This window comes from Salvia splendens, chromosome 21 (genome assembly GCF_004379255.2).
Source record: "Salvia splendens isolate huo1 chromosome 21, SspV2, whole genome shotgun sequence".
NCBI lineage: Eukaryota > Viridiplantae > Streptophyta > Magnoliopsida > Lamiales > Lamiaceae > Salvia > Salvia splendens.
The window spans coordinates 5,987,665-6,050,853 of record NC_056052.1 but is presented as its reverse complement, the minus strand read 5'-3'; the positions used below and the strand labels follow the sequence as shown (position 1 = coordinate 6,050,853).

The window sequence follows — 63,189 nt, the reverse complement described above, 5'->3', positions numbered from 1 at the left end:
AGTTGTAATTAGGTTTTCCATTTATTAATTTTTTTTTCATAAACCACATTTCTTTTCTTTAATTATTTTTAAAAGATTCCTTGCAATTTTGTTTCCATTGCAGGCCTATCAATCACGAAGAGGTACATACAGATTTCCCACGCTTTCAAAAATTGTAGTATTTCAATTGAAGAATTCATCTTTTATTATTAGTATTGACAAATCAATTTTATTTTGTAGTTTTTGTCTCAAAAACTAAAACAATTGAAGTATGAAGGTGAAATGCTGGAGAAGATAGCAGTGTAAGGACTTTGCCTTCACTTTAATAAGTTTAAAAGTATATATTATTCTTACAAAACAAAAATCATTGTTATTCTTAATGATATTCTTTTGTTTCTTGACGTGGATCTTCATTCCCATGCTAATTTGCTGGTCAAACAAGTTCAGTATTGAGGTAATTAACACTAACTATTTGCATATGCTTCAATTCGATTTCAATACAAATTTGTTGTTTATATACGTAGGAATATTATTTTATGTGCGTCTATGGTCTTCTTATAATTAATTAGAAACTTCATTTCAAGATCTAATTCAACTATTTATTAATATTTTTATAAATAATTTGTCAAAACATGTCGAACCAAATAAAGAATACTCTTAGTAATAATATTAACAATCTAGTTTGAATTTTTTGAGAATTTAAACGAACTCTTTATGGAATATCTCAAACTATTCAATCAGTAAATTTCATTTAATTATAAAATGTCCTACAATTTTTTTAGAATGTTATCGGTGATTGTACAAACATATTATTGATTTTAACTATATTAATTTGAATTGGCTAATAACAGGAACTTGAAGAGAAACTGGACAAACTCACTAGGAAACAACGTGAGTCTCAGGAAAAAATGAGGTAGGAATTTTTAAATTTACTATATATATTTTCCCTTTATATTTTATTCATAATTAAATAATTAATTTTAATTTTTTAATTATGTGCAGATATTACGAACCTAACGTTGAAAAAATCAATTCAGCTATTGAAGCAGGAGTTTACCAGCAGTTTCTTACAACTGCTATTCAACGTATCCAGACATCAAAGGTAAGTATTTTCAATTATAATATCGATTTTTACGATCTGTGAAATCAGCCAACAGAAATTTTCATTAAATTTTTCATTGATTACTAATTTCCAATGGAATAGATATGAATAAGAGAATAAGGATATGAGCAATTTCAAGTAAAGAGGAAAAGAGAAATAACTATTATGGAGTATTTACTTTTTCTTTATAAAAACTCATTCTTGAACATGAAAGATAATTAAGACGGTATTATATCTGATTCAATTTGAAAAAATAAATATGGCAGTTATTTTACTTTACCTCTTTTTATTTACCTTATTTTCTTGAAATACATTACTTTTTAAGAAGATACATATACGATTTTTAAAAGATAAATGAGAAACATGGGTTCTCAATTTACATATTTTCCTTGCATTTGCTCTAAGAGCTAAAAAAAACTTGAGTGAGCAAAATCCAGCTTTATATGCTTAGATAGGTTTAGTGTTGCTTTTGTATATACTCTCTCTGTCTGTGATATGTTGTCCAGTTTTGCCATTTTGGTCCGTCCGTGAAATGTTGTCCACTTTGTATTTTTCCATTTTTGGTAAATGTATCATACTTTCGACTGACTAATTACACTCATATTCTATTATAAAACAAATATATAAATATGAGGCCTACATTCCACTAACTTTTTCAACTAACTTTTCTTCACATTCTCAAAACCCGCGCCGAGTAAAACATGGACAACATTTTGCGGAAAGATGGAGTATGATGTTAATTGAACTGAATTCAAGGATGTTTTAGTAAAAGTTAATAACAAATAATGTGATGTAATTTTAAAGCTACTTCATAATTGCATGTGCTATATTTTTTCCAAAATTTTATTTCCATAATCAACTCTGCATTGATCTTTTTTGTAGGCCAAACTGCTAGGCAATCAACTTGGTCTCGAAAGCACTGAAAATGTTGAGGTAACACAATATATGATATATTCTTTTATTATAATATGTACATATGTTGCTTATTTAATACTAGCTCTTATAAATTTTTTCAACTAATTGAGGCTGACAAGAATTAGGGTTTGTAACCAGATCTTTTAATCAAAAATTCTAATTTTCATGATTTTCGAATCAAATATCTGATAAGATTTAATTCGCATTTGTTTTATATGTTAGCTTAGATATATGCACGTTTGTAAGTTTTTGTATTGAAGATAACCTTGCTTTCTTCTGTATAGAAAGTGCAATAAACATGAGTATTTGTTGCAAAGACACCTTAAATTTTCAATTTATCTATGCACAGTTACCTAAGGCTCTATTTAATACACAAAATTGGAGGTGTGGAATTAGAATTGGAGCATTCAATTTCAAATCCGTTGTTTGGTATCATAAAAAATCCTGAATTTGGAATTGAATTACAATTCCAAATCTTCCAATTCTACAATTTGAATTCCATATCAAAAGTAGTGAAATTCCAATTATTTGTTAAATTACACACAATACACATATTCACACATTCTTGCACACACATGCACACACACTGCACATATCACACACATTCACACTCGTTGCACAAATGCACACTCCTACACATATTACATGTAGTATGTGCCTTGTGAGTGGTGTAGTCTGTAGTGTGTGTATATAGTGAGTTATGTATGTGTGTGTGCGCGCTCGCGTAGTGTGTTTTTATTGATTGTGTGTAGTGTGTGTGCGCGCGCAAAGTATGTTATTAGAGAGAGAGAGAGAGAGTATGTGTGTGTGTGTGTGTATTTAATGATTGTGCAACGTGTGTAGTGTGTGTGCGTGCAATTTTTCAAATTCAATTTCATATCAACTATTTCATTTTGCAAACAAAGGATTTGGGATTGAATTACAATTCATTTCTTTCCAATTCAATTTCAATTCCGTGTCCCAGATCCTAATTATAAGTACATGAATAAAAAATATATATTTTTAGGTGCAGGCAGCAACGATGCAAATGGATGATGCAGTTTCGTTGATTGGTCACTCTGCTGAGGGAAACCATGCTCGGCAGTTTTTATTTATTTTAAATATAATAACATATATGAATAATACTTATTAAATTATCAAATTAAAATTGATTTTATAAAATTGATTTTTTCAGGATGAGGTTAAATATGGATGAAAATCAAAGTGGATCAAGCTCAGCTGCAGGGCCTCATCTCAGCCTAGGCTTCATTGAATCACAGAGGATGCGGAATAAGTCATGCAATATAAGTATGGAGTATTGAGGTTTGGATGGAGTTGATTTTAAATAAAAAATTAATAAAACATATACCGTAAAACAGTGACTTTATTTTTGTTGAACTATACTATTAAAACTCAATAATTAATGTCGTCCATACATACTCGTAAAGAGTAGACTCGGCATATTATAAATTTCTGATCCTTTTTTCTTTTCATATTTAATCTGGCATTTTCAACTATGATATGCATAATTTATTTATTCGAAATTTAAATAGAGGTGGAGGCGATGTATATTCAATATTCATTTACTACTTGAATTGGCTGAAAAAAGTTTTATTGATATATTATTTGTACAAAAGATAATAATTAGGTTGGTGCTTTAACCTCAATTATTTTTTTCACTTGCGAAATATTTTTCTTCTTTTTTTCACTCATTTGCCGTTGTTGTTTCTTTCACTCTTGCAAAATTAGATTTATGTTTATATTTTTTTCGATTTACATTTACAAAATTCGAATTATGTTTTCTGTTTTTTTTTTATATTCAAATTTTGTTATTATTCATGAAATTGTATTTTTCTACACATGCACGCACTAGTTGACTTATTTTTAGTGTGACATTATTCGTGTATGTTCACTTTGCATTTTGTAATTACTATATTTTTAACTCAAATAAATTAAATACTACTACTACATTTTTCTTTTTATCAAATATGACATTTAGATAATACTATGACGTTTGATAATACTCCATGAGTATTTGGGTAAGTTATCTTTAAATTTCTGAACTTTTGCTAAATTTTAGTTTCACATACCAAATTCAACATCATCTACAAATTATCAATATGTCGATTAGTTCTAATTTTGCATCTAACTATTGCTTTATTCTGATTATGCAACTAATCGAGATTTCAGCACTAACATAACTTGATAGCTTACTTATATGACATTATCGAATGTAAACCAAAACTATTCATGTTTTAAATAGTGAAACAACATCGTATAATATTAAATTAAACAATTTCATGTGTCACTCAAATAGTATCATAAAATGAGCTCATTCATGGCCAAAATTGTTGATTCATTCATGGTCAAAATTGTTAATTCAGACATCTTTAATGTGTGTGTTTTTTCAATTTGGATATCTAAAATGTAACTTTTCCTTATAAAGTTCACACTTTCATCAGTATATCCAATCCATAGAGTACCCCGTTATATTTTGTGTCAATCCTATTCAAATTTCGAAAGTAATTAAATTGGAATTTTATCAATATTACAAATTTTCACCCCAATTCTTCAATTTAATGAACTATTCGCCCTAAATCTACAAAATTATATGATTCGAGATTTAGAATATCACCCTAGTCTATTAATACGTCCTTTTTGAGGTAATGTTGAAATGTTTCATATAAAATTTGAATCCTATGTTATGTAGGATGGGCATTTTCAATAGATTATATATAGAGTATGGTTCATGTGTTTTTTACTTGAACTAAGAAAATACTAGTAGCATGTGTTTATAATTTAGCTGTCATGAATACATGTGAAGATAATGAGGTTGAATTATTAAGGGTATAGATAGGTCAATTTTATTTGAGATAGGAATATATGCGGAAGGGATCACCTCATATTGTAGTATGCAATGTATAAGGTAATTCCTTCCGGAATATATGCGGTTATGTGATGTACTGAGAGCGTGAAAATGCAACACCTTGTTGAGGACCCTGATAAGGCCACAATGAGTGTAAATGTATTTAAACGATGGTTTCATATGCACATCAATAATCTTGGACACGGGACACTTGATGCCGTAGGAGTGCACGACAGTGGTACGTCAGCTAATGTACATTGACACTCTAGATCAATTCGACAGTTCCTATACAACGCTGACACAACGGACCAATAGCGTATCCAGGATTAGATCAACGTGCAGTCAAGAAAATAATAAGATATATTTTAATAATTATTCTTAACAAAAATACATTACGGTTTAGGGAAAATTGCAACAAAAATATAAATGCAGATAATGGGTGGAAGGGGGACTTTTAAATTTTAAATACAAAAATAAGATTGCTCAAATGGGCCAATATATGCCCAATTTCAGCAAATTAACATAAGAAAGCCGCTTTTCTGAAGAAAAAAAATGGCGCTGATTGAAGATGGGGCACGAGTGCAAACGGCATCGGTTCCAGCGACGGCTGGCTTGGCCCTTAGTGGTTCCTTCGGTGTTTGGCGATGAACATTAGTTTAGAAATAAAAATATCTTATATCTCGTCTTTCAGTAACCAACAACAAAGATTTATCTCATTATGGTCCTTTTAATGTTATACCGCATTAGTGTTATTCGTCATCCTAAGGCTAGGTGATTTTAAGCTTGATACTATAACCTTCAATGATAGGTATCCCATTTCCAATTTTAGTTGTGAATATTAATTTATTTATGCAAGAACCATATAAGAGACCTTTAGTGATGATGTAATCACCATTTACTCTACAATGCAAAATATTTGAACCCTTTTGTGCAATTAATATATAATACTCCTCCCATCCCAAAAAAATATGGGCAATGGGCATGACACGAGAACCAAGACAAAATTGGTAAAGTAAGAGAAAATGAGTATTGTATGGTAAAGTAAGAGAGTGGAGGATAATGGTAGTTAAAGTGATGTTAGTAGATAGTGAGACCTATATTATTAAATTTATATAACTTTCCAAAAATGGAATGCACATATTTTTGTGGGACGGACGAAAATGAAAAGTGCACATATTTTTATGGGACGGAGGGAGTAATAAAGTGTTTGTAATATAAATCATTCTCTCAGTATGTAAGGGGCTCTGGTTTCGGATCGAAGCAGGTTTGCGTTCTTTGGATGAAGATGAGAAGGAAGGGGATGGTAACGACATTTATGGAAGCGGTGAAGATTCAGCTAAACGTGTTTCTCCGTAGATGGATTAACTAAAATTGGAGGTCAATAATACGTCATCATTTTGCATAGGCTTTATGTCATTGTTCAGGAAAATTTTATTAACTTAATCTTTTCTCAGTAGAAAATAAAAATTATCTTGACTTTTTTAGCAAGTCAAAAGTGAAACTATAAGATAACAAGATGAGAGAGGGCATCTACTAAGATATTTTCATATTTCAATCAGTTATACATTGTTATTTTATTATTTAATATGTTGATGTTGTATGTTCTATTATTCTTATATACCCACATTTGATCTTAGATGAATATATGTATGTGTCACATTTCAAACTCTTACGTCTCGTTTTGTCTTATTAATGCGTACGGATAAAGTAAAATGCAAAAGCCATATTTTTACGCCGATATTTTTGACTCGTTTAAATTTTCTTTGTCATATTATATTATTGTATCTTTCTAATATCATCTGCTGTATTGTTAAGTGCACGCAAAATTGCGACATCACATTAGATTTTACATATAAAAGATATGTTTTGTCGTATTCGTATTGTTATATTTGTATGTTTCTAATATCTCATGTTATATTATTAAATTCACGAATAAAGTAAAATACAAAAGCCATATTTTGACGCCGATACTTTTGACGCATTCAAGTTTTATTGTTATACTAATTTATCTTTCTGATATCTTTTGTTGTATTGTTACTTGAGAGTGCGACATCACATTAGATCTTACATATAAATGATATGTTTTGTCGTATTGTTAAATTTTTGTATGTTTCTAGTATCTTCTGTTATATTGTTAAATACATGTGAGATTTTGTCATCACATTAGATCTTACATATAAATGTTATGTTTTTGTCGCATTTTGCATTCTTTATGTCACATTGTCACACTTTAGATTACCACATTGCATTAGATCTTAAATGTAGTATAACAATCTTCCGATAAAGTAAAATACAAGAATCATTCGTAGAAGCTAATACTTTGTCGCATTGTTATGTTTTGTCCATACATGATCTCTCTTGTAGTATTGTTAAATAAGCGTCAGATTACCACATCACATTAGATCTTGCATATAATTGTTATGTTTTTGTTACATTTTAATGTCGTATGTCGTACTATTGTGTTTTTATTCGTATTTTGTCCTATTGTTACACACGCGCGTGTGACATTTACCATATCACATTAAATTTTATATATAAGAATATACGAATAAAATAAAGTTCAATAATGATCATGCGTTTAATCTAGATACAAAGGTTGTACCGAAACAAAATGTGTAATTGAATCAAATGCTTATTTATTAATAATGTTTATATGTGGTTGAATAATATTTACACAAAGATACCTTAATTATTAAAAATTCAATAATAAAAAAATAACATATTTATACCCTTTGAAAGGTAGAAAACAATATTTACAAAATTCACATGACATAAAGCTATTGGAGCATCCACCCCTCTCACATTTAGATTTTATGTTTAAAACCAAGTGCTATTCAAATCTGATTTTGATTTTTTAATATTGTATATTTAATTAGAACCAATTAGAAATTATATTTTTCCTCTTAAAGGATTATTGAAAACCTAGCTCAAATACGTTGCCAAAGCAGATTCCCTCAAATACACTAGAAGAATGTATTTATACTATGGCTAAGCTCAACATTAATTTCATTTGGTCATACAAACTTTATAGGCTAATTTCATTGAGTGATTCTGTTAAGAGTCTCCCCTCTTAACTTGCCGAGAACCTGCGATTAATGCGAAACAAAGAAGACTCCGGCGTCCTTGAACGGATCGGCGGAACAAGAAAGCGTCTGTGCGCGGGATTCGTTCCCGTCGGGCAGGCGTCTTCTAGGGTTTTTTGGGAGTTCAATGATAGTCCCGGCGTCCCGTGATAGGATCGGCGGGGGTTCTAGAGGCGGCTGTGCGCGGAGGCTCCTCCGTCGGGCAGCGGCGAACTAGTGTTGAAAGTAGACGTGTGATTTGTGGGCAAAAATATCGTAATTCTCATTGATTGATTTTCCTCAAAATAATAACAATGAATCCTATATATAATACTAAGCCCTAACTAACAAGAAAGATTTGGTGAATCAAAGATTACTAAATAATAAGATATAGGAACGTATCAACTCCCCCCCCCCCCCCCCGGTTAGAATCCACCTTGTCCTCAAGGTGGGAACCACAAACCAACCACGAGAGTTGAAGGCAAAAGCTTTAGCAGGGCATCTCCTCCGGGATCAAACACATATCGAACAGTTGAATGTCTTCCTTTATCACTTCCAAGAACACTCAAATATGGCGCATCATTGCACGGAGGGATCAACCTTGCATCGGTGTCGAGCGATGTTGATCGATGATTCATACCCAATTCTCCCGCGTTTAATTCAAGCTCATCCTCAAACAACCTTCGCTTCTCATCCATTTCTTCTTGATTGTCCAGTATTTTCATATCCAATCCAGCCAGGATGTCATTAACAAAACTCTGATTCTCCATGCTCTCTCTCTCGCTCGGCTTCTCCATCAACACACTAAAATCTTTCTCTTTCGGCTCCAAACTAGATCGAAGGGCTTCGGCTTTATTTTCTTTCTCTAGCAAAGTCTCTGTAGCTTCTCTCATCTCCAATTTCTTATGTGTTGGAACACTAAGATCATCAATCTTCTCATCATATGCCCCGACGAGCACTTGCCGCGGCGTATTGTCGGTCTTGACGACCTCTTCTAGGGGCTCGTCGATTGGAACATCAACATCAAGAGTAGCGCCCCCGTTGTGAACGGCGTAGTTGGGAACATCCTCAACTAGAATTCTGTCATCTATATTTTCCTCAAACGTTGCACTCAACTCAGCGAAGAGGGAGGAATGCTTCAATCTATAAATACGCCACTTCTCGTTGTAATCACTTACTGCAGCTAGATGGGCTGGGTCAGGAGAACAAACCTTGAGACTGGGAATATTGGGCAGACCACGCTGCTTCCCCGAATCAATAAACCTGCTGGACTGTTGAGGCGGGTGCGTGGCAACGGCAGACAACGGAGCTGTGCGGTGACTCAGCAGTCGGTCAGACTTCGAAAGCTGCAAAGTCTGCGGGCAGCGATTGTCGGGCGGATCCCAACGACTAGGCGGACCTAGTGGTGGCTGATCAAGGCCGCATATTGGTTGACGATGTTGTTGATATCTTGGTGGGTCCCAACATGAACCCATGTGAATTCTCCCCTCGCGACGATATCCGCCATCGCCTGATCTCCCTCTCCTTACGTCATCACACACCCCGTCATCACCATCGTCAAACCCTAGTGGGGGTTCCGTCTTGCGTGACAAACACGGATCCCAATTTTCAAATCGTCGATCCGCCTCATCCCTCCATAAATCAAATTTATCCATCTTATCTAGCAATCGATCTAATTTTCCACTCACGGTATCATCATGATGAGAATCACCGTGTGGACGCCCCTCCAATTCATCATCCTCGATCGGTTGCCGTTGAAACACCTCGTTATGTCGGATGTTGAAATTTAGACGACGCGAGGCTCCGTTCACGAACGTATCTGGGCGATGGCCGCTCCAGGCTGTTTTGCCGTTGTTGTTGAATCGATTCATGAGTACGTCGATGAAAGCACCAGATGTTAAGAGTCTCCCCTCTTAACTTGCCGAGAACCTGCGATTAATGCGAAACAAAGAAGACTCCGGCGTCCTTGAACGGATCGGCGGAACAAGAAAGCGTCTGTGCGCGGGATTCGTTCCCGTCGGGCAGGCGTCTTCTAGGGTTTTTTGGGAGTTCAATGATAGTCCCGGCGTCCCGTGATAGGATCGGAGGGGGTTCTAGAGGCGGCTGTGCGCGGAGGCTCCTCCGTCGGGCAGCGGCGAACTAGTGTTGAAAGTAGACGTGTGATTTGTGGGCAAAAATATCGTAATTCTCATTGATTGATTTTCCTCAAAATAATAACAATGAATCCTATATATAATACTAAGCCCTAACTAACAAGAAAGATTTGGTGAATCAAAGATTATTAAATAATAAGATATAGGAACGTATCAGATTCTAAATGGTCATATTATAGCTGGCCATATTTAACTTTAGAAAACTGGATCTGACTATTGAAATTTAATGCACCTAGAAAGTATCATCTATTTAGGACTAGTCTACCCTTTACTTGATTAAACCAAGGAATTTTTTTATAGCTAATTAGAAAATGTGTACCCTGTTATATTAGCTTATCTTTCCTTTTCAGTTTTTTTTAACAAGATTAAGTAAATATACTATAATATGATATTATAGTTAATTATTGAAATTCATTTTAATGTATAGTGTACTAGTGTCGTGTCATGTTTTACACTACTACTACTAATAATAGTAATAATAATAATGATATATGATTATGATTATATGTTACATTAATGTAATTGTAGTGATATGGAGCAAAATTCGAAATTAACGTTTGAAATCATGATAATTTAAAAAATAATGTCATGATACTATAGTAAAATGTATAATACGAAAATAGCAAAAACATTAATAATAAGACAATGAAATTATTATTATTCATAACTTCAATATTTACTAAAATACCATTTCTGGCCTTCCGTAATGTGGCCGCATAGATTTACCCTTTTATTTGCATAAAAAACGCTACAAAAATCACATTGTTCTTCACATTTTGTTCTCTTTCTCATCCTCCTTCTCCTTTTTCCTCAGCGACTCTCCTACCATGGGACGGAAGAAGCTCACCATGAGGCTGATCGAAAACCCCACATCCAGACAACTCACTTATACGAAGCGCAAGGAGGGCATCATCAAGAAGGCCGGTGAGCTTGCAGTGCTGTGTGGCACCGACGTCGCCCTCATCATGTTTGCACCGTCTGGCCGCCTTGCTAGCTTTGCTAGCAATGGAAGGTTTTTATCTTTATTTATATATCTTTTATTTAATTTTTTATGTTAATTTCAAGAAAAAAAGCTAAAAATGGAGTTAGCTAGGTTGATGATATTAGTAGGATCACTTAACTAGCCAACGAGGTAAAATTAATGCTTGCCTATTTGAAATAAATTTTAGTAAGACGATTTAGGGTAACGAGAATGACTTTCAAATCTGAATAGTTTTAAAAGTGAGAAAAGATTTACAATTTTATAGATCTATGTGTATTTACAATCTGAATGTTACAATTGGACTTTTTTTTTTGAATTTTTTTTTCTTGCAGAATTGAGGATATACTACTTCGATTTGTTGACAGGCCAGATGAGCTTAGAGGAGGGTAAGTTGTAATTAGGTTTTCCATTTATTAATTTTTTTTTCATCAAATACATTTTTTTTAAAGATTCCTTGCAATTTTGTTTTCATTGCAGGCCTATCAATCACGAAGAGGTACATACAGATTTCCCACGCTTTCAAAAATTGTAGTATTTCAATTGAAGAATTCATCTTTTATTATTAGTATTGACAAATCAATTTTATTTTGTAGTTTTTGTCTCAAAAACTAAAACAATTGAAGTATGAAGGTGAAATGCTGGAGAAGATAGCAGTGTAAGGACTTTGCCTTCACTTTAACAAGTTTAAAAGTAACTATTATTCTTACAAAAACAAATTATTGTTACTTTTAATGATATTGTTTCGTTTCTTGACATGGATCTTCATTCACCTGCTAATTTGCTGGTCAAACAAGTTCAGTATTGAGGTAATTAACACTAACTATTTACATATGCTTCAATTCAATTTAAATCGAAATTTAATTGTTTATTATTATTTTATGTGTGTCTGTTGTCTTCTTTTGAGTATTTAAACTTACTCTTCAATCTTCATGGAATATCTCAAAATATTCAATTAAGTAAATTTCATTTAATTATAAAATGTCCTACAATTTTTAAAAAAATGATATTGGTGATTTTACAAACATATTATTGGTTTTAACTATATTAATTTGAATTGGATAAGTACAGGAACTTGAAGAGAAACTGGACAAACTCACTAGGAAACAACGTGAGTCTCAGGAAAAAATGAGGTAGGAATTTTTAAATTTACTATATATATATTCCCTTTATATTTTATTCATAATTAATTAATTAATTAATTAATTTTTTAATTATGTGCAGATATTACGAACCTAACGTTGAAAAAATAAATTCAGCTCTTGAAGCAGGAGTTTACCAGCAGTTTCTTACAACTGCTATTCAACGTATCCAGACATCAAAGGTAAGTATTTTCAATTATAATATCGATTTTTACGATCTCTGAAATCAGCCAACAGAAATTTTCATTAAATTTTTCATTGATTACTAATTTCCAATGGAATAGATATGAATAAGAGAATAAGGATAAGAGCAATTTCAAGTAAAGAGGAAAAGCGAAATAACTATTATGGAGTATTTACTTTCTCTTTATAAAAACTCATTCTTGAACAGGAAAGATATTTAAGACAGGTATATATTAGTATGTCTTATTCAATTTAAATAAAAATAAATATGGTAGTTATTTTACTTTACCATTTTTTATTTATCTTATTTTCTTGAACTTCATTACTACTTTTTAGGAAGATACATTTATCGTTTTTAAAAAGATCAATGAGAAATATGCATTCTCGATTTACATATTTATCTTGGAATTGCTCTATGAGCTAAATAAACTTGAGTGAGCAAAATCCAGCTTTATATGCTAAGATAAGATGAGTGTTGCTTTTGTATATATGATGTTAATTGAACTGAATTCAAGGGTGTTTTAGTAAAAATTAATAACAAATAATGTGATGTAATTTTAATGCTACTTCATAATTGCATGTCTATATTTTTTCCAAAATTTTATTTCCATAATCTACTCTGCATTGATCTTGTTTGTAGGCCAAACTGCTAGGCAATCAACTTGGCCACGAAAGGACTGAAAATGTTGAGGTAACACAATATTTGATTGGAGTATATTCTTTTATTATAACATGTACATATGTTGCTTATTTAATACTAGCTCTTATCAATTTTCTCAACTAATTGAGGCTGACAAGAATTAGGGTTTGTAACCAGATCTTTTAATCGAAAATTCTAATTTTCATGATTTTCGAATCAAATATCTGACAAAATTTAATTCGCATTTGCTTTATATGTTAGCTTAGATATATGCACGTTTGTAAGTTTTTTGCATTGAAGATAACCTTGCTTTCTTCGGTATAGAAAGTGCAATAAACATGAGTATTTGTTGCAAAGACACCTTAAATTTTCAATTTATCTATACACAGTTACCTAAGGCTCCGTTTAGTACACGGAATTGGAGATGTGGAATTGGAGCCTTCAATTCCAAATCTAGTCTTTGGTATCATAAAAATTCTTAGATTTGGATTAATATATAATTCCAAATCCTCCAATTCTACAATTTGAATTTCATATCAAAAGTAGTGAAATTCTAAATATTTGTTAAATTACACACACTGCACATATTCTTGCACACACATTCACACATTCTTACACACACTGCACACACGGTGCACACAATCTTACACACACTCATTGCATACACATTCACACACGTTGCACAAATGCACACTACTACACATATTACATGTAGTATGTGCATTGTGAGTGGTGTAGTTTGTAGTGTGTGTGCGCGCGTAGTGTGTTTTTAGTGATTGTGTGTTGTGTGTGTGTGTGTGCACGCGCACGCGCACGCGCACGCGTAGTATGTTTTTAGTCAGTGTGTATGTGTATTTAATGATTGTGCAACATGTGTAGTGTGTGTGAGCTCAATTTGTCAAATTCAATTTCATCTCAATTATTTCATTTTGCAAACAAATGATTTGGAATTGAATCCTTCCAATTCAATTCCAATTCCGTGTACCAGATCCTAATTATAATTTGTTGTACATGAACAAAATATACATTTTTTTAGGCGTAGGCAGCAACGATGCAAATGGATGATGCAGTTTCGTTGACTGGTCACTCTGCTGAGGGAAACCATGCCCGGTAATTTTTATTTATTTTAAAATATAATAACATATATGAATAATACTTATTCAATTATCAAATTAAAATTGATTTTATAAATTTGTTTTTTCAGGATGAGATCAAATATGGATGAAAATCAGAGTGCATCAAGCTTAGCTGCAGGGCCTCATCTTAGCCTAGGCTTCATTGAATCACAGAAGATGTGGAATAAGTCGTGGAATATATGAAGCATTGAGGTTTGGATGTTGCTGATTTTAAATAAAAATTTAATAAAACAAATACTGTAAAACAGGGATTTTTTTTTGTTGAACTATGCCATTGCAAGTACTATTAAAACTCAATAATTATTGTCGTGCATAAATACTCGAAAAGAGTAGACTCGGCATATTATAAATTTCTGATCCGTTTTTCTTTCATATTTAATCTGCCATTTTCAACTATGATATGCATGATTTATTTATTTATTTGAAATTTAAATAGAGGTGGAGGCGATGTATATTCAATATTTATTTCCTACTTGATCAATTGGCTGAAAAAAGTTTTATGGATATGTTATTTATACAAAAGATAATAATTAGGTTAGCGCTTTAACCTCAATTATTATTTTCACTTGCGAAATTCTTTTCTTCTTTTTTTCACTCATTCGCCATTGTTGTTTCGTTCACTCTTGCAAAACTAGATTTTAATTTTAACGATTTACATTTACAAAATTCGAATTATGTTTTCAATTTTTTTTATATTCAAATATTGTTATTGTTCATGCAATTGTATTTTTCTGCACATGCACGCACTAGTTGACTTATTTTTAGTACCTTTACATGTCCATTTTGCATTTTTTGTATGCTCACTTTGCATTTTGTGATTATATATTTTAAACACAAATAATAAATACTACTAGTATAATTTTTTTTAAATATGGCATTTAGATAATACTATGACGTACGTTTGATAAATCTAGAGTTGTTGAATGTTTTACCATAAAAAATAGTTATGGTGGATCTCTACATGTTAAAAATATAATTAAGATTTATGAAAATGAAATTTTAACACATTTCAATGGAATTTTAACTCAGCAAATTTTATTATTCAGAATATTTCCCATAGTGAATTTGAGTTTTCAAATTAACTTATCCATTATTTTATTATTAATACAGATCTAGTATGCACGTGTGCAAATATGTACTACATCCGTCCCCTAATAGGAGTCGCTCTTTGATCGGGCACGGGTTTTAAGAAATGTAGAGAAAAGTTGGTTGAAAAAGTTAGTGGAATGTGAGACTCACATTTTTATATTGGTTTTATAATAAAATGCGAGTGGAGTGAGTTAGTAGAATGTGGGGCCTACTACCATTTATGGTAAAAATGAAGAGTGACTCTTAATAGGGGACGGCCCAAAATGGAAATTAGCTACTCTTATTCGGGGACGGAGGGAGTATTACTTTGTAGATTAATTTTATTTATTTTATACAATTATTCTTTGTATTAAGAGGGTTTATAATTAGTCTCTAAAAATGAGGTTGCACCTTCTAGGTATTTGAACTTTGAAAAAATCACTTTTCAAATATCTAAACAACAAAAAGTCATAGAAATACTTGAGCTGACAATTTTGCCCATGACTGATCAACTAAAAAAGTTACTTCCTCCGCCCCTGTTAGGTACTCTCTATTAGGAGTTCCATTTCTTGGCAGCACGAGTTTTAAAAAATATTAAGAAAAGTGAGCGAAAAAAAATTAGTGGAATATGAGTCTCACTTGTATATATTAGTTTTAAATGAAATGTGAGTAGAATGAGTTAGTGAATGTATGACCATATTACCATTTATGGTAAAAGTGAACCGAGACTCCTATTCGCGCACGTACTGAAATGAGAAAAACGGAACTCCTATTCGCAAATGGAGGGAGTATCTAGTTTTGTCATTTTTGTCAGTTCTCTAAGAGTCTATTTTCACTCTTTTATCAAAAATAATAAATATGTCTCATATTCCACTAATTTATTTCACTAATATTTTATAATAAAATTAATATATATAAATGAGATTCATATTCTATAAACTTTTACAATTCATTTTACTTCACATTCCTTAAAATTAAATTCAAACTGAGTTAAATGTTGACATTTAATGAGAGACGAAAGACGAAGTGGAATGACCTCACATTTCGTAGAGATAAAGATATAAGAATAACATTCTATATAAGTGAGTCATTTTGGTTGACCTAACATTTAGAGATATGAGACTAACATTAAAGACAAGGAAAGTGTCGCAGACGATTAAAGTCTATAATACTCGATACTCGAATGTATGCGGTGTATAAAATGTAAAGAATAATCATACTACATCCGTCCTTGAAAAGTATGATGATGGATCCGCGAATTTCTGATGTTTGTAAATGCTGGTAGAGAATAAAGACTACGACACAATGAATTTACGTGGTTCGATTTACTGAAGTAAATCTACGCCCACGGGAAGAAGGGAGGGCAAGATTGTATTGCTTGATCTGGGATTACAGCTTACAACACAGACTTGCTATATGCTATTTTATCTCTAGAGAGCTTAACCCTTTTCTATCTGATCTAAGTTCTATTTGTACATTGAACTAGGATCGTGGTTTGCAGCCCCACTAACAAGATCGTGGGTGAGCAATAACTGCTCAATAACTGCTTCGTACCACTAAATAGATCGTGGGTATAGTGGAGGTCGTGGAGGCCTTTCATGAGTCCACTAACTCCTAGTTCGGTCGAATGCTGAGACCGAACTGCTGGACTTTACCGATCAGCTCTTGCCGATCTGAGAGGAGAGCTTGACTGGTCGGCTTTTACCGAGCTGTAGGCTGAGTCCGAACTCTTTGGTCGTGCCGAACTCTTTGGTGCCGAACAGATACTCTTTCTTGGGCTCTGGGCTGATGGGCCGTCACTGTTATTGGGCTTGCCATTAGGGTTTAGTTCGTACCCCATCACTACCCCCCCCGAAAAGCGAAGTGAATCACTTCGGCGAGGTGAGTCACTTCGGCATTCTGGATAACGGTAAGGGGGAGGCTGACGTCAGGGGACGTGCCTTGCGCGTGCCTGCATTAAATGCGACAGTAAAATCCGGCCGTTGAATCCTGAAAAGGTGGGATTCGAAACAGCGCAACGATTTCGAAATCTTTCCCGAATCTGATACATATGCTCTTTCTTCCTCATTTGAACACTTTTGCTGTTGCGTCTTCTATACTCTCTCTTTCTCGAGAAATTTTCTTCCGCTTTCAAGAGCTTCCTCAGACTTTCTTCACCTTCAAAAAGTAAGAAAAATGGCTTCTATTTCTTCTTCGGAGTCGGGTAGCGGTAGGAGAGGCGGTAAGGGGTCTTCTGGCCGGAAAGAGTCCGGGGAGAAGACCGTAGAGTATTTCCATAGTATTTTGAGTAAGGATACTGTGATATCCCTACCCGAAAAATACTTTTTTCCTGGGGGGAAGGCGGTGGTACCTGACGGTGATCATAGGGCTGACTCCCCGCCGGAGGGTTACGCCACCGTGTACGAGGCCTGCTTAGAATGCGGGCTTCGTTTCCCCCTCCCTTCTGCCTTTATAGATTTACTAGATTTTTTTCAGCTTCCTTTAGGCCAGGTGACTCCGAACTCTTGGAGGCACTTGTCGGCCTTCGCTGCCGAACTCCGTAGGTTAGGAAGGGATTTGTCTTTGAAGGCGATCCTTAAATTCTTTCAATTTAAGAGGAAGGGGTCTTGGTTCTACTTGATCCCTGTACAGCCCTTTAGGGCCTTTTGTAAAACGAAGTGGCCGAAGTGGCAAAACCGCTTCTTCTACTATGATAGGACCGCGGCTCCTAGTTTTCCCTGGAGAGGGCCGAAGTCCGTTATCCGTCATCCTCGGCCTGAACCGTTGGACGAGCTCGATGGCGAGCTCAACAAGATTCCCATAGTTAGGAAACAATACACGGAGTCTGAGCTCGTCAAGGGCGACGTCATGTTCGACATCTCGTCTTCGGACGAAGAGGCCGAGGGTGAGGCTTTCTCTTTCTTTATGCTCTACTGCTTTAACGAAGAAAACTAACCTGGCTTTCTTGCTTTTTGGCAGTGTACATGTTGAATAAGGCTATCCGAAAGTCCTCCGAGCTTGTGGAGCCGGAGAGGCAGAGAGCCCCTCGCTCGGCGTCTGAAGCCGAGAAGAATCCGAAGAGGCAAAAAACCTCTTCTTCGGATCCGAAAGAGCCGGAGCAGTGTTCGGCTAAAGGGAAGGGGAAATTTCATGAGTCCCCAAGAGTGCCGGGGAAAGACCTGGTCATCTCCGAGGTGGTTGCAGACATCCCGGAACACGTCCCTGAGCCTTTTCAATGGCCGACGAATTTTGTGGAGGTAAGCTTTCTGACTTGGCTTCTTTTCCACATTTTTTGATGGCCATTGTGTTGAGTTTTTTCCTTGTTCATCTTCAGAGAGCCAAGCTCGTCTCCGTGGAGCTCTCCAAAGCATCCCACGACTACGAGGAGATGCAGAAGGAGTTGCATCTTGCTCGTAGTCTGGCCGAACAGGCTGAGGCCAAATTTGAGAGGGCCCGAGCTGCTAGGATCTCGGCTCAGGATGAAGCCCGGTCAGCCAAAAACCAGCTCATCATCCTGCAAGAGCAGACGAAGCACCGGGAGGCTCAGAAGGAGGCTGCCGCCGTGGCTGCCCAGGGGGAGGCTCTCCGTGTTTACACGGAGAAACTCTTTTTGAGCAGCCAGTTCTCGGCCTTTGTCGGTAGTCTGGTAAGGCTAATTACCGATAAGGGCGAGCAAGGGGCCGACGTCGTGCTGCCTCTGTACAGCCGAGAGATAGCAGCTCGGCTTCAGAATCTGCCGCTCCTTGAGGAGCTCGCTTCATCCTCGGTCCTGCTTTCTGCAGACCGAGTCCGGAGTTGTCGAGCTGATCGGGACGAGAACCTGGAGGCTATCTTTGCCTCCGTGGGACCCGTTTCACCCGCTTCGACTTACAACGGAGAGGGTGAGGCCGAGCCGCTGGAGCGGGAGGCCGAAGTCGAGCGGGCCGGGCATCCGGAGAAGGAAGCCGATCAGGAGGCGGAGGCGAGGCCGGCAGGATGCGAGGCCGAGGCTGAGGTAGCTCAGGAGAAGGAAGCTGAAACAGACCGAGGAGCCGGAGACGAAGCTGGCGGAGTATGATTTCGTCTCCCTTCTCTTAGTCTAGTTTCTTCCTTGTAAAATGGCCTTGAAGCCCTCCTAGTGTAAAAAATTTTCCTTGTGAATGAAAAATTCTCTACACTTGTCTTCGTATAGCTTTTCGTACTCGCCTTTATTCCTGTTGTATTTTACTATCTGCTCGGTACAGCTGCCGAACTAATATAGCTGCTTTGTACTCAAGGAGATGGAGATACTTCACTGGAAACGGCTGTACTCTTCGGCTTTAGACGAAGCTGAGAAAAGAGCTATAGCTGATCAGACGAAGAATGACGAGCTTCTGGCTCGTTTAGTGAAGCTGGAGGCCGATAATAAGGACTTAGAGTCCGATAAGAAGGATCTGGAGGCCGAGCTGAATACGACCATTGCTGAGAGGACTGCGTACGAGGATTACATCCGTGTGCGCGGGGGAGTGACCATATCAGATGTTCAGAGTCGAGTTGACGAACTGTGGGAGGAATATCATGTACTCCGGAGGAACAATGCGCTGGAGAGCTCGGCTTGCCAACAAGTTGTGAAATCATTGCGGCGCTGGGCTTCTCGGTACGACATCATTCTTTCCCGGCGTCCCTCAATCGGGAGATTCCTTAGGCATTTCCCGCCAACAGATGCTCGCACTCCAGATCAAGCCTCTGGTTCCCTTGTTCAAAATCCTACTCCCAGTCAACAACGAACTCCGGAACAGCCGGAAACGTCAAGACGAGAACGGGCTCAGGAGCAACCGGAATCGTCAAGACAGGGACGGACTGAAATTCGCCGAGGAGTTGTGACTATGAGCGAGCAAGATCAGCAGATGCTTATTGCAGAGACTCTTCATCGCCGAGGGGTTAGAGCTTCTGGGGCTCGCGGAAGAGGTGTTGGGTCGAGGATAGCATCTCGTCGACCTGCTTATTCTTCATCTGCTCGGAACAACCGAACTCGGCTTCCAGAGGATTTTGCAGATAGGTGGCTTAACTTTAGCAACCGCGGACAGTAGAATAGTCCTTTGTAATGGCGTAATGCCTTCTCGTAGGGGAGCTGAATTGTCTGCCGAACGAGGTTTAATAAATGAAATTTTTTCCTTTCGCTTTTATCACTGCTTACTTACAGTTCTGCGAAACAATTTCATCGTGCTCGTCATCGGTCTTATGAAGTGAGCTTCTTTGATCGGACTTCGTCTTTGATCTTATGAAGGAAACTTCTTTGACCGGACTTGGTTGGTGTTCTAATTTGGCGATTTTTGTCGCCGGGATCGAACTTTCCCTTGTCCTAATTCGGCGAGTTTTATCGCGTGGATCGGACTTTCCCAGTTAACCGAAGTGGTCTTATGAAGTAAACCTCTTTGACTGGACATGGTCGTCCTCGGTCTTATGAAGTAAACTTCTTTGACCGAACTTGGTCGTCCTAATTCGGCGAGGTTTATCGCGTGGATCGGACTTTCCCTTATTGCAGTTCGTTTCAGACGAAGTGCTTATTTCTTAAGCCGAATTATGGTCTTGTATCTTCCTGAGAAACTTGGACTCACAATCGTTGGCTTATTGCAGTTCGTTTCAGACGAAGTGCTTGTTAAGCTGAATTGCGGTCTTGTATCCTCCTTGGAAGCTTGGACTCACAATCGTTGGCTTGTTGTAGTTCGTTTCAGACGAACTGCTTGTTAAGCTGAATTGTGGTCTTGTATCCTCCTTAGAAGCTTGGACTCACAATAGTCTTTAATAATCGATCTAAAAAGGGGATCAGCCTTTAAAGAACGATATACCTCGGTACCATTTGTAAGAGACGACAAGCACATAGAGACAAAACACATAGAGAAAAAATGAAAAAGATGAAGGAAAAAAACTTTAAACTTTTTTTTTTAAAAAACGACAAGTAAAAGGTACAAGTAAGAAACAAACAAATAAAAAACATATACCCCTATGACCGAACTAGACACGAGACGGACTGACCGGACTTTTGTCTCTTACAAGTGGAACTTCTTGAGGTTGGAGACGTGCCATGTTCGGGGTACTTGTTCTCCTGACATGTGAGTCAATTTATAAGACCCTTTGCCGAGGACTTCTGACACCCGATATGGACCCTCCCATGTGGGTTCGAGTTTGCCCAGCTTTTCTGCTCGGCTTACTTCGTTGTTTCTCAAGACGAGATCTCCCACTTGAAATTGAAGCTTTTTCACCCTTTGGTTATAATACCGGGCTACTTGCTCCTTATACTTGGCTGCTTTTATGCACGCCAATTCTCTTCTTTCTTCGGCGAGATCTAGTTCTGCTCTCAGTCCGTCGTCATTCATTTCTGAGGAGAAATTTAGAGTTCGGGGACTGGGTACGCCGATCTCCACCGGAATTACGGCTTCAGTGCCGTACACCAGACTATACGGAGTTTCACCGTTGGAGGTTTTGGGTGTAGTTCGGTAGGACCATAGGACTTGAGGGAGATTTTCTACCCATTGTCCTTTGGCTTGTTCTAACCGAGCTTTTAACCCTTTCACCAGAATCCGGTTCGTTACTTCCGTTTGTCCGTTTGCTTGGGGATGGGAGACCGAAGTGAACCGCTGTTGAATGTTCAGCTCTTGGCACCAATTCTTGAACGTCTTGTCGGTGAACTGAGTCCCATTATCCGAGATGAGGATGTGGGGTATGCCAAATCGGCACACTATGTTCTTCCAGACGAAGTCCAATGCCTTTGAGCTCGTTATCGTAGCTAATGGTTCAGCCTCCACCCACTTCGTGAAGTAGTCCACGACAACGATAAGGAATTTCATTTGCCGAGGAGCTTGAGGAAGTGGTCCCACTATGTCTATGCCCCATTGCATGAAAGGCCAAGGGCTTTGCATAGTGTATAGATCGGTCTGCGGCATCCTTGGGACATTTGCATGAATTTGGCACTTCGTACACTTCTTGACGAGCTGCACTGCCTCTTGTACCATGGTTGGCCAATAATATCCCCATCTCAGAACTTTTTTAGCTAAAGCTCTGGCTCCGATGTGGCTACCGCACGATCCTTCATGGACTTCTCTGAGGATGTAGTCCGTCTCTTCTGGTCCTACGCACCGCAATAACGGCTGGAGGTAAGACTTTCTAAAGAGGACTCCTTCATGAAGTTCGTACCGAAGTGCTCGGCACGTGATCTTCCGAGCTTCTCTCTTATCCTCGGGCAATTGTCCTTGATCCAGATACTGCAAGATCGGCGTCATCCAGTTCGGCGAGCTGGATACTGAATGTACCTCGGCTTCATCAATGCTTCGATGCATTAATTCTTCCGCCTTTGAGCTCGGATCTGAGGCCAATTTACTTAAGGTATCTGCTCGGCTATTTTCCGCTCTGGGAATGCGGATTATCCGAAAATAGGAGAAACTTCGGCTGATGCTTTGCGCTTTGTCCAAATACTTCTTCATTCTCTCGTCACGAGCTTCACTTGTACCCAACATGTGATTTACTATGACTTGTGAATCACAATGGACTTTGAGAGATTTGACGAGCAGACTTTGCGCTAACTGGAGTCCGGCCAGGAGGGCTTCGTACTCGGCTTCATTATTAGTAGTGGGGAATAGGAACCGAAGTGAGTAGGTTACCTCGTGTCCGTCGGGAGCGACAAGTAAAATACCAGCTCCACTTCCCATCTTGTTTGAAGCTCCATCTACGAATCCGCTCCAGCAGTCCGGCGGCTCTACTTCGGATTCCAAGGGCTGTGCTAGTTCGGCATTGGCAGAATTCTTCTGTTCGGCAATAACAGGAATTGCTTGATCGAACTTTGCTTCTGCAAGAAAATCTGCCAAGGCTTGTCCCTTGATGGCTTTCCGAGGTAGATATTCAATTGTGTGCTCTCCCAACTCTATAGCCCACTTGGCGATTCTGCCTGATGCTTCTGGTTTGGTCAACACTTGCCGAAGTGGCAGATCAGTTAAGACGCATACCTTGTGAGCATAGAAGTATGGCCGCAGTCTCCTTGCTGCATTTACTAATGCCAGAGCAATCTTTTCCAGAGGTTGATACCTGGTTTCTGGACCTCTTAATGCTCGGCTTGTAAAGTAGATGGGAAGCTGCTTTAGGCCTTCTTCTCGTACAAGCACCGCGCTGATGGTTTGATCCGATGCCGCTAAGTATAAGAATATTACTTCGGCTTCGGTTGGAGCAGAGAGAATAGGAAGCTTGGCTAGATAACTTTTGAGCTCGTCAAAGGCCTTTTTCTGCTCGGCTCCCCACTCGAACTTTGGTGCCTTTTTCAACACCGTGAAGAACGGCAGTTGCTTTTCGGCTGCTTGAGAAAGGAATCGATTCAGTGCGGCTAGACATCCGGTTAGCCTTTGCACGTCATGTATGGACTTCGGCATCGCCATGTTTTGAACAACTTGAACTTTTGAGGGGTTTGCCTTGAGTCCGTCCTTTGAAACCCAACAACCCAGAAACTTTCCCGAATCTACCAAAAAGGTACACTTTTGGGGATTAAGTTTGAGGTTGGCTTTCTTGAGCACGTTGAGAGTGGACTTGAGGTTGTGCTCGTACTCCGAAGTGCTTTTGCTTTTGACGACTATATCGTCAACATACACTTCGACCTCCTTTCCAATCAGGTGCCGAAAAAGCTTGTCTACCATCCTTTGATAAGTGGCTCCGGCATTCTTTAAACCGAATGGCATCTTTTTATAAGCGAAAATGCCGAAATCAGTAATGAAGGCCGTTTTTGAAGCGTCAATCTCATCCATTAAAACTTGATGGTATCCTTTGTACAGATCAAGAAAACAAAAAATTTCAAAGCCTATCAAAGCTTCTACTTTTTTATCTATGTTCGGAAGGGGATAGCAATCTTTGGGACAGTGCTTATTTAGATCGGTGAAATCTATGCACATCCGCCATCCTCCTTCCTTTTTCTTGATCATGACAGGATTGGCCACCCACGAAGGATACTTCACTTCGAATAACACATCCGCCTTCAATAATTGACGGACTTCGTCATGGATGACTTGACTTCGTTCTGCCGCAAAGAGTCTTTGCTTCTGTTTTATCGGCCGGACTGAAGGATCAATATTTAACCGATGAGTGATTACCTCGGGGGGCACTCCGGTCATGTCCAACGGAGACCATGCAAAGACGTCTTTATACTCCTTGAGGAGCTGGATGGTTTTTTCCCGAAGTAGGGGCGTTCCCGCGAAGCCGATCTTAACCGTTCTGGATGGATCGTCTTCGTACAGCTGAACTGTCATCGAGTTCGGCTCCGGTATGACTTCGGTCATCGCCTCTGACTCCGGCTGCTGTGATTGCTATGCTTGGTGGTGCCGATCTGACTGCTCGGCACTTCTAAGCGCAATTTGCAGACATTCCTTTGCTCTCTTTTGGTCACCTCGGATGACCGCTATCCCTCCTTTAGTAGGGATCTTGATGGTGAGGTGATAAGTGGAGCAAACGGCCCGAACTGTGTTGAGCCAGTCTCTTCCCAGGATGATGTTGTACGGGGACCGAGCTTTCACCACGAAAAACTCAATCATCGTACTGGAGCTAGTAGGCGCTTTCCCCACCGTGATCGGAAGGCTGATAATACCTTCAGGGCGGGTGTCCTCCTGGGCGAAGCTCTTCAGGGGAAGCGGAGCCGGACTGAGCCGAGCTGGGTCCACTTCTAGTTTGTCGAAGCACTCTTTAAAAAGAATGCTGACTGACGCTCCTGTATCCACAAACACCCTGTGGATCAGTTTGTTTGCCACTCCGGCTTGGATGACAATGGCGTCTTGGTGAGGAGAGATGGCCGGGACGGGATCAGCATCCGAGAACGTAATCACTTCGTCCTGCTTCAGCCTTTTATGCGTTGGCTCCTCTCGATTGGAGCCTCTGCGCTCTGACTTCAGGGACGACTTGGTCTTCCCGGCAGGGAGAGCGTCAATAGTCTGGATTACTCCATCATATTGCGGCTCGTCATCGTCTTCGGGATCCGGCTGCCTTTTCGGATCCTGAGGAGCGCAGTTCGCACCTCTCTGCTTCTTATTCTTCTTTGACTGCTTGCTTTGGTATTTTTTCAATGTCCCTGCCTTCACAAGAACATCGATACCTGCAGCCAAGTTTCTGCACTCCTCGGTATCGTGACCGTGGTCTTGATGGTAGGAGCAGTAGTTATCCTGGGGTCGGCGCGCGGCTGATTTCGTCATCCGCTTTGGCTTTTCGAACAGGTCAGAGTGCAGTTCGAAAATTTCCGCTCTCGGCTTGTTCAGCGGTACGAACTGAGCGGGCGGCTTCTCGGGATTGAGACGGGGTCCCAATCTGTCTTGCACCGGAGCCCTTTGAATTCTTTCAAATGGAGTCCGGCGAGGATGCCCCTGATCGCTATGATCGGGCTTCCTTCTGTCTCCTCGGGACGATGAGCTGTCTAACGACCGTTTGCGACGGTCTGCCTCATCGGCCCGGGAGTACTGGTCCGCAATGTCCCACATTTCCTGAGCTGTCTGCGGACCGTACTCAACGAGCTTCCTGTAGAGAGCTCCGGGCAGGATTCCATTTTGGAATGCCGAGATGACAAGCAGATCGTTGAGATCGTCTACTTGCAGGCATTCCTTGTGGAATCTTGTCATAAAGTCGCCGATTTTTTCGTCGCGACCTTGACGAATGGAAAGCAGCTGAGCCGAAGTGATTCGGACTTCCGCTTTCTGAAAGAACCTCCTATGGAATGCATCCATTAGATCTCGGTAAGATCTAATGCTGCCTTGGGGGAGGCTATCGAACCACCTTCTTGCGTTCCCGATGAGCAGCTCGGGAAACAGCTTGCACATGTGGACCTCGTTGAGACCCTGGTTCGCCATGTTATATTGATAGCGCCCCAAGAAATCGTGAGGGTCCACGAGCCCGTCGTAAGTCATCGACGGAGTTCGGTAGTTCTGTGGTAGGGGAGTTCGGGTGATGTCGTCCGAGAACGGAGTCTTCAGTGCTCCGTACACGGCGAATCCGATATCTCGTCGGTATGGAGGAGATTGAGTTCTCCTGTGATTCCGGTACCGAGGAGGAACTGGAACATGTTGGGGACGGGGATTCTTTCTCCTGGGAGATGCGACACTACTGCGGTAGTGACTTTCTTGTGCGGAGGGAGAAGGAGAATCCGCCGTTTTCGTCTCCGGCTGCTTTTGGCTTTTTTGCAGGAAGGTTAAGAATTCCTCCTGCTTCGCCGCCAAAAACTGCTTGACAGCCTCATTCAAATCGGGCTGCTGGGAAGACTCAGTGGGACGATTTTTGGAGCGGCTTGTTCCTTCGCCATGAGAACTGGTGGTGGATTTATCCCTAGGCTGTTTTCCAGACCTATGGGATGGATTGGCTTCCTCCTGGTTCTCACGGGCAGGAATACGGGTACTCTGCGATCTGGTATGCATTTTTTGGGTGGAAAAAATGGATCAAAAATTCGCTTTATCACAAATTTTGTTCTCTGCTTCCCACAGACGGCGCCAGTGATGGATCCGCGAATTTCTGATGTTTGTAAATGCTGGTAGAGAATAAAGACTACGACACAATGAATTTACGTGGTTCGATTTACTGAAGTAAATCTACGTCCACGGGAAGAAGGGAGGGCAAGATTGTATTGCTTGATCTGGGATTACAGCTTACAACACAGACTTGCTATATGCTATTTTATCTCTAGAGAGCTTAACCTTCTACCTGATCTAAGTTCTATTTGTACATTGAACTAGGATCGTGGTTTGCAGCCCCACTAACAAGATCGTGGGTGAGCAATAACTGCTCAATAACTGCTTCGTACCACTAAATAGATCGTGGGTATAGTGGAGGTCGTGGAGGCCTTTCATGAGTCCACTAACTCCTAGTTCGGTCGAATGCTGAGACCGAACTGCTGGACTTTACCGATCAGCTCTTGCCGATCTGAGAGGAGAGCTTGACTGGTCGGCTTTTACCGAGCTGTAGGCTGAGTCCGAACTCTTTGGTCGTGCCGAACTCTTTGGTGCCGAACAGATACTCTTTCTTGGGCTCTGGGCTGATGGGCCGTCACTGTTATTGGGCTTGCCATTAGGGTTTAGTTCGTACCCCATCATATGAACTATTTATTTTTTTAGTCTGTCACTGAAAAATATGAACTTTTTAATTTTAAATTTTTTTTCTCTCTAATGAAGTGAGACTCCATCTCCACGAACAATACTTTATTTACTTTTCTTTATATCTATCTTACTTTACCAATTATATATTGAAATTTGTGTCGAATCAAATATTCAAACTTTTCAAAGAAGGATGTAGAAGTATATAATGATTTTTAAGGATCTAACTCAATGATATTTGGGTATAAGTTTCTGGAAAATTTAGTTCTGCATACCAAATTCAACATCAATCTATAAATTATCAAGTGATCCATTAGTTCTAATTTTGCCATCAAACTATTGATTTATTCTGATTTTGTAACCAATCGAGATTTCAACACTAACATAACTTGATAACGTACTTATATAACATTATCGAACGTCAACCAATACAACTCATGTTTTAAAAGTTAAACAGTGAAACAACGTTGTATTATATTAAATTAAACAATTTTATTTGTCCCTCAAATAGTATCACAAAATGACTTTCATACTCTTAATGAGCTCATGGGCAAAATTGTAATTCAGACATCTTTAATGTGTTCTTTTTTTTCAATTTGGATACCTAAAGTACACACTTTTATTATCAATGAATCATTTATCAAATATAATAGGACAATAGGCAATATTTACATAAGTTAATTGATAGAGTAGCCCATTAAATTTTGGGTCAGTCCTGTTCAAATTGTAGAACTAAATAAATTGGAATGTTACCATGTTACAAATTTACAACCCAATTCTTCAATTTAATGAATTATTCGGCCCAAATATACAAAATTATAGAATACCATCCCAATCTTCAATTCTAGCATTAATTTAAATATGATTTGTGATTCAGATTATCATCCGACCAATTTTAGGTATACCACATTTTATTTAATTATAATTATTCGAATAATGTTTAGATCTGAACATGAAAACAATATGGATTGTAAAAGAATGACTCTGTATCTCAAATTTTTTTATTTGAATAGTTTGGTTTGGTCGTAGTAAAGTTGGCAGGTCTCTTAGTTTGATCATAACTTAACTTGCTCTCATCTCACCTCCGAACTACATGCAGCATTTCAACGAACAAAACTCCCAACAGAAATTCGATTTCTAACCCAAATCGCTTCTTTTTCCCCCAAAATCGCCATCTAAGAACCCTATCCCTTTCCTCTTCACGCCTCCGCCTCCAATTTCTTCACTTTGGGGAAAAAATCCTGAAGAGGTATATTCAGCCATATTTTGGGCGTTGGGAATTTTGTGCCGTTGAATTGAACCCCCGCAATAAACAAATCAATAATGTATCTCAAATCAAAGCATTGTTTATTTTTATCGGAGTTTTTTTCCCCCAGTTAAGGCTCAAAATTACGCATGCATAGCTGGGGCTATGCGTGTCGTCGTTGTTTGAATGAGGACGGCAGCTCTGAGGGAAATGGATTTTTGATTGTTTGAGAAAGCGATGGGCGCCAGATTTGTGGCCATTTTTATTGTTTTTATCTGTGTTTTTGCAGCGATTGATTCGGATGGAAAGGCGGAATTAGGGGAAAACTCTTGGGATCAACTTCAGGTTCAAAATCCATCCCAATTTTTTTTTATTTTTTTGGTGATTTTTCATGTTTGTTTGCTTCTGCATTTATTCATTGTATATGTTCTTATGTAATAATTATACTTGGGGAAAATGCTTCTTTATATTTTGTGTGTGTGTATGCATGTCATTTTCTAATTTTTTACTTACCTGAGTTGAGGGAATTTGATTTACAGAACATGAACTTGTAATTGGAGAATTTGCAGAACAGGTTATGCATATTTTGAGCAATTGTGTATGCTTTGTTGGTTGAAAGACATGCTTTGATCGATACGATTATCAAGAAACACAAACTACAATGTGTCTCATGTTCAAGTAGTAGATGGAATTAACTTGAAATTATCTGTGATGGTTATCTCGAAATTCAAGTGAGTATAAACAAAACAGAATTTAGTAGTAGTAAATTTTAAGAAAGGGAGCTCGAGCGATGAAATGTATCATTGTGAAATGTTTTTGTCAACTTCGATGTAGATGAAATTAAGTGGATAGTGCGTGACGGGTGCTTTGCTGGTATTTTCTGACAGGCCGAGCAAGTTTGGGATTATTGTAGTAAAAAGTTGAGATATAGTACTGAAGCTGCTAAGAAGTTAGATTCGGGTCTATCTCATTCAGCTTCTACAGCTTACGGTGGTGTGGGATTTGGTTCGAGTTTGTCACAGAAAAGGAACATTCAGAAGGCTATAGCCGATCTGCTTCCAAAGGAGAGGATAGAAATTTTGAAATGCTTGCGAGATAGAAAGTTCCCGTTGCAAGTCTTGAATGACGAGCAAAGGATTTTACTTGATGAATGCCAAAATTTGTTTCCTGGTTGGGCTGGTATTCCAAGAAGGTACCTGAGACATAAAAGTGGCATGCGCCAAGTCTTACAAACTGCATCTTCACCTACTTCAGAAGAATCAGATCCCAACAATCCTTCACCATTTGATCTTGACTACCCTTCACCATCAGAGATCGACTATCCTTCCGTGGCAATGAAAAAATATACACCTATGGTTTCACAAGACATTCCTAGCAACAACAGAATGTATCTTGTAGGTGGTGTGATTGCAAGTTCAATGGCAGGAATTGCTCTTGCAACACTAGTTTTGTTTCTTTGCGTAAATAAAGATAGGAGTGATGATGAACCGAAAGATGCGCCCAGAGATGACAAGCCTCTTCTCAACTTCAACGGTACTGATTCTCCAGGTATGACAGTGTTGTGGTCATGGTTGTTTTTTTATGGAAATGAGTTTCGTTGTTCATAGCTGTGATGTAACTTTCCAGGTGTGACGGATAACAATCGCCCGATGGGTGCACCAAGTAGCTTCAATTTCAAGGCGACTTCGACTGTTGGCAGTTCAGTTGGCGCTTATACTGTTGCTTCTCAAGGTGTATCTCCCGAGATAGAAGAAGATGGGGAGGCGTATGTGAAAATCCCATTACCACTTCCTCCGGGAAGAGCATCAACATCTGCAGCTGGTGGTGGTGGTGGTTCCAATGGGATAATGGGAGCACCCACAGCAGGAACAGCAGCTGCAGCGGGAGGCGAGGCAGAAGCAGCAGTAGGGGCAGTGGGAGGAGCTAAAGAACCACAAGAAAAAGCACCACCACCTACACCGCCAACACCGCCTCCCAAGGCAGTGGCACCACCTCCTCCTCCACCGGTATTCGGAGCCCCGGCTCCTCCACCGCCGCCTAGAGGCGGCCGCCCACCGCCTAATGCACCAGGAAAACCTCCACCGATGGCCCCCCATCATCCACATAATTCATCAAGCGATTCCCTAGCTTCGGACGACTCAGTAGCTCCCAAGGCCAAGTTAAAGCCATTCTTCTGGGACAAGGTTATGGCAAGCCCGGATCAATCAATGGTTTGGCATGAGATCAAAGCCGGCTCTTTTCAGTAAGTACTTGCATGGGATCACATCTCGACTTTGGTTTGTTCATGTGAATCGTGTAACTGTTTTCTGAAACTTGAAGGTTTGATGAGGAGATGATGGAATCTCTATTTGGATATTCAGACCAGAAGAAACATAGAAGAAAGGACTCAACTTCATCCGAATCTTCTACTCCACAGTTTATTCGGATTATTGATCATAAAAAAGCACAGAACTTATCAATTCTTTTAAAAGCATTGAATGTGACATCAGAAGAAGTCTGTGATGCTATGAAAGAAGGTAGCTATTTACTAGATTTGGTAATTATTTTACAAGAAATAAATTGATCAGTATATTAAATTTAACACTACTAAATTCTGTGTGTTCGTAAATTAGGTAACGAGCTCCCACCAGAATTCATCCAAAATCTGTTGAAAATGGCACCAACAGCCGACGAAGAACTAAAGCTTAGGTTATATACTGGAGATCCTTTCCTAATTGGCCCGGCTGAACGGTTCCTCAAGGCCTTGATTGAAATCCCTTTCGCCTTTAAACGTTTGGAATCATTGTTGTATGTAAGCACGTTTCAGGAGGACTTCACTGCAGTCAAACAATCTTTCACAACTTTAGAGGTTTGACTTCTTACAAAAGTTTTCCCACATATGAAATCACTTTAGAATTCTATGGGGTGATTGAATACTTAGGCTTAGTTTTTAAAGCATGTTCCTTGGGACAATGAAGCGCAGCGCAGTTGCTAATCCACTTCCTCTCCAACCAACCAGTTGGTCGGGGGTTTAGTGGGAGCTGTAACTCAAAAGAACATGTTGCTCGACTCATGCTTTATTTTGCTTCTTTAATTTCGTGTATTTTAAGAGTAGGATTTGATGTCTTCTTGTGAATAAACATTAAGTTACTGTTTTCAGGCCGCCTGTGATGAGCTCAAAAACAGCAGACTCTTCCTGAAACTACTGGAAGCTGTTCTCAAAACTGGCAACCGAATGAATGATGGTACCTACCGCGGTGGTGCTCAGGCATTCAAGCTCGACACGCTCTTGAAACTCTCTGATGTGAAAGGAACAGACGGGAAGACCACACTGCTGCATTTTGTTGTGCATGAAATAATCCGTGGAGAAGGAGTAAGAGCTGCTCGTAGAATGAGGGAGGGCAAGAGTTTGTCCAGTGTGAGGACAGATGATCTTAGTGACGATGCTTCCCACGACATGGAAGATTACTACCGAAGCCTTGGTCTTCAAGAACTGTCCTGCCTCTCCAGCGGCCTCTTGAATGTGAAAAAAGCAGCGGCGATTGATCGTGATATCATAAGTGAGTACGTGATAAAACTTGGCCAGTCCCGTTTCAAGACTAAAGAATTTCTTGAGAACGAGATGAGTAGCTTGGATGAAGAAAGTAAGTTTCTTGAAACTCTCACGAAATTTATCAACCAGTGTGAGGCCGACACTGCCTGGATCATGGAGGAGGAGAAGAGAGTGATGGGCGTAGTGAAGAGCACCGGGGATTACTTCCATGGTTCTGCAGGCAGGGAGGAGGGTGGGAATCTCTTTGGAATCGCCCGCGACTTTTTCGCAATGGTGGACAAGGCGTGCCTTGACGTGAAGAACTCCATAAAACTGCCAAAGACACACAGAAAAGATGCCTTCACGCCATCATTATCGCCTTCACCGTCTCAAGGATCGCCCCCAGCCTCGGAGACCTCCCATGAAATGCAGTCGCGACTGTTTCCGGCGATGAGGGCGCGCCAAATTGACGATGAATTCAGCTCGGACGATGATACCTAATCTTTTCCCTAAGGTATGCAAATTCGATGGAGGAAATGTTGTCCTAACACGTGGGAAATTTTTGTGTGCACATGCTAAACCAATCTAGTGGTTTTGTGACACGTGACAATTGGATCCTTCAACTGTCTCGCATTGATTTTGCGACACATAAGAGTTGGACCCACCATTTCTAGGGGGACGTGTAGAAGTTGGTGAGGTCCAATTGTCACGTATTTTTAATATTGATTTCGCAACACCTGACAATAAGATCTACCATGTCTTACTATTCTCTTTTAATTTAGGGCTCACTAAAGATGTTAGCGTTTCTAAACAAGGTTGTCGTCGGACGGGCTCGCTCGATACACCAGAGGCCAAGGATGATGGGCAGCCACAATGAAAGAAGACATACATACCAATGTGAAGAGTAATGTGAACAAGAATTGATCTTCAGAGTTGCTAGATATAAAACACCTGTGTCTCTGACATCCGAATTTCTTGTTATAGATTGTATTTAAGATATTATCTATTGTCTATATTCAATCCTAATCAATATGGCTATGTGCCTCTGTCCTCGGTTTCTTTGTGGATTTGCTCATCTCATTTGGTTTCCAAAATTCAACGATATTAGATCATTTTCAAGACCTTACTAAATATTTTGTGTAGTACTATACAAATTTATTTTGCTCTGAGTTGGAGTGGATTAAATTATGACCGAAAGAGTCAGAGAAAGGAAATTTTCAAATTGCCATATTAAATTTAATGCTCGGATTAAGGTTAAAATTGATGTGAAAATAATTTTAGAGAAAATAATAGTGCATGGAAAGGACACCACTTATCATTATTACAAAAATATTTCAAACCCCCATTTAGCAGCTACCGCACGCGCCGGAAATCGCGACCTTATTGCAGGCCACCCGATTCATCAGCAGCCGGAAAATCACCCGTGGCGGTCCGCCGGGTTTTCCAACCTTAGAGTGTCCACAGTGGCCACTGCTGGAAACATGGCGCCGCTGCGGGGAAGGGGCAAACGCGACGTGGAAGGGGCGGTTGGGGCGGTTTACCGTCCATTGCAGACCGCCGCGGTGTTAATTTTTTAATTTTTTTTAATTTTTTCTGAATTTATTTCTATAAAATATCTATTATCAATTCATTTTTTCACTCCATTCTATTTATTTTTGTTTAATTAATTTTGTTTTAGTCCAATTAAAATATACTAAAATTGATAAATTGATAAAATAATGTGATTTGTAATTGTGGCTGTCTACTGGACTGGACAAGTTTTTGTTGATGTGGAAGTGCTTCTGTGGCCATGGACAAATTTTTGTGGAGTTGCCGTTGCGTGGCTGTTGTCCACGTGGACACTCTTATTGCACGTGATTTCCGCCACATTTTCAATTTCTTTTTATCTTTATTCTTGTTTTTATTTAATTTTAATAAATCATTCTATGCATAATACACTACATCAATTATTCTCGTTATTGCGATTTACATTTCTTTCTCATTTTCTCTTTCTCACTATCACTACCATCCCCACTTTCATTTGCTCTCCTTCTCATATTTTAATCAAAATGAGCTCGGGTCTAATGTATGAAATCGTGGAAGAGTATTTGATAAAATGGGCTGAGAGTCTTTTGCTAAAAAAAAGTGGAGCCTGACGATGGAAGTGATGATACATCCTATTCCTCTGGCGAAGAAGAAGGAGACGATTCAGATCCCCAATCTTCTGACGACGAAACGGAGGCTGGCTCCTTCTCCGACGAAGCTGAAAATTGACGAACCCTAGAAAATCTGAAATCCCCAATCCCAGAGCCCAAATTCGATCCGAAATCGGCCTCGAGAGATAACGAATTGGAATCCGACGCCGATTCGAAACGAATCCCTTCCAATTACACGATGCAGCCGATCCGCGAAGCCTCGGTATCCTCATCGAAGCGCAATCGCAACGAGATTGATGGGGATTTGTCGAGGAGATGTCAGAGATCGAGAATTGAAGAGAAGAAATCTGTTTCCACGCCGCCTGGAGGGGGTAGGTTGGGCTGTACTACGGCCGATCCACGAGCCCCAGCTTCGATGAACGAAAACCAGATCCTCGCGGTCGTTGGAGCTAAGGACGTTGTTCCTCACCATTATGCACCTCTCCGTTTGCCAGGACCCGCAAGAGAGAGAAATCCTCCAGGGACTCGCCAACCAGCTCCGCCGCCAAGTGGGAATCTGGTAGTTTTTTTTTTTTTGCACTGTAACTTTTTTCTATGGTAGGAGTATTTAGTAACGTAAAAATTTTCAAAAAAAATAAAAATAGTGAAGAAGAGAAAAGTGAGAATGCGAAGAAGGTGGATGAGAGAGAGGCTGTGGATAGAGAAGGGGAAGAAAAAGGAGTTGATTTCTGGGCTAAGTATCTGAATATTAATACGTATTTTGGTAACATGAAGGCAAACATCCCATCCCTCGTTGCTCCCGTGGCTGGGATGATTTGTTGAAGGAGAGGTTGAGTTTGATTGGGACTGTTAAGTGGAAGTAGTTGTTTGTGGAGGAGAGTAAGCTGAGTTGCATGATTTTGATGTTGATGAAGGAACATTGTTCAACTGGCTTCGGATCAGTAATATAATATGGTTGGAAATCGCTAACTTAGGTACAGTTTTTGTGCTTGAATTTATAGTTTATACCTTTTGAAGTTGAATGTGATGCTTTATTTTGATTAGGGCAATGTGGTTTTTGAGTATTTGTTCAAATTCATGCTTATGTTGATTGGTAATCTATCATTGTTTCTTGAAGCATTTTGTTTGTGTTAACATATGTGTTGCTAATAAGGATGTTATTGCAGATTCATACATTAGCAATGAGTCCAATAAAGGAATTGCTGAAACAAGAGACATGGCATCATCTCCCATAAGCTGGAAGGATATACTCCTTGGACAACTTTGCAGACAGAACAAAGGAAAGAATGAAGAGCGCGTGGCATGTGGTCCATGAGATATTTCTATTGGTTGCACTAGCTGTAGTTTGTTAGGCTTCCTTATCTATTTGTGCTTGTAGTTATATATAGAGCACAGTTGAAAACCATCATCTTCATGATTCCAGATTTTGAATTATCAATACATTGCAATTCCATTTTAGCTATGAGTTCCTTTTACTTTAGAGCATCCGCAGCGGTGAGTGGACACCCGTCCGTTCGTCCGTGCCAGCGGCGCGGCACCACCGGCTCGCCGCTGCGCTGCTCGATGCATCGAGCACGCCCGTGCCAGCGAGCAGCTGACGTAGCGCGTTCTGATTGGTTAACGGCATTTCCGTTGGAAATTCATTTTTTTTAAATCGAAAATAATACCAAAAATTTAAAAAATATTTTTAGATTCCCAAAAATATGGCCTTTTTTACCGTTTACTGGAATTTTTAGTTTTTTTTTTTAATTTTTTTATTCCCAAAATCATCTATAAATATACACATTTATCATCCATTTTTCACATCAAATAATCTCTCATTCATCTCTCATTCATATTTTTTCATACAACTTATCTACATCTTCCTCTCTCGCTCAAACCCTCTCAAATGAATTTCACCAATCTCATTGCAGAAGCGGAGCGCGAAGAACAAGAATACTATGAACAATATCGTGCCGCCTATGAAGCCTAAGTCACCGCGAATAACCTCGCCCCTCCTCCTCGACCAACTAGATCAACTCGCTGCTACATTCATCGTGACCGGGAGGGAGCCAACGAAAGGCTCGTTGCCGACTATTTTTCCGACCAACCGCGGTTTTCGGAAGATTACTTTCGGCCCGCTTTTCGCATGTCAAAACGCTTGTTTATGCGTATTGTCAACACATTATCCGCCCGTGTTGAATACTTTCAAACAAGTACAGACGCAACCGGTCGGTAAAGTCTCTCGGCGTTGCAAAAGTGTACGTGTGTCATCCGACAACTTGCTACTGGGCAAACGGCTGACCTCTTCGACGAGTATTTGCATGTTGGTGAGTCAACTGGAATCCTTTTCCTTAAAAAGTTTTGCGACGACGTTCGTTCAGCTTTCGGTGAGGAATTCCTTCTGGCACCCACCACCGATGATTGCTAACGGTTGCTTCGTCTTCACGAAACAGTCCATGGTTTTCCCGGTATGCTTGGCAGCATTGACTGCATGCATTGGAGGTGGAAGAATTGTCCGACTGCTTGGAGGGGGCAACACTTAAGCGGCCACAAAGGCGGCGGCCCAACACTTATCCTTGAAGCGGTCGCCGACTACCGCCTATGGATTTGACATGCATATTTTGGTATCGCCGGATCCAACTATGACTTGAACGTGCTCTATTCTTCACCACTCTTCAATGATGTTTTGAATGGTGTAACACCGGCGATCGACTTCACCGTCAACGGAAATGCATACCACATGGGTTACTATCTCGCCGATGGTATCTACCCAATGTGGTCGACTTTCGTGAAGACGCTCAGCAACCCACAAGACCCGAGACGGGTTCTTTTTGCGCAGCGTCAATAGTCCGCTTTGAAAGACACCGAAAGAGCTTTTGGGCTCCTTCAAGCCCAATTCAACATTGTGAAGGCCCCGTCTAGGCTGTGGTACATGAAAAATATCACCGACATCATGTACACGTGTATTATCTTGCACAACATGATTATATCTGATGAAGGACCGATGGCTGCTAGCTTTTACGACGAGGATGAAGCAGGAAGCTCAACCGCGAGGTCTCCCCCACGTCGAGGTGTGCATACGACGGTGGGCGAGAGGATCGAAACAAGGAACACAATGCGCGATACCCAAGCCCACATTGAGCTACAAGAAGACCTAATCAAACACATTTGGGCAAAATTCGGCCACGAGTAGTGGGTTTTTTTTTATTTTATGAATTTAATTATGTAATTTTAATTTTTAGGATTTTAATTATGTACTTTTAAATTTTTAGGATTTTAATTATGTAATTTTTAATTTTTTTGTAATTTGTAATAGTATTCCGGATATTTTTAATGCATTTTAATTTTGTAGAAATGTTTTTATTTAAATTGAATAATTGAATGGTGGGACCCTTGAGCTTATCCTTGCGGAAGAGCACGGATGTGGATGTTGTGCTCTTGCCTAAGAGCAGGGGATAAAAGTGGGTCCGGTCCCACATCCGTACTTGTTGGCAAGAGCACGGATGGGAATGCTCTTATCGCTTCTACTCTAAATATTTCATGGTATCAGAGCCTAGGTTCATCCTAGGTTCTGCATACTCCATCTTTTCTGTTTTGTTTTATTATCCAAAGCATGGCTGAAAGTGACAACTCAGGAGGTGAGGAAAATGCTATCTCACCCTTTTCTCATTCTATCACAGTGTTGACTCAAACTCATCCGATAGCAGTGAAGCTTACGAAGAGCAGCTATTTGGTGTGGAGACAGCAGCTGATGTCCACAATTCGAGCTTTTGATCTAGAGCCCTTTCTCTTTGAAGATCAGGTGGTTCCACAAAGAATGATTGTCGTAGAAGGAACATCTAAAATGAAGTTAAATCCAGAATACCCACCATGGAAGAAGCAAGATCAGCTGCTAGCATCTTGGTTGCAGTCTTCTCTCTCGGAGAACATTCTTGCACTCATGGTAAGGTTAACCACAAGCCGTCAGATCTGCAAAGCATTGGAGACCAGTTTTGCTAGCCAGTCTAAGGCAAAAGCAATACAGTATAAGATGCAGCTTCAATCAAGAAGGACTCTCTGCTTGCAGCTATTGGATGCAAGATTCCAGAGAATGATCAGATTCTGTATGCTCTGAATGGTCTAGGACCTCAATATGATCCTGTTATGGTGGCAATCTCAGCTCTTGTAGATGGGTGGATAATGTAGGAAGTATCTTCTCTGTTGATGAGTTTTGAAACTAGATTGGAAGGCTCAAAATCCTCTTCCTCGCATATAAATGTTGATGGCTCTATTCCCTCTTTGAATCTCACTCAAATGTCTGCCTTTAGAAGAGAAGTTTCTCCAGCTCCCTCGAGTAATACAGGAGGTAACATGTACCCTTCAAATAGGTCTTTTGGAGGTGGGAGAGGAAGAGGTGGTAGATCTGGTGGAAGAGACAGAAATGGGAATGGATTGGTGTGTCAACTTTATCCTGCAGATCGTTGTTGGCATATACAAAGTTTTGCTTCACAGCACAATGTTCAAAGGTCTCATCAGCAGCATCAGCCACCCTTTCAGCAGCAATTCGGAAACTCTCATCCTGCTGCTCATATTGCTCACATCAGAGGAACTTCTACTTATGGATCTCCTTCAGATTTCAACACCAACACTCACTCAGATGCTTCCTCCTCTATATCTTGGTACCCAGATTCTGGAGCGACTCATCATGTTTCTAACGATCTATATAATCTGAACAATGCATCAGAGTACAATGGAGGTAATTCTCTACACCTTGGTGATGATTTTGGCATTGACATTGAACATATTGGTGATGTTATTCTTACTCCAGCCTCTAGTACTCATCTTAGTTATCATTCTCCTAGATTTTTCCATCTTATTAATTTGCTTCATGTGCCCAAAGTCTCTAAAAATCTCTTAAGTGTTTCTCATTTTGCCAAAGATAATGGAGTCCATCTTAGTAATTTGTTTCATGTGCCCAAAGTCTCTAAAAATCTCTTAAGTGTTTCTCATTTTGCCAGAGATAATGGAGTCTTTTTTTTTTAATTCCACCCTTCATTTTGCCTTTTGAGAGATCAGCACACCAAGGAGGTAATGGGATCAGATCCTCTACTGTGTAGCAAAACACAGCACAAAGTGCTGTGGTCTAAACGCACAATTTTGTTAATGCAACGCACCTGCTAATTTAGTTGTCAATTTTATTTTAATATATTTTCATGCATTTAATCAATCCTATTTTTTTATTCTTTTTATATAAGCATAGTTTTGTATCTGACGTAATATTAATATGTTTAGTTATCAAGCATTTAGTCAATCCTATTTTTCTTCTTTTTCTTGTTTAATAAGTATTTTTATTCAGTTTTTTATTTAAAAGTTCACGGAATAAACCAAAATATCATTATAGTAAACTAAATATTTCACAGAGTAAATACTTCATTTTAAGTTATAGTGTTCTAAATCGCTCTTATAGTCATTTTATAGTAAATTAAATTTGTGTTCTCTAATTATGTGTTTAAGATTAGTTATACTGTGATCATCTCCATATTTGCTTCCTCCGTCCCATCAAAATAAAAAACATTTGAAACGACACAAGTTTAATGCAAAATTGATAAAGTAAGAGAGATATAAAATGAGAAATGTGTTAGTGGAAAATGATTCTCATCTCATTAGAAAGAAAGAAATTTCCTGAAAACGAAAGTTTCTATTTTACGGACAAAAAATGAAAGAATCTATTTTTAGGAGATGAATGGAGTATATATATATATATATATATATATATATATATATATATATAGAGTCGTGATCAGATGATAACCCCTAAATATCGTAATAACCCTATAACCAAATCTGGACCACACATATTTCTAATCATGCGGTTGAGATTCAAACTTAGATTTACTTCATAAAAAAAAGTGCGGGGGTAAAACTGTCATTTCCCTCATTTAATTTCTGAATTTCGCCAAATATCACGTAAAATGATAAAATAATAAAATGATAGGTTTATTGCATAGAATGATAGTTTTGCCAGATAGAATGATACTCTGACTTGATAAAATGATACTTTTAACTGACTGATAAAATGATAAAATGATAGGTTTATTGCATAGAATGATAGTTTTGCCGGATAGAATGATACTCTGAGTTGATAAAATGATACTTTTGACTGACTGATAAAATGATAAAATGATAGGTTTATTGCATAGAATGATAGTTTTACCGGATAGAATGATACTCTGAGTTGATAAAATGATACTTTTGACCGACTGATAAAATGATAAAATGATAGGTTTATTGCATAGAATGATAGTTTTGCCGGATAGAATGATACTCTGAGTTGATAAAATGATACTTTTGACCGACTGATAAAATGATAGGTTTATTGCTTAGAATGATAGTTTTGCCGGATAGAATGATACTCTGAGTTGATAAAATTATACTTTTAGCTTATAAATGTTAGGTTTACTGCATAAAATGATAGTTTTGCCAGATAGAATGATACTTTCAGCCGATAGAATGATAGTTTTGCCGGGTAGAATGATACTTTCAGCCGATAGAATGATAGGTATTTTTGGTGTATACAATGACATTTTTGTTTAATAAAATGATACTTTTACCTGATAAAATGATAATCTAAGCGGATAAAATTACAGAAACCTTATAAAAATGATAGTTTTTCCGGATAGAATGATACTCTGAGTTGATAAAATGATACTTTTAGCTTATAAATGTTAGGTTTACTGCATAAAATGATAGTTTTGCCGGATAGAATGATACTTTCAGCCGATAGAATGATAGTTTTGCCGGGTAGAATGATAGGTATTTTTGGTGTATAAAATGATATTTTTGTTTAATAAAATGATACTTTTACCTGATAAAATGATAATCTAAGCGGATAAAATGACAGTAACCTTACAAAAATGATAGTTTAGCTGAAGAAATTGCATATAAGCTGATAAAATGATACTTTAACGTGACAAAATGACATAAAACTGATAAAATGATAGTTTAGCCGGATAGAATGATACTCTGAGTTGATAAAATGATACTTTTGACTGACTGATAAAATTTTATATATTAGGTTTATTGTAAGATTGTAAATCAGCACATGAATTCAACTACAGATATTTGATTTCAATCTTAGAGCATCCGCAGCGGTGGCGAAAGACGCCACCGCCGTCCGCGCCGTTGGCAAGGCGCAGGACCGCCGCAGCTGCAGCAGCGCCGCTGGCACGGCGCTGCTCGATGTATCGAGCACGTCCGTGCCAGCGGACGCACACGTGGCGCGCTCCCATTCGTCAACGGCATAGCCGTTGTGTTTAAACTTTTTTTTATTTTTATTTTTAAAAATCGGTATTTAATTATAAATAATGCTAAAAAATAAAAAAAAAATATTTTCCAAATCCCAAAAATATGGCCGTTTTTTTCCCGTTTTTTCTGAATTTTTTTGATTTTTTTTGATTTTTTTTTTCACAATGCGCGATACTCGAATCCACAATCAACTACAAGAAGACCTAATCAACCACATGTGGGCGAAATTCGGCAACGAGTAGTGTCATTTTTAATTTTTAGGATTTTAATTATGTAATTTTTAATTTTTAGGATTTTAATTATGTAATTTTTAATTTTTAGGATTTTAATTATGCAATGTTTAATTTTATTTGTCATTTGTAATATTTATTGTGGGTTTTAAATGAATTTTAATATTATGGAAATGTTTTTGTGTAATTGAATTTTATATTAATTGTGCTCGTCCTTGCGGAAGAGCACAGTTGTGGGTGTTGTGCTCTTGCCAGAGAGCAGGCATGAATAGTACCGCCTGGGCCCACAACCGTGCCGCTGGCAAGAGCACGGTTGTGGATGCTCTTAATGATCGTCAAGTAGATCAAACAATATTTGCACATAATTAATAGGCGCTGATTAAATCTTTTGCAAACTCAATAATTTGAAAATAATGTAATGCATGCAAAAGGTACTAATTAATTATTCTTCAATCGCTATACTCCATTATTTAACTGTTGATCAGATAATAAACATTATTTGCATTTATTTTTCAAAATCGTGCACAAACTGCATATACCGCATATGTTAATTGTATAGTACTCCCAATTTCTTATAGAAATAGTCCATATCTATTTATGAAAATATTTTTCTCATTATTTTTTACTTTATTATTTAGAGTGAACTATAAAAATGGTCACTGGAATATGGGTTTATCTCGCTCATAATCCCTGAACTTTAAAAATATCGCCAGACATCCCTAGACTAAGGGTTTATCTCGAAAATGGTCATTTTTCACAGTTTTCGGTCGAAAATACACTTTTGGGGGGTTTTGGGGGTTTGGTCTTTTTACACTTTTAACATTTTAAATCTGATATTATTTCAGTTATGTACTAAATCTGATATTATTTCAAAATTATCATTCTTCCCTTTTGTCATCCTTCACTTTGTTTCTTTATTTCAATATTAGATTTAATTTTATAAAATTAAATTTTAAATTTCAATTTTTAAATATCAATAAAAAATTTTAATTATAAAAATTATTAAATAACAAATATTAATAGTCATAATCAATCTTTGATAGTGTCTAATATTTAATCAATAAGGTATGACAACGCCTTAGTTTTAATCAATATTTAATAGCTTTAATCATAAATAGATCATATAACACGATTTATTTTGAAATAAATATGCATCTAATGTAAGACTAATATAATTTTTGTTTATTAATTTGAAAACAATCAAAATTTACTAGAAAATTTCAACAAAAATACTCCTATATAAAATTTTTAGTAGGATCAAATTTTTAGTCAACATGAAAATATTCAATCACAAGCAATTATAACAACCGAACGGAGGCTAAATAGAATAGCTCTTTTTTTCCATCACGATTAATATTATTTTTTTTGTACTTCTTCAATTCAGCTGAATATTATATTAGATAACAAAAATTAATAGTTTTAATCAATATTTATAGTGTCCATGAATTAATAGTTTTAATTAAAAACATTTATTGATATTTAAAAATCGAAATTTAAAATTTAATTTTATAAAATTAAATCTAATATTGAAATAAAGAAACAAAGTGAAGGATGACAAAAGGAAAGAAGGATGATAATTTTGAAATAATATCAGATTTAAAATGTTAAAAGTGTAAAAAGGTCAAATTGCCCAAACCCCCAAAAGGGTATTTTCGACCGAAAAACAGTGAAAATAGACCATTTTCGAGATAAACCCTTAGTCCAGGGATGTCTGGCGATATTTTTAAAGCCCAGGGACTATGGGCGAGATAAACTCATAGTCAATGGACCATTTTTGTAGTTCACTCTATTATTTATAGGTCTCACCGTTCCCTCAACCATTTTTTCTCTTTCTCTCCTACTTTACAAAATTAGCCTATTTCTATGAGACTGAGAGAGTTTTGCGAGCATGAGCATCATTTTGTGTGTCACATATTGTGAAATAATACAAATAAAAATATAGAACTTGTGTAATAAGAGCCAATCCGAATACTGTCAAGTGTCATCAATCAAAGTTTAGATCGTTACTTGAGTTTTTCGAAAGAATCTAAACTACTATAATGATCCAAATTCGATCTGAACATTCTTATGTTTACGATAATTTCTATCCCAAAATTTCTACTGTAAAACTCCAAAACAGTAAAACAGAAATGAAATCTCAGCAAAATCCCCAAAATATCCTCCTCTGCGATGCCCCCATTTCCTCAAGCATGAAAGACGTTAGGGTTAGAGAGGGATCCGTACATCATCTGCTGATCAATCATCGCCTTCCGGTCAGCGATCTTCTCCACCAAATGCAGCTGCTCCGCCGCGTAAACGCAGCAGCCTTCGGCGCACAGCTTTGCCTGCACGGCCGGAGAGTTCGTCGCCACCTGCAGCAACTGCTGCCTGTTCAGCTCGTACAAATCTCCGCCGGCGGCGTTCGTCGCGGCGCCGGTGCCGCTCTGGCACGGCATCGACTGGAGAGCGCGCACCTGCGACTTGAGGAAGACGATGTACTTGTACGCCTCTTCCAGCACCGTCGCAATGTCCATTTTCTCGTCGCCGGGGAGCAGCTTCCGCAGGCACTGCGTCTTGTCGCTCAGCTTGCCCGACCTCCGCCGCGGCCGCTTTTCCTTCGGATCCGCCTCGGATCTAGGGTTTGGCGCCGGGGAATTGATTTCAACGGCGTTTTGTGGCAGCTCGTAGGAGAGGAGGCCTGGCAGCTGGTGGTGGAGAGGAAACGGCGCCGTTTCGGAGACGAAATTGTAGAGAGGAGCGGCGCCGTCGCCGGTGGGGAAGAACGGCTCTGATTTCGATGTTTTGAGTGGATCTCTAGCTTCCGCTGCTGGTTCGAAGGAACCGCCTGTGAGAAGTGAGCGGAAACTGAGTCCAGCGTAGATTCCGGTGAAGTAAGCGTCGTCTGTGGAGGTGGCGGCGGAGGCTTCGTGGCTGATCGGAAATGGCTGCTGAAACGGAAGTTGGCTCTCCATAAATGCAATGCGAATGAAATTGAAAATCAGAAAAAGCAGGAAATGTTCACATTTGGATGCAGCAGAGAGTTTATATAATATAGAGAGAGAGTACGTGGCGGAAGAAGAGAGGGCGGAGGGTGGTGGTATTCTGCAAGAGTACGATTGCTTTTGATGCAAGTTTTGATTGCAACGGCGTCGTTTTGAAACGGTGGCAGTGCGATGGGATTTGATTGTGTGATCGGACGGTAGAGAGGTTCTGACGAGATTGTCTACTAATGTTCGACATGAAATTATGCGGTTTTACAACAGTAACAGTGGGTAAAATAGGGATGTGGGATATTATAATCTGACAATATATTCAGGTACATGTGACTGGTGGTTTTACATTTGTATGCACCTGAAATAAATGTATGTCTTTAGCGCATCCATAACGGGCGCCGCCCTATGGCGCGCCGCGTCATTAGTTTTATCCTGCTACCGTCCCACCTGCAATGGGGCTTTCTAAGGCGCGCACTATATATTTTAATATTATTTTGGTAATTAATTTAAATGTTTTTAAATATATAATGCAAACTAATTTAAAAACATAACGAGTAACCAAAAACCAGCGAATATTGCATTAATAAATACACAAAAGTTACACGATTCAAGTTGGCTAATCTACGCAATTCCCAACTTCCGGCGCAACTCATCGATCAACCCCCGGAGAATTTCGGCTTCGGCGGGGTCCGTACACTTCTTGAGGGCCTTGTGCGTCTGCAACAACGTCTTCGCTATCGAGGCTGCTACCAACGACTCATACGCGGCGGCCTTCGCGCTCGGGGCCGGGTACAGGATCGGCGATGGCGCGGCGGTGGTCGAGGATGATGTCGTCGCCGCCTTCCCCTTGGCCTTCGCAGCCTTGACGCCTATGGGACGCAGGGAGGACATCGGTGTGCCGGTACTATCGTCCTCCATGTACGTCCGGTTGAGGTCCACTGGACGAGTTCCGCTTTCGCTGCTCGTGTAACCACCAGCTTCGGTGGTCTTCATCCTCTTTGTCGCCCCGATGTGCAGAATCCCACCTTGGAACTTCTGCTTGTCCCTCAAGAGCGCCCAGATTGCCTCGTGCTTGAAGTCGTCGTACAGGGACTGGTACGACAACAGTGCTTCAGCGCGCACGTCGCTCAAGCTCTCGCCGCTCCCCTGCTCCCTCGCGCACTTCTCGTACTCCGACGAGAACAGGTTGATTTGTTTCTTCACCTGGTCCCAGTGCTTGTGGAGCTGCTCCCGTTGGTGCTTGTACGCGCTCGGCGGCTTCGCCGCATAGTAGCGCTCGGCGATGCGCTCCCAGTACGCCTGTTGCCTCTGGTTATTCGCGAATATCGGGTCCTCCGATATATCCACCCAACACCACGCCAATACGAGGGTTTCATCCGGCTGGTAGTTTGTATGGCCGGGGGCGTACTCTTCACATACTACCAGAGGTGGCAACTTCTGCACGCGCTGCCGGTTCCGCTTTTTTTTTGCGGGGGCGGAAGCGGATGGGGTGGCATCGGCGGCGGCGGATGGGGTGTCGTCGGCGGTGGCCTCGGCGGCGGCGCGTCGGGAGGGGGCGACGGGTCGGTTTGGTGACGGCTCCATGTCAGACAAACCGTACGATTCCGTGCTGAATTCGGGATCGTACTGTGTGTTGGCGTCGAACAGCCGTCGGGTTCTATACCCGACCAACGCGCCTCCCCAAACATCGGACTGTTGGAACCTGCATCCATTTCATCGAAATAATAAAAATGTGAGTTTCGAGAGTGAGATCGTGAAAATGAAACGTTACAAATGAAGGTGGGGTAGGGGTATTTATACACAAATTAAAAAACGCGTGGCATCGTCCGCCCATCCCGCAATGGCGCGCCCATCGTCTGTCGCGCCCACAATGGCGAGGACGATAGGCCATCGTCCGCGTTGAAGCGCGGACGATGCATCTGGCGTGGGCGTAGGGCGCGGACGATGGCGGGCACCCACAATGGAGCGGACGATGGCGCCCGCAGACGCTGGCACGCATCGGGCGTCCCATTGTGGATGCCCTTAGTAGATCATGGGTTTAATCAATTCATTTAATCTTTCAAATGGTATTTATCGTGAATGATGGAATCATTTCACATAGTATGTTACCGGTCTATCAGCGTGTTTTTTTGTTTTATGTCCCGTAACTATTCTATTAGTAGCATAACAAATTTCCCCGTCATTAATATGTTTGCTCGCGGCAATTGTGAACTCTCGGGAGAATCGATGACTGCATCAAAGATGCAGTGCTAACACATCTGAGAATTCTTAATTGGTTTGCCCCAAGAAAATGGAGCAAAGGACTTTTAATCCACTCTTTTGTGAATGAGGTTTTAGAGTCAAGGTCCATTTAATTATCTATGCATAAGCATACGGCGAATTTGGAGAAAAACTTATTACTCCCTCCGTTCCTAAAGAATATGCACTTTGGATTCGGCACGGGTTTTAATGCATAATTTGTAAAGTAAGAGAGAGGTGGGTAGAAAAAGTAATTAAAGTATTGTTAGTAGAAAATGAGTCTCACATCATTAGAGAGAAAAGAGTTCCAAAATTAGAAAGTGCATATTTTTGTGGGACGGACTAAAAAGAAAAGAGTGCATATTCTTGTGGAACAGAGGGAGTATGATATTGGTGAATTTTCATTTTCTTTTAAATGTGCTTTTGTGTCTTAAAATTATGATAGTAGTCTATTGGTTCCTAAAATTAAAAATTCTGTTAATTTTTATATTTTTATGAATTTAAAATATGGTTGCAAAAATTATGAAATTATTCAATGCTGTGAATTTTCAATGATTTGAAATTTCGACGAAATCTGAGGGAAATTTTAAAACTCAAGTAACTCACAAAACAACGTTGTTTACACTTCACAAAGAATAAAACTATGACCGTAGAACCCTATATCTTAATAATATCAACTGTCCAAGTTCTTTGATGGATCCGCGAATTTTTGATGTTAGCAAATGCTGGTAGAGAATGAAAATACAGACACAAAGAATTTACGTGGTTCGATTTACTGAAGTAAATCTACGTCCACGGGAAAAAGGGAGGGCAAGATTGTATTGCTTGATCTGTTTTCTACAGCTTACAAATACAAACTTGCTATTTGCTATATGGTGTTTTATCTCTAGAGAGCTTAACCTCCTCATATCAGATCTAAGTTCCATTTATATCTTGGACTAAGATCGTGGCTTGCATCACCACCCTAAGTCGTGGATGTCGTGTAGGTCATGGCCTAAGATCGTGGATGTAGCGTAGGTCATGGCCTACGATCGTGGCCTGAGTTGACACCACGTGGTAGTGGGTGTGTTGGACATCCTGTATGGGTCCACTAACTCCTTGTTCGGTCGAATACTGAGACCGAACTGCTTTGGTTGCCGATCTGAGAGTAGAGCTTGATGCCGACCTGAGAGCAGAGCTTGATTGGTTGGCTTTTACCGAGCTGTAGGCTGAGGCCGAACTCTTTGGTAATGCCGAACTCATACTCCTGCTTTGGTTGCCGATCTGAGAGTAGAGCTTGATGCCGACCTGAGAGCAGAGCTTGATAGGTTGGCTTTTACCGAGCTGTAGGCTGAGGCCGAACTCTTTGGTAATGCCGAACTCATACTCTTCCTTGGGCTTTGGGCTGATGGGCCGTCATTGCTGTTGGGCTTGTTTAGTACGCACCCCATCACTACCCCCCCCCCGAAAAGCGAAGTGAATCACTTCGGCGAAGCGAGTCACTTCGGCATTCTGGAATACGGGGGGAGGCTGAAGTCGGGGGACGTGCCCTGCGCGTGACTGCATTAAATGCGGCATTAAATGCGACAGTAAAATCTGGCCGTCGAATCCTGAAAAGGTGGGATATGAAACGGTGCGATGATTTGAAATCTTTTCCAAATCTGATAAATACCGCCTTTCTTCATCATTTGAACACCTTTGCTATTGGCTTCTTCTGCACTCTCTATCTTTTGCGTGAAAAATTTCCTTCCGCTTTCAAAAATTTCTTCAGGATTTCTTCAAACTTTCAAAGAGTAAGAACCATGTCTGCTTCTTCTTCGTCTGAGTCTGGTAGCGGTAGAAAAGGGGGTAAGGGGTCTTCTAGCCGGAAAGAATCCGGGGAGAAGACCGTAGAGTATTTTCACAGTATCTTGAGTAAGGATACTGTGATATCCCTTTACGAAAAATACTCTTTTCCTGGGGGGAAGGCGGTGGTTCCCGACGATGATCATAGGGCTAACGATCCGCCGGAGGGTTATGCCACCGTTTACGAAGCCTGCTTAGAATGCGGGCTTCGTTTCCCTCTTCCCCCACCTTTTGTAGAGTTTCTTGATTTTTTTCAACTCCCTTTAGGTCAGGTGACTCCGAATTCTTGGAGGCACTTGTCGGCTTTTGCTGCCGAACTCCGTAGGTTAGATAAGGATCTGTCTCTGCGGGCAATCCTTAATTTTTTCCAATTTAAAAGGAAGGGATCTTGGTTTTACTTGATCCCCTTACAGCCTTTTAGGGCATTCTGCAAAACCAAGTGGCCGAAATGGCAAAACCGCTTCTTTTTTTATAATAGGACAGCGGCTCCGGGCTTCCCCTGGAGAGGGCCGAAGTCCGTGATTCCTCACCCTCGGTTAGAACCATTGGCCGAGCTCGATGACGAGCTCAACAAGATTCCCATAGTTAGGAAACAATACACGGAGTCTGAGCTCGTCAAGGGCGACGTCGTGTTCGACATCTCGTCTTCGGACGAAGAGGCCGAGGGTGAGGATTTCTCTTTACCTTTATGTTCTACTGCTTTAACGAAGAAAACTAACCTTGCTTTCTTGCTTTTTGGCAGTGTACATGCTGAACAAGGCTACCCGAAAATCTTCGGAGTCCAAGGAGCCGGAGAGGCCGAAAACCGCCAGCTCGGCGTCTGATGCCGAGAGGACTCCGAAAAGGCAAAAAACCTCTTCGGATCCGAAGAAGCCGGAGTCAACTTCGGCAAAGGGGAGGGGGAAGGCCCAGAAGCCCCCGAGAGCGCCAGAGAAAGACGTGGTCTTGGCGCCTCCTTCGGAACATATCTGTGAGCCGTTTTTATGGCCCACGGACTTTGCCGAGGTGAATTCTCTTCTTGATTTTCTGGCCTTGCTTTTTTTTTCTGTATTTTTTGTGGTCCCTTTGTTGACTTTTTTCTTTATTCATTTTCAGAGGAACGATATGCTCTCCAAGCTCGTCGCCGTCGAACTCTCCAAAGCGTCCAATGACTATGCCGAGATGCAGAGGAAGTTGGCAGCTGCTTGTCATCGGGCCGAACAGGCTGAGGCTAACTTTGAGAAGGCCAGAGCTGCTAGGATTTCGGCCCAGGATGAAGCTCAGTTTGCCAAAAACCAGCTCGTCATCCAGCGAGAGCAGGCGAAGCGGAGCGATGCCGCTGCCGTGGTTGCCCAAGGGGAGGCTCTCCGTGTTTACACGGAGAAAACTCTTTTTGAGCAGCCAGTTCTCGGCCTTTGTCGGTAGCCTGGTAAGGCTAATTGCCGATAAGGGCGAGCAGGGGGCCGACGTCGTGCTGCCTCTGTACAGCCGAGAGATAGCAGCTCGGCTTCAGAATCTGCCGCTCCTTGAGGAGCTCGCTTCATCTTCGGTCCTGCTTTCTGCAGACCGAGTCCGGAGTTGTCGAGCTGATCGGGACGAGAACCTGGAGGCTATCTTTGCCTCCGTGGGACCCGTTTCACCCGCTTCGACTTACAACGGAGAGGGTGAGGCCGAGCCGCTGGAGCGGGAGGCCGAAGTCGATCAGGCCGGGCATCCGGAGAAGGAGGCCGATCAGGAGGCGGAGGCGAGGCCGGCAGGAGGCGAGGCCGAGGCTGAGGTAGCCCAGGAGAAGGAAGCTGTACCAGACCGAGGAGCCGGAGACGAAGCAGGCGGAGTATGATTTCGTCTCCCTTCTCTTAGTCTAGTTTCTTCCTTGTAAAATGGCCTTGAAGCCCTAGTGTAAAAAATTTTCCTTGTGAATGAAAAATTCTCTACATTTGTCTTCGTATAGCTTTTCGTATTCGCCTTTATTCCTGTTGTATTTTACTATCTGCTCGGTATAGCTGCCGAACTAATATAGCTGCTTTGTACCCAAGGAGATGGAGATACTTCACTGGAAACGGCTGTACTCTTCGGCTTTGGACGAAGCTGAGAGAAGAGCTATAGCCGATCAGACGAAGAATGACGAGCTTCTGGCTCGTTTAGTGAAGCTGGAGGCCGATATCAAGGACTTAGAGTCCGATAAGAAAGATCTGGAGGCCGAGCTGAATACGGCCATTGCTGAGAGGACTGCGTATGAGGATTACATCCGTGTGCGCGGGGGAATGACCATATCAGAAGTTCAGGAACGAGTTGACGAACTGTGGGAGGAGTATAATGTACTCCGGAGGAACAATGCGCTGGAGAGCTCGGCTTGCCAACAAGTCGTGAAATCATTGCGGCGCTGGGCTTCTCGGTACGACATTGTTCTTGCCCGGCGTCCCTCAATTGAGAGATTCCTCCGGCATATCGCGCCAACAGATGCTCGCACTCCAGATCAAACCTCTGGTTCCCTTGTTCAAAATCCTACTCCCAGCCAACAACGAACTCCGGAACAGCCGGAAACGTCAAGACGAGAACGGGCTCAGGAGCAACCGGAATCGTCAAGACGGGGACGGACTGAAATTCGCCGAGGAGTTGTGACTATGAGCGAGCAAGATCAGCAGATGCTTATTGCAGAGACTCTTCATCGCCGAGGTGTTAGGACTTCTCGGGCTCGGGGAAGAGGCGTTGGGTCGAGGATAGCATCTCGTCGACCTGCTTATTCTTCATCTGCTCGGAACAACCGAACTCGGCTTCCAGAGGATTTTGCAGATAGGTGGCTTAACTTCAGCAACCCTGGACAGTAGAATAGTCCTTTGTAATAGCGTAACGCCATTTTGTAGGGTAGCGGAGTTGTATGCTGAACAAGATTTGATAAATGAAATTTTGTTTTCGCTTCTAACACTGTATTTACAGCTTAGCGAAAAAATTTCATCGTACTTGTCCTCGGTCTTATGAAGTAAATTTCTTTGACCGGACTTGGTCCTTGGTCTGATGAAATAAACATCTTTGACCGGACTCGTCTTTGGTCTGATGAAATAAACATCTTCGACCGGACTCGTCTTTGGTCTGATGAAATAAACATCTTTGACCGGACTTGGTTTGTGTTCTAATTTGGCGATTTTTGTCGCCGGGATCGAACTTTCCCTTGTCCTAATTCGGCGAGTTTTATCGCGTGGATCGGACTTTCCCAGTTAACCGAAGTGGTCTTATGCAGTAAACCTCTTTGACTAGACATGGTCGTCCCCGGTCTTATGAGGTAAACTTCTTTGACCGAACTTGGTCGTCCTAATTCGGCGAGGTTTATCGCGTGGATCGGACTTTCCCTAATTGCAGTTCGTTTCAGACGAAGTGCTTATTAAGCTGAATTGCGGTCTTGTATCCTCCTTGGAAGCTTGGACTCACAATCGTTGGCTTATTGCAGTTCGTTTCAGACGGACTGCTTGTTAAGCTGAATTGTGGTCTTATATCCTCCTTAGAAGCTTGGACTCACAATAGTCTTTAATAATCGATCTAAAAAGGGGATCAGTCTTTAAAGAACGATATACCTTGGTACCATTTGTAAGAGACGACAAGCACATAGAGACAAAACACATAGGGAAAAAATGAAAAAGACGAAGGAAAAAAACTTTAAACCTTTTTTTTTTAAAACGACAAGTAAAAGGTACAAGTAAAAAACAAACAAATAAAAACACATACCCCTATGACCGAACTAGACACGAGACGGACTGACCGGACTTTGTCTCTTACAAGTGGAACTTCTTGAGGTTGGAGACGTGCCATGTTCGGGGTACTTGTTCTCCTGACATGTGAGTCAATTTATAAGACCCTTTGCCGAGGACTTCGGACACCCGATATGGACCCTCCCATGTGGGTTCGAGTTTGCCCAGCTTTTCTGCTCGGCTTACTTCGTTGTTTCTCAAGACGAGATCTCCCACTTGAAATTGAAGCTTTTTCACCCTTTGGTTATAATACCGGGCTACTTGCTCCTTATACTTGGCTGCTTTTATGCACGCCAATTCTCTTCTTTCTTCGGCGAGATCTAGTTCTGCTCTCAGTCCGTCGTCATTCATTTCTGAGGAGAAATTTAGGGTTCGGGGACTGGGTACGCCGATCTCCACCGGAATTACGGCTTCAGTGCCGTACACCAGGCTATACGGAGTTTCACCGTTGGAGGTTTTGGGTGTAGTTCGGTAGGACCATAGGACTTGAGGGAGATTTTCTACCCATTGTCCTTTGGCTTGTTCTAACCGAGCTTTTAACCCTTTCACCAGAATCCGGTTCGTTACTTCCGTTTGTCCGTTTGCTTGGGGATGGGAGACCGAAGTGAACCGCTGTTGAATGTTCAGCTCTTGGCACCAATTCTTGAACGTCTTGTCGGTGAACTGAGTCCCATTATCCGAGATGAGGATGTGGGGTATGCCAAATCGGCACACTATGTTCTTCCAGACGAAGTCCAATGCCTTTGAGCTCGTTATCGTAGCTAATGGTTCAGCCTCCACCCACTTCGTGAAGTAGTCCACGGCAACGATAAGGAATTTCATTTGCCGAGGAGCTTGAGGAAGTGGTCCCACTATGTCTATGCCCCATTGCATGAAAGGCCAAGGGCTTTGCATAGTGTATAGATCGGTCTGCGGCATCCTTGGGACATTTGCATGAATTTGGCACTTCGTACACTTCTTGACGAGCTGCACTGCCTCTTGTACCATGGTTGGCCAATAATATCCCCATCTCAGAACTTTTTTAGCTAAAGCTCTGGCTCCGATGTGGCTACCGCACGATCCTTCATGAACTTCTCTGAGGATGTAGTCCGTCTCTTCTGGTCCTACGCACCGCAATAACCGCTGGAGGTAAGACTTTCTAAAGAGGACTCCTTCATGAAGTTCGTACCGAAGAGCTCGGCACGTGATCTTCCGAGCTTCTCTCTTATCCTCGGGCAATTGTCCTTGATCCAGATACTGCAAGATCGGCGTCATCCAGTTCGGCGAGCTGGATACAGAATGTACCTCGGCTTCATCAATGCTTCGATGCATTAATTCTTCCGCCTTTGAGCTCGGATCTGAGGCCAACTTACTTAAGGTATCTGCTCGGCTATTTTCCGCTCTGGGAATGCGGATTATCCGAAAATAGGAGAAACTTCGGCTGATGCTTTGCGCTTTGTCCAAATACTTCTTCATTCTCTCGTCACGGGCTTCACTTGTACCCAACATGTGATTTACTATGACTTGTGAATCACAATGGACTTTGAGAGATTTGACGAGTAGACTTTGCGCTAACTGGAGTCCGGCCAGGAGGGCTTCGTACTCGGCTTCATTATTAGTAGTGGGGAATAGGAAACGAAGTGAGTAGGTTACCTCGTGTCCGTCGGGAGCGACAAGTAAAATACCAGCTCCACTTCCCATCTTGTTTGAAGCTCCATCTACGAATCCGCTCCAGCAGTCCGGCGGCTCTACTTCGGATTCCAAGGGCTGTGCTAGTTCGGCATTGGCAGAATTCTTCTGTTCGGCAATAATAGGAATTGCTTGATCGAACTTCGCTTCTGCAAGAAAATCTGCCAAGGCTTGTCCCTTGATGGCTTTCCGAGGTAGATATTCAATTGTGTGCTCTCCCAACTCTATAGCCCACTTGGCGATTCTGCCCGATGCTTCTGGCTTGGTCAAAACTTGCCGAAGAGGTAGATCGGTTAAGACGCATACCTTGTGAGCATAGAAGTATGGCCGCAGTCTCCTTGCTGCATTTACTAACGCCAGAGCAATTTTTTCCAGAGGTTGATACCTTGTTTCTGGACCTCTTAATGCTCGGCTTGTAAAGTAGATGGGAAACTGCTTTAGGCCTTCTTCTCGTACAAGCACCGCGCTGATGGTTTGATCCGATGCCGCTAAGTATAAGAATAGTACTTCGGCTTCGGCTGGAGCAGAGAGAATAGGAAGCTCGGCTAGATAACTTTTGAGCTCGTCAAAGGCCTTTTTCTGCTCGGCTCCCCACTCGAACTTTGGTGCCTTTTTCAACACCTTGAAGAACGGCAGTTGCTTTTCGGCTGCTTGGGAAAGGAATCGACTCAGTGCGGCTAGACATCCGGTTAGCCTTTGCACGTCATGTATGGACTTCGGCATTGCCATGTTCTGAACGACTTGAACTTTTGAGGGGTTTGCCTTGAGTCCGTCTTTTGAAACCCAACAACCCAGAAACTTTCCCGAATCTACCAAAAAGGTACACTTTTGGGGATTAAGTTTGAGGTTGGCTTTCTTGAGCACGTTGAGAGTGGACTTGAGGTTGTGCTCGTACTCCGAGGTGCTTTTGCTCTTGACGACTATATCGTCAACATATACTTCGACTTCCTTTCCAATCAGGTGCCGAAAAAGCTTGTCTACCATCCTTTGATAAGTGGCTCCGGCATTCTTTAAACCGAATGGCATCTTTTTATAAGCGAAAATGCCGAAATCAGTAATGAAGGCCGTTTTTGAAGCGTCAATCTCATCCATTAAAACCTGATGGTATCCTTTGTATAGATCAAGAAAACAAAAAATTTCAAAGCCTATCAGAGCTTCTACTTTTTTATCTATGTTCGGAAGGGGATAGCAATCTTTGGGACAGTGCTTATTTAGATCGGTGAAATCTATGCACATCCGCCATCCTCCTTCCTTTTTCTTGATCATGACAGGATTGGCCACCCACGAAGGATACTTCACTTCGAATAACACATCCGCCTTCAATAATTGACGGACTTCGTCATGGATGACTTGACTTCGTTCTGCCGCAAAGAGTCTTTGCTTCTGTTTTATCGGCCGGACCGAAGGATCAATATTTAAACGATGAGTGATTACCTCGGGGGGCACTCCGGTCATGTCCAACGGAGACCATGCAAAGACGTCTTTGTACTCCTTGAGGAGCTGGATGGTTTTTTCCCGAAGTAGAGGCGTTCCCGCGAAGCCGATCTTAACCGTTCTGGATGGATCGTCTTCGTACAGCTGAACTGTCATCGAGTTCGGCTCCGGTATGACTTCGGTCATCGCCTCTGACTCCGGCTGCTGTGATTGCTATGCTTGGTGGTGCCGATCTGACTGCTCGGCACTTCTAAGCGCAATTTGCAGGCATTCCTTTGCTCTTTTTTGGTCACCTCGGATGACCGCTATCCCTCCTTTAGTAGGGATCTTGATGGTGAGGTGATAGGTGGAGCAAACGGCCCGAACTGTGTTGAGCCAGTCTCTTCCCAGGATGACGTTGTACGGGGACCGAGCTTTTACCACGAAAAACTCAATCATCGTACTGGAGCTAGTAGGCGCTTTCCCCACCGTGATCGGAAGGCTGATAATACCTTCAGGGCGGGTGTCCTCCTGGGCGAAGCTCTTCAGGGGAAGCGGAGCCGGGCTGAGCCGAGCTGGGTCCACTTCTAGTTTGTCGAAGCACTCTTTAAAAAGAATGCTGACTGACGCTCCTGTATCCACAAACACCCTGTGGATCAGTTTGTTTGCCACTCCGGCTTGGATGACAATGGCGTCTTGGTGAGGAGAGATGGCCGGGACGGGATCAGCATCCGAGAACGTAATCACTTCGTCCTGCTTCAGCCTTTTATGCGTTGGCTCCTCTCGATTGGAGCCCCTGCGCTCTGACTTCAGGGACGACTTGGTCTTCCCGGCAGGGAGAGCGTCAATAGTCAGGATTACTCCATCATATTGCGGCTCGTCATCGTCTTCGGGATCCGGCTGCCTTTTCGGATCCTGAGGAGCGCAGTTCGCACCTCTCTGCTTCTTATTCTTCTTTGACTGCTTGCTTTGGTATTTTTTCAATGTCCCTGCCCTCACAAGAACATCGATACCTGCAGCCAAGTTTCTGCACTCCTCGGTATCGTGACCGTGGTCTTGATGGTAGGAGCAGTAGTTATCCTGGGGTCGGCGCGCGGCAGATTTCGTCATCCGTTTTGGCTTTTCGAACAGGTCGGAGTGTAGTTCGAAAATTTCCGCTCTCGGCTTGTTCAGCGGTACGAACTGAGCGGGCGGCTTCTCGGGATTGAGACGGGGTCCCAATCTGTCTTGCACCGGAGTCCTTTGAATCCTTTCAAAAGGAGTTCGGCGAGGATGTCCCTGATCGCCAAAAGGAGTTCGGCGAGGATGTCCCTGATCGCTATGATCGGGCTTCCTCCTGTCTCCTCGGGACGATGAGCTGTCTAACGACCGTTTGCGACGGTCTGCCTCATCGGCCCGGGAGTACTGGTCCGCAATGTCCCACATTTCCTGAGCTGTCTGCGGACCGCACTCAACGAGCTTCCTGTAGAGAGCTCCGGGCAGGATTCCATTTTGGAATGCCGAGATGACAAGCAGATCGTTGAGATCGTCTACTTGCAGGCATTCCTTGTGGAATCTTGTCATAAAGTCGCTGATTTTTTCGTCGCGACCTTGACGAATGGAAAGCAGCTGAGCCGAAGTGATTCGGGCTTCCGCTTTCTGAAAGAACCTCCTGTGGAAGGCATCCATTAGATCTCGGTAAGATCTGATGCTGCCCTGGGGGAGGCTATCGAACCACCTTCTCGCGTTCCCGATGAGCAGCTCGGGAAACAGCTTGCACATGTGGACCTCGTTGAGACCCTGGTTCGCCATGTTATACTGATAGCGCCCCAAGAAATCGTGAGGGTCCACGAGCCCGTCGTAAGTCATCGACGGAGTTCGGTAGTTCTGCGGTAGGGGAGTTCGGGTGATGTCGTCCGAGAACGGAGTCTTCAGTGCTCCGTACACGGCGAATCCGATATCTCGTCGGTATGGAGGAGATTGAGTTCTCCTGTGATTCCGGTACCGAGGAAGAGCAGGAATATGTCGGGGTTGAGGATTCTTCTTCCTGGAAGACACGGCACTACTGCGGTAGTGACTTTCATGTCTGGATGAGGAAGGAGAATCCTCCGCTTTCGTCTTCGGCTCTTGGCTCTTTTGCAGGAAGGCTAAGAACTCATCCTGCTTCTCAGCCAAGAACAGCTTGACAGCCTCATTCAAATCAGGCTGCTGGGAAGACTCAGTGGGACGATTTTTGGAGCGGCCTGTTCCTTCGCCATGAGAACTGGTGGTGGATTTATCCCTAGGCTGTTTTCCAGACCTATGGGATGGATTGGCTTCCTCCTGGTTCTCACGGGCAGGAATACGGGTACTCTGCGATCTGGTATGCATTTTTTGGGTGGAAAAAAATGGATCAAAAATTCGCTTTATCACAAATTTTGTTCTCTGCTTCCCACAGACGGCGCCAGTGATGGATCCGCGAATTTTTGATGTTAGCAAATGCTGGTAGAGAATGAAAATACAGACACAAAGAATTTACGTGGTTCGATTTACTGAAGTAAATCTACGTCCACGGGAAAAAGGGAGGGCAAGATTGTATTGCTTGATCTGTTTTCTACAGCTTACAAATACAAACTTGCTATTTGCTATATGGTGTTTTATCTCTAGAGAGCTTAACCTCCTCATATCAGATCTAAGTTCCATTTATATCTTGGACTAAGATCGTGGCTTGCATCACCACCCTAAGTCGTGGATGTCGTGTAGGTCATGGCCTAAGATCGTGGATGTAGCGTAGGTCATGGCCTACGATCGTGGCCTGAGTTGACACCACGTGGTAGTGGGTGTGTTGGACATCCTGTATGGGTCCACTAACTCCTTGTTCGGTCGAATACTGAGACCGAACTGCTTTGGTTGCCGATCTGAGAGTAGAGCTTGATGCCGACCTGAGAGCAGAGCTTGATTGGTTGGCTTTTACCGAGCTGTAGGCTGAGGCCGAACTCTTTGGTAATGCCGAACTCATACTCCTGCTTTGGTTGCCGATCTGAGAGTAGAGCTTGATGCCGACCTGAGAGCAGAGCTTGATAGGTTGGCTTTTACCGAGCTGTAGGCTGAGGCCGAACTCTTTGGTAATGCCGAACTCATACTCTTCCTTGGGCTTTGGGCTGATGGGCCGTCATTGCTGTTGGGCTTGTTTAGTACGCACCCCATCATTCTTCAAATCAAATCTCTCAATACAAAGACAAGAATACAAGTTAGATTCACCGACATATCTATATCAAAATGAATCTCTCTTGCAAGAATACACTCTCAACATACAGACCAGTGAAGATAAGAAAGCCTAAGAATCAAAGAAGAATGACTCAAAACTCTCATATACACTCTAGAGTGCGATAAAAATGTCGGAAAATGATGACTCGAATGTGGTCACGCCTGCAATAGTGCAAGCTTTAGACTCCTCAATTCTCCTGCATGACGAAACCTTGCGGCATCTGGCCCGGTTAGTGCACTGAGTCTTAACTGGTGGGTGGGCTATTTAGGCTGGGCTAAGCATGCACAATCCGAACCGGCCCGGCAGTTAACCGGTGGTTCCGAACCGTCGGTTCATGAACCGGAACCGGCACCGGCGGTTTGAACCGGCTGGCGGTTTCGCGGTTCAAGCAGGCCGGTCCAGGTTTGCAAAAATCATGAACCGTGAGCCAGCGGTTCAACGGTCCCAACAGGCAAATTCCGGCTAGAGGAGTAGGGTTGCAGAAAAACCGGCGGTTTCTGACGGTTTCGGTGCTTTTTCTGACGGAAACCGCCGGTTTTCGGCCAGAAATCGGTGGTTTATGTCAGAAACCGTGGACTGAACCGCCGGTTTTGGTCCGAACCGCCGGTTCAGGTGGTGAACCGGCCGAATTTGAAATTTCAATTTTTTTTTATTTCTTCCAATTTTATTCCTATAAATACCCCACTTCCCCCCTCATTTTTACTCACCCCATTCTTGTGTTAACAAGGATTTCATTCTCAATCGTCCTTTCTCTATTCTCTCCCCATTCTCTCTAATTGCTCAAGTTGTTTACTAGTTACTACTTACTACTATATTTGTTGTTGTGTTCGTAATTTACCATTTATTCCATACTCCATACATATTCCATCCATACTACTTTCATTTATCACTATGTCTTCTTCTCGTGGTGGACTGGGACGTGGTGATCGGGGCAAAGGAATTGCCCAAGATCAAAGTAGTCATCCCTCAAAATCAAGGTGACCTAGTCGTCGAGAAGTTATAGAAGAGGTTTCCCGAGTGGCAGCTGAACGTCTGCAAGTAAGTTCTAAAAAATAAAATTATTTTTACAATTCATAATTTCATAAGATTGAGTTTTTTTATTTTTTTGTTTTCATAATTAAACTTCAACTTATATTATATTTCTTGATAGAAGAAGATCATAGGATGGTCATGCTACTCACTGAAATGCATCAAGGTGGGGGCGGAGGCGGTGGTTCCCAACAAAATGACGAGTACGACGTGTCTATATCGTCGGACTCGGACAACAATGATGATAGATCTCATTCTCGTGTTCCGTCTAGCACCGGTGGAAATGAGGAGATGCCTCCTCCCCCTCCACCCACTAACACTACAAAAGCTTTGAAATCTGATATTTTTGTTAAACACTATAAGAAGGTCCCGGTGGTGATTCCAAGTCCTCATGATGCGCACTCTCAAGAAGAGACATCGGCGTTTCATGCGTATTGTAACTATTGTGATAAGTCTACAAATTTGTGAGTGGTGGGGGATATGGCACCCTCCGTCGTCATTTGGTGACAAAGCATCCGGTAGAATGTGGCACTACCTCTACCCAAACCCAACTAAACTTCCAACCCGGTGGCTCAGGTTCGTCAGGTACGCCTCTTTTTAAATATGATCAAAAACAAATTTCTGACGTTATGACTAGATGGGCTGCAATGAAGCATTTTTCTTTTTATATTTATGATGACAAAAAATTTGAGGTTACTATGCAAAGTAGTTTAAACGTAGCTATAAAAAGAATAGGTCGAATGACCGTTCAACGATCTACCGTTAGACAATGTTTAGAGAAAAAGGTTGAATTATCACGTTATTTAGTTAACTTGGGCCACAAAGTGAACATTTGCTCAGATGTATGGACTGATTGTTTTAACCGGCATTCATACATGGGCATTACGGTTCACTTTGTGGACAATAGTTGGACTTTGAACAAGCGTTTAATTGATTTTAGAGAATTTGAGACACCACACACTGCACTTGAAATTGCTTCTTTAATTATTCAAGTTTTGAATGAGTTTCAATTATGCAATAAGTATTTTCATCAAAGATGCATATGTCATATTTAAAATTTATGTGTACAAGATGCGCTTGAATTATGGCAAAAGCATGTTAGTCCTATTAGAACTGCAGTTAGATTAATCCACCAAAAGCCAACTATTGGCAAAGCTTGGAAGAAATATTGCCATCAAAAGAATGTAAGATATACGAATTTTACTATGGATGTGTCTCATATATGGAATTCGACATATGATTGTCTGAATTCTACTTTGATGGATAAAGATTCTTTATGTGATTTTTTTAGAACCTATCTCGTTCATGATTTATACCTTTCGCATAGTTGTTGGGAACATAGTGTGACTTTATTTAAATTGTTTAAATATTTCAAAAATGCTACTGTTGAATTGTCGAGTGTTTATTATTGTACTGATGTTTGTGTTTTAGAGCATCGCATGTATATATCACTTGGTTTTAAAACTGCAATGAAAAATGCTTCCTCATCACTTGAATTGATGTGTGTTTTATATTATATGATTGAAAATTTGCTTAAGTATTTCAGTGAGATTCCAACGGTGTTTTTTATTGCAAAGGTCTTGGATCCAAAATGGAAATTAGCCAATACCTCCAAGATTTTAGATTTTATTATAACAATTTGAGTTCTATTGATCTTGGTCCACTTAAAGCATTACAATCGGATACCCGTGACGAATCCGGAGTAGACCTCTCAGAAACATTTCAAATAAACCTCCCGAACCGGTCAATTATCCAACAAACCTTCGAGTTTAACTTGCGCGCTCTCTACACTGAATATGAAACCAAGTATAACAGTACCCACCAAGTCAGAAGACCTCCCCTCCCTCAACAACATAACTTTGGCTTCGCATTTCAAGCCGATTATGATGACCCCGACGCGCAATCCTAATTAGCCGACCTATACAGCTACAGTACCGGCGGAAGGTCCTCAGGTATGATAAGTGAGTTAGATTTATATTTCGATTCACTCTTTTCCTTTGGTGGTGAAGGTCCTACTCCTCCCGCCTAAATCGACGTCCTCGATTGGTGGGGAACACACGAGAAAGATTTTCTCATACTTGCGTCAATGGCCAAGGAGATTTTTTTCTGTTCCGGCTTCCACTGTCGCCGTCGAGTCCGCTTTTAGTGTTGGCTCGCGTGTGTTGGATGAATCAAGAAGTAAGCTTTCCGCGAAAAATATGGAAGCCGTGATGTTAGTTGATGATTGGGCAAAAGCTGACGTCAGAGAACAAGAAAATGATTGAGATGATCGTCGGGAGGGATTATAAGAAGAATTCACCGGGGATGAATCGTAGGCCAACCGTCAAGTGTCAACCTTCGGCTAAGCCAAATAGGTAAGTAAGGTAAGAGAACTACGTGAGCTTTGATTCCCTAATGCAAATGAGCATTGGGGATACGTAGGCACCTCAACTTAAATTTTAAATTTAAGTTGAGCTCAAGTCCTTTTTCCTTTATTTCTTTTTTTCCCATTTGTTTCTACTTTAAAAATATGCAAATACAATTAATTGTATTTGTATATACTCTAGTCGATGAAATAGATTTCTCTATAATACTAAATCCGGGAAACTTTTGACAATTCTACTATAATTGTTAATTGTTAGACTAAACTCAACATTTAAAGTTGAATTGCTAAAGGTATCCTCAATTTAGTTATGTAGAAAGATCTTCTTCGCCGATTAAGAGTATACATACTTATAAGTTTTTTTATAAGAACTTCTAAGTCTTTTTTTGTAATTTGTAATTAGCTTCGTTGTTGACTAGTAGTCTCGTTTGTATTTAAAATAAATTTTGTTTAAGACTTCAAGACCTCAAGATTTTTTGTGATTTGTAATTGTTGTAACGTTTAATCTCAATAAAATTGCAACTTTCATCGTGATTTTTTGAATATTATTTACGCACATTTCATACATAAACAAATAAAAAAATGCAAAAAAAAAATTTTTGGACGAACCGCCAAACCGGAACCGGTGGTTTTGAACTGCCCCGTAAACCTGCGGTTTTTTTGAACCGGAACCGCCGGGACCCTTGGCGGGCCGGTTCTGGTTCATGGGAAACGTGAACCGTGAACCGCCGGTTCCTGAACCGTGTGCAAGCCTAGGCTGGGCCTAGGTTTATAATTCATGAGCAGAGTCACCCAAATTGGACCTAAGAGCCTCTCCAATCATTTATATTAAACTCGTTTTAGTATAAATGTCACATCAAATACTCCCTCCGTTCCATGTTAATAGAGTCATTTTTCTATGTTGGGAAGTTTCAAATTAATTGAGTAATTTCTATTTTTAGCAAAAAATTAATTCTTCTTTTTACTTTATTTTCTCTCCATCTCTCTTACTTTACTCTCTCTTACTTTTTCCACCATCCATTTAACACACTATTCTTAAACTTCATGCCGAAAATAAATGTCTTTATTAACAAAGAACGGAGGGAGTATTATTTTTACTCCAACCATT

At 40.9% G+C, this 63,189-nt stretch overlaps 5 protein-coding genes and 1 long non-coding RNA gene across 7 annotated transcripts in view; 5 read left to right on the top strand and 1 right to left on the bottom strand.

Annotated features, from left to right (window-relative positions):
- Window positions 1-3,297, top strand: part of LOC121784113 (agamous-like MADS-box protein AGL104) — a 3,826-nt gene extending 529 nt beyond the window's left edge. The window contains exons 3-8 of the mRNA XM_042182293.1: window positions 104-122; window positions 831-892; window positions 982-1,081; window positions 1,964-2,014; window positions 3,003-3,079; window positions 3,171-3,297. Coding sequence (XP_042038227.1) covers window positions 104-122; window positions 831-892; window positions 982-1,081; window positions 1,964-2,014; window positions 3,003-3,079; window positions 3,171-3,297 — 436 coding nt within the window. The remainder of the gene's footprint in view (window positions 1-103; window positions 123-830; window positions 893-981; window positions 1,082-1,963; window positions 2,015-3,002; window positions 3,080-3,170) is intronic.
- A 7,586-nt stretch (window positions 3,298-10,883) lies between these two features.
- LOC121784112 (agamous-like MADS-box protein AGL66) lies at window positions 10,884-12,798 on the top strand. The gene is made up of 7 exons (XM_042182292.1): window positions 10,884-11,068; window positions 11,371-11,424; window positions 11,516-11,534; window positions 12,107-12,168; window positions 12,260-12,359; window positions 12,569-12,586; window positions 12,697-12,798. Exons 1-7 carry the CDS (start codon window positions 10,884-10,886, stop codon window positions 12,796-12,798), a joined length of 540 nt encoding a protein of 179 aa, XP_042038226.1.
- A 1,220-nt stretch (window positions 12,799-14,018) lies between these two features.
- On the top strand, window positions 14,019-14,488 carry LOC121784623. Its single transcript, XR_006046739.1, has 2 exons — window positions 14,019-14,110; window positions 14,205-14,488. It is a non-coding gene; the product is annotated as an uncharacterized LOC121784623 (long non-coding RNA).
- A 13,735-nt stretch (window positions 14,489-28,223) lies between these two features.
- On the top strand, window positions 28,224-33,042 carry LOC121783286 (formin-like protein 3). Of its 2 annotated transcripts, none has more exons than XM_042181312.1 (7): window positions 28,224-28,830; window positions 29,373-30,033; window positions 30,112-30,727; window positions 30,805-31,001; window positions 31,098-31,333; window positions 31,625-32,510; window positions 32,812-33,042. In XM_042181312.1, the coding sequence occupies exons 1-6, from the start codon at window positions 28,723-28,725 to the stop codon at window positions 32,495-32,497; spliced, it is 2,691 nt and encodes an 896-aa protein (XP_042037246.1). In that variant the 5' UTR covers window positions 28,224-28,722; the 3' UTR covers window positions 32,498-32,510; window positions 32,812-33,042. The 2 variants fall into 2 exon arrangements, with proteins under 2 accessions (XP_042037246.1, XP_042037245.1); XM_042181311.1 differs by having other exon boundaries at window positions 32,779-33,042.
- A 921-nt stretch (window positions 33,043-33,963) lies between these two features.
- LOC121783460 lies at window positions 33,964-35,589 on the top strand. Its single transcript, XM_042181534.1, has 2 exons — window positions 33,964-34,690; window positions 35,298-35,589. The coding sequence occupies exons 1-2, from the start codon at window positions 34,370-34,372 to the stop codon at window positions 35,364-35,366; spliced, it is 390 nt and encodes a 129-aa protein (XP_042037468.1). The 5' UTR covers window positions 33,964-34,369; the 3' UTR covers window positions 35,367-35,589.
- Window positions 35,590-43,602: 8,013 nt separating this feature from the next.
- Window positions 43,603-44,639, bottom strand: LOC121784487 (transcription factor bHLH117). The gene has a single exon (XM_042182624.1). The coding sequence runs from the start codon at window positions 44,576-44,578 to the stop codon at window positions 43,811-43,813; it is 768 nt and encodes a 255-aa protein (XP_042038558.1). The 5' UTR covers window positions 44,579-44,639; the 3' UTR covers window positions 43,603-43,810.
- Window positions 44,640-63,189: the final 18,550 nt, after the last annotated feature.

Coding starts and splice junctions, on each gene's coding strand:
- LOC121784112 (XM_042182292.1), top strand. CDS start 10,884: ATGGGACGGAAGAAGCTCACCATGAGGCTGATCGAAAACCCCACATCC. Junction 11,069..11,370: donor AGCTTTGCTAGCAATGGAAG/GTTTTTATCTTT, acceptor TTTTTCTTGCAG/AATTGAGGATATACTACTTC. Junction 12,169..12,259: donor GAGTCTCAGGAAAAAATGAG/GTAGGAATTTTT, acceptor AATTATGTGCAG/ATATTACGAACCTAACGTTG.
- LOC121783286 (XM_042181312.1), top strand. CDS start 28,723: ATGGGCGCCAGATTTGTGGCCATTTTTATTGTTTTTATCTGTGTTTTT. Junction 31,002..31,097: donor CTGTGATGCTATGAAAGAAG/GTAGCTATTTAC, acceptor TTCGTAAATTAG/GTAACGAGCTCCCACCAGAA. Junction 31,334..31,624: donor AATCTTTCACAACTTTAGAG/GTTTGACTTCTT, acceptor TACTGTTTTCAG/GCCGCCTGTGATGAGCTCAA.
- LOC121783460 (XM_042181534.1), top strand. CDS start 34,370: ATGCAGCCGATCCGCGAAGCCTCGGTATCCTCATCGAAGCGCAATCGC. Junction 34,691..35,297: donor CGCCGCCAAGTGGGAATCTG/GTAGTTTTTTTT, acceptor ATGTTATTGCAG/ATTCATACATTAGCAATGAG.
- LOC121784487 (XM_042182624.1), bottom strand. CDS start 44,578: ATGGAGAGCCAACTTCCGTTTCAGCAGCCATTTCCGATCAGCCACGAA.